Below are 70485 nucleotides of genomic sequence, written 5' to 3'. Positions count from 1 at the left end.
CTACAAACACTGGTTGCTTTCTGGCAGAGGTAATTCGCTGCTGTGGCTATTGCACTCCCTGCAGACTGAATACACGATGGTGACAAAGGGATAGTCTCAGCAATAAGCTGCATCCATGGAAGAGGAAATTAGTCATGGATATAATACAAGGAGTTCAGTTGCCAAGACATTGCAATTGGGCTCACATACCCGGCTGATTGAGGTTTCTTTGAACATCCCTGGCTTTTAATTACAGGGCTTTCTGTATTCCATTCTCCCCACACCATGCTGTGACTCATGGCTTCAACTACTAAGCAGAACAGAGATTTCCATGATTGCTGGAGCTGGAGGTAACACCTCCCGTATCAGACCTCCAGGTATACACCACAGGGGAAGCACAGATCACCCTGCTGAGTGGCAAAGACGCACACAGGGAGATGTCTCCTTTGAAGGGGTGGCTTTGGTGCAACTGGTATTAAATTCATCAAGTCACACAAGCAAATTCAGCTATCAGGGGTCTGAAAGTTTCTTGTTGGTGTCCCCAACACGATGCTTTACCAGAGGATACCCAAGAAGAACATCCACTCATCCCCTCACCCATGGCATGTTCCCATGGCATAGAGATGATGTCTGGCTCATTGATTACAACCTTTGGCATTTTCCCCTAACCACACTGCTTCAAACTGAGCTAAGAGGCAGAAATCAAAGATAGTTTCATTTCAAGCTTCAAAGAGGATACTCTAAACAAAAAGGAGCACTTCAGTAAAGCATGTACAAACAAGGAGCATCTGGTCTTTCCCCTGGCAACCTTGAGAGATGCAAGAAAAGAATGTCAGGTAACGAAAAGGATGCCCTGGTGTGGGTACAGATCTTCATGAGAGCCCACTGAGTGTTAACCTGCTTCCTCTGCAAAAGCAAAGCCCTGCACAGCTATATACATCTGGTTCAGGTAGTTGAATTTGCTTCAGGAAAGCAGCTCTTTGTTCTCCAAGGCCATGGGAGAGGAGGCGGGCAACCATCTGCTTCTCTAAGGATATGGATACACAGCCAGATACTGCAGCTTAATGGAAATGTTCCTCTGGGTCGGAGCCAATGGCTTTCTGAACGTGCCACCTTCATTTCAGAAAGGAAGAGGGAATCCCTTAACAGCCTCTGAGCAGGGAGGTCTCCTGGTGAGCAGTTGTATCTTGGAGATCATGCCCCACACTTGATCTGAGAGCACAGCTTTTAGTGCAACCAAGCCAATCCTCTCCTCCATTGCCTGCAATAGCATCGCTGCAGTCTCTGGCTTCATTGAGTCTACCTGCTCAACAAGGATGAGCAACAGAGCGTATCCACAGGAGAAGTCTCTCCTCTCTGGGCAGGGATGCTCGCCCCCTCCATCATATCCTGTGGGAATATTTTCTCAGCTACTATAAACTCCTGAAGAGATCCCTCTGCCCCATGAGCTTCTCTGAGGCAAAGCTGAACTGCCACCCAGCTCTTCACCTCTGGAAAGGCAGCCAGGAAGCATCCCTATAACTAGCTCCGACTTTCCTCAAACCATGTAGAAACTCATAGAGTGCCTAGTTAACTTTGTCACAAAGTTATAGCAACAAATCCTTGTAGTACCAGTGGTGTTACTACTTCAGCTCCATCTTAATAACCAGTGGTCTGGCCTTATATCTGAAAATCAACTAGTGATTCCATGTAACCCAGCTCCTGAACTGATCTTTGAGCAGCTTTCAACCCAGGTAGTTTCAAAGCAGAAAACTCAGTCTCACCAACCAGAACTCATTTCACAATTAAGCCTTTTTATTTCTGCAAGACAAAGGCTCCTTGCTGTAAGTCAGGAGATCAGAACGTGGCCTGCAGGGCTGAGAGCTTGGGTAACACCTAGAGAACACCAATACCCTCCTGACATGATCCTAATAAATAATAATGAACATGTATAGGTGGGGAGATCATTTTAGACACCTAGAGACTTAACTACAGGCGTGTTAAGTACAGCAAAGCTGTAAAGTATATTAAGGGATTTAAGAGTCTGTATGGATTGTTGAAAAGCAATTACCCAGCAGAGCAGAAGACAGCACCTCCACTGTCTCGTCTGTGCTACACAGCACCAGCTACTACAAAGGAGCTCCTTGAGCATTTGAAGGTGCCAGCCATGTAAGACAGAAAATGAAGATTCCATCCAATTGAGACCAAAAATGTTCAATAGACCAAGAGCAGATTGTCAGCCTGAAGTATGGAAGTTGCTGCAGCCTCTTCAGAGTCAGCAAATGTCTAAATACGCTGTATATTCTGGAGTCAAGGAACTGAAGCATCGGTTCTGACTGAAGCATGAAGCCCAGGTTCACCTTTCACTTCTCCAAGGTAACCACCAGCTTGGAAACCCCATCTTCATGTTTCAGAGGACTTCATGCAGAATTAAATCCATTTCTCAGCTAACAGAACTGCTGTGTGATCATTTCCAGCCATTTATACCCCAGTCCTCGTTAAGAAATGCCGCTCAGTGTAGTATGTTCTGTGTTGGAACCTATGGTCTAAGGGGCACCACCAAGTTGCATTCAGTACCTCCGATGTATTTTCTGCTGTAAAGCTGCAGGGTTACGCTCCTTTGGGTTGAGTCCCACCACCCCTTAAGGTAAGGAGAGATGGGGAGAGCAGCGGAAGACTAGAAATGGAGAAAGCCATCCCATTTGCCAAATGAGCAATACAAGAATCAGAGTTGTTAGGGTTGGAAGGGATCTCTGGGGATCATCTAGCCCAGTGACAAACTCTACCCACTCCGCGCCCCTGAGTCAGCTCCTGACAGGAAGCCATGGGAGTTCAGTGGATGGGTAACTGAGAGCCTAAGAGCACACAATGAGAACGTTCACTTTTTAACCAACAAACGCTGTCCCAGTGTTTTGGGGGAAGAGATGTGGGCTAAAACATGAACAGATCAACCTAAAGCTGTGATCCAACCGCTCAGCTGCCACCTGAGCTCATGATACTCTCCCTTATGCAGCTGGAAATACTTCCAGGAGTGTTTTCAGAAGCAGAACAGCTTCTGTACAGGCAGCCCAGGCCCATTCAAGAGCCAGCTGCTACAGAAGAACACAAATGTGCTCCAGAGAACCTGGCCTTGAAAACCCAGCATATACTGGTGGATCTAGGCATTCCACACACCGTAGCTACAGGGACCAGTTTGGTATCATACATAGTGCCTAAAATACTCATCCAGTGCATGGGAGACCCAAATCTAATTCCTTTCTGAGAGAAATACCTAACTGCATAGAGCTGCAGTCCCTGAGCTTCACAGGGTTTGGTGGGGAGCTGCCCACCTTGCTCTGTCCTTCAATCCCATTGAAGTCAGTGAGCTTCCAAAGAAGACAAAGGCTACAAATTCCAAGTCAATACTCCTTTAACAGCAAATCCTGCCTCAAAACAAGAAGAATTCCTAGGTTTATTCTGCTTAAACCTTGCTGCTTCTCCTGTGCAGTATAAAAAGTAGATTTTAGCTGTCACTCAAGGCTCTGGTATTTTTCAGTGTCATCCAGCTATGGGTGAAAGATTGCTCAAGTCCATGTAAGCCCTATGTACCGATAGTTCCTGCTGCCAACCTGCATTGCCATTACATGCCCAGTGCAATTCTTCAGATGCATGCTTACATCAAATTCATTCCAGCTTTCAGAAAGAGGGCTCTGAATTCCCTGGAGCACCTACATCTGGCCTCAGCCTCTCTGAGGATGTTTTTACTATCTCAGAGTAAGAAAATCAGACCACAGATTTGCCTTTCCCTCTCAATTCCCTCCCACCCCACACACTGAAGAGTGGGAAGAACTGCTTTAGTCCAACTTCTCTTTTTTGTTGAAAAGAGACATCAGTTTGGTTTCTACTAAAAGCTGGGAACCCAGAGGTAAGTTTCAGGACATAAAGACATCCACTTCTTGCCAGGACTTTGTGCTTCTCTAACAGCTTCAAAAAAAGGCAAAAAGAAACTAATGCAGAGCCAAAAAAATACCGCCTGGCCTCACATGGGATCAGATCAAACATCCAAAGGCATTTGAAATTCCAGGGAAAGCTACCTCATTCTTAAGGACTATACCAAAACATACAGAAGGAATGAATTTGGTTCCTTGCATGTCTCTTATGATTTACCCCCATGATCAATGTAACCCAGAAGTTTTGAAACAGAATATTCCAAGTGCTCACCTACAGCCTATGGGAGACATAGGAAGCTCTTCAATTAAAAGATAATAAACCATGATATGTGCAGCATTTGTTTGTCTGAAATTCAAAAGGGTTTTCAGATCTATCTGCTTAGCCTATCTCCTACAAAAGCCATAAATCTCTCTCCCTGCTAAACCAAACCATATTCTTACGTTTAAATCAAATGAATGAGCTCAAAGACCAGAGGAATTTGCAAGCACCAGCCCTTTTCTTCCTTGCCAACATACCCTGTGGCCTTTGACAAGCCTCAAAATCCAGCTTTCAGAAGTGCAGAGACTACTTGTCTTTCATTTGGGAAAGACACTCTGCTGCTGACCTGCTGGTATTTGCACAAGAGCATGCCATGCTGAAAAGGATATGCCTTGATCCCATAAATACTATTAAAAGGCAGAGATATGCCATGCTTACCTGGCTGATAGCCAGTACACATCTGAAAGGCACCCTGGATACACAACTGAGTGGAAGGAAAGCAGTCACTGATAAATAATCAACTAAAGTGAAGCAGACAACTGAGCATCAGATCAAGGCAAGAAGCACTGAGCACAGGAATGGTAAAATAAGAGTAAATCTGGACAGTTTGGGTGCAAAAAAACCAAGTGGCACATACCATCCTGGCTGCATTTCCCCTCAAGATCCTAACACCACCATCCACTCTTCCTGGGAAAGCACCGTTCCAGTACCAAAGGTGATCCTGCAATACAGCCCCATCATAAGGGGAAGCTCTCCAACAAGATAAAGGCTGTCTGCAGCAGAAAGCACTGCTCAGTTCTCATGAAAGTCAAGGTGAAGAGTGATGTTCAAACCCAAGGGGCTCAGTTTGTTATGGGTCCAGAAAGCATCCTTCTGCAAAGAGTCTGGGATGTGCCTCATCACACACCACGCAACACTCAAGTGGGGCATCAGATGCCCTGCTGCACCATGAGGATGCCAAATCCAAGGCCTCATCTTGACAGGCAGGAATTAGGGATACCAACGAAATATCAGAGTGAAATGGTTTTTTCAATCTCAGCTTTCAAATGAAGGCCTTTGCTGTTCAGACTTCAAACACTTTGGAGGAAGATACAGCCACCTCCTAGGTAACCGGAGATGCCACCTGAAAGGCGAACGATGCTGTTTCCATGCTGAATCAAATCGCTTGAGTTTGTTTCAGCAAAGGATTTAAACCTTCACCACCCAAAACAACAGTGCAGAAGAAGAGAGAAAGTAGAAAACTGAGAACAAGGCAAAAAAAAAGCCTGTGAATTTAAGCCATTTTTGCAATCCTCAAATAGTTTTGCATCCCTGAGGATCCGGCTTCCCTCTTCCAGCAGCGAGGTGGTCTCCCCTTTCAGAAAACTTTGGATGATAACCAGCAAGAACATCATGTTTAAGCTCTGAGGACTGTGCATTCCCATAGGATTCATGGATGGCAATGCCGAGCCAGAAGGACGCATTTAACAGTTGCTTAAGTTCTGGCACCCACGCGTATTTCCTTGTGATAAAGTCCAACACAGGCAGCCTTCAGATGGTGTGTAAATAGGCACAGCTCCTTCTCTTTATGATTTGTTTTACACAATCCCCAAGTGTTTCATAAACACTAATTATATCTCCTGATTCCTCTAAATGAGCTGCAAGGGCTTCACAGATGAGGAAACCAAGGCAAAGTGAGCATCGCTGCTTCCCAACAGCACATTGGAGGACATAAGCAGGCTGAAAGGGCTTTACCTCCTCCCACAGATGAGGCCCTACTTAACATAAGATGGTAACATAAGAGAGTTAACACTGGTGCCACCTCAAACGGGACTTGAGGTTTCCACACCATTAAGGCAGGAGTCAATGTTAGGAGCTTCACAAAGCTTAAGCTCCCCCTAACACTGTGGGGATCTCCACTTCCAGCATCTTGTCGTAAGCTGTAGCATCTGCTGAACTCTTCAAACCGTGCACAGAATTCCTGGAAAATGGATCCCATCCCAGCTCTCTAGCTAGATCTTGCAGACAGCTTCAAAGCAGTAACAGTACAACCAGTTCTGTCATGGCACAGCTATTTCTCCTTGGCATTTTGCCCCATTATATTACTAAACAAGCTCAAAGGATCACCTGGGTTTGTATACTCTTAAAGACAGCTCTGTCAATCCTTGTGCACTTCCCAGGCATATTAGAGTGCCAGCAAACACCAAAAGAACCAAGAGCACCACAAATGAGGCTGGAGTCCAGCAGAGACTCCAGGTGAGTGCTAAATGCTCTTGTTTTATCATCAATGACTTATTTGCAAAACTGGAATAATAAGCCCCAGCCCTAAAGGTACATGCATCTAGAAGTCACTTTGGTACAGAGCACCCCTTTGTATCCCACCATCTACTAAGTGTTGTTTTGCAAGGGGTGATGGGCATTATGAAGAGGGACTGAGATTAAACTCAAAAGCATTTTATGGAAGATCAATGGACACAATATAACTGGCAAAGTGAGGCCTCAGGTCTTAACCATATGTTTCCCCATCACCCAGAGGAGGATATTTAAACAGCTGGAGACAAGTGGAACATGATCAGCTGCTCTCCTTTCCCTCCCCTGGAGCACATGGGAGTAGTAGGGAGCACCGCAAAGCCACGTCGTCTCACATCATAGCATGCTGCCCAACACGGAAGGCATTTCAAAGCCAATGGAGCATGCTGAGACTAAGTAGTGCCATGTATCCTTCATGTTGAAATGAAACCAGCCTGAAAGAGAGGTTCATAGGTGGTTCTCCCAAAAGAAAACTGCAACTACTGGATTTTTGCTAAGCCTTGTCACTTCCTCAACAGTTACCCATTCTTATTTCAGACAATAAACCAGTAACAAGCTGTCACTGGTGGGGAACCCAACCGCACCTCACTGGTGAGCTCCAGTGCCAACACTATTATGACATTTTAACCCGGCACTCTGAGAAGCTGCTCCCTTCAAGCTGAAGAGTCCAGGCACGGAGGATGTTACACCAGCCTAGAAAAAGGCTTGCAAAACCTGGGCTCAGGTGACATCCAAAAGCCCTCAAAGTAGCTTAACAGCCTTAAACAGCCTTAAACCAGCCTTAAGCTCATCCAAGGCTCCACATCTGAGCTAATTGCTTTAGCTCTAAGGGAAACACAATGAGATACTAAATTTGCTGCTGATTTGCTCTGTCATTTGCACTCCTGATCCCTTTTCCCCTCTGATCTTGGGGTTACATTAGCACTGTTGAAGCCTCCCAGCACCTGCAGCCAACAGGCTGATGTGGATTGATGTGAATCCACTGAGGATTCAAAACAAGCCCATGCCACAAAGCCAGCAGCCTGCTAGCAGTGCCTGGGACAGGCCAAGGGTATTTTGGCAGCAATCAGCCTGACAACCCATTTCCCCCCGCATCATCCAGTTAGTTGCCCATCGCACTGCAGCTCTACTATAGAGAGCAACCCATAGCCTCTGCACCACCCTTACACCAGCTCTGCAACTCAACCCTTCTACATGATAGGAAGCCCCATGAGTGAAGAGAGGAGGGTTTATCATTTATGGCCCTGCAATGCCTCTTAGGGACAAGAGTCTGCCACAACAGGCAAGTTCTGCACCATTAACCAGGGGTGTGAGCTCTCCAGAGAAAGGAACTTGCCCCAGAAGAGAGGTAGAATATGCTGCCATGGAATAACACTTAGTTTAGCTTAACAGTGACTTAAAAATATCCTGAAGCATCAGAGTATTATAAACACGACAGAGGTAAAAAGCTATATGCTACGTAACTTGTTCTGTACAGAAAGGGCTTATACTGGGAGAAATTCTTTTTGTGGGAACATGCTGCACCTAAATAAGCTTGGGTAAGAGGGAAGAAGGATAAGCAACTTCATTCTCACTACAAAGCACAGCTGACAGCAGTTTAATACGCATCATTAATTTATTTGGGCATCAAGATCCGCAAGCATTTACTGGGCTGACATGAAAGCACTGGGATTTCAGGCATAGGTCGTGCTTTCACTCTGCCTGGCACAAAAACCTCTACTCTTGAATAGCATGAGAAAGATACAACAAGATCAAGAGGCCGGGACAGACTGCTTGCATCAGACCCATTTCAAGGGCACAAAGAATCACTGAAGGCAAAATTTACATCCTGGATTGTTTAACACTTGCTTTATGATCAAATCGAATGAGAAGCACAGATTTGCTGCTGTTACTACCACCACTACTCGGGAATGAAGTTGGCTGAGCCAACCCAGCAGGCAGACTTCACCTACACTCAGAAAGAAGCATGTGCACACCAGTCTGTTTTGTAACGGGAGTGGATTATTGCATGGTATCTTGCATAAGAGTTAGACGCCTGAATTCCATGCTTGAACTTAGCAAGCCTTGCATTACTTGTGGCACATACATATACCTCCAATCATATACTTTGGACTCCAGCATGAGTATGGGTACAAGTTACTCCTGGGCAGATTCCAATTGGACACTAGAAGAAAGTTTCTTACAGTGAGAACTATCAACCATTGGAATAATCTCCCAAGGGAAATAGTGGACTGCCCAGTGTCGGGCAGGGTGCTGAGACATCTAGTCAGGTCCTGCTTTGCCAAGAAAGGTCAGAGCAGATGATCCTGGAGGTCCCTTCCAACCTAGGATGCTATGATTCTATGAACAGGAATTTAGAAGAGGCACCGAGAGAAAGCAAACCACAACATGCTATTACACAGTAACGTGGAGATCCAGAGGAGATCCAGCTGCTTTAGGAAAAGTGAGGTTTTGACTGCTCTCTCCACATGTCCAATATTTCAATGCAAGCTATGGGCTGAAAAATCCTACTGCAGCTTCAGTTTTTGCTTGCCACTTCAAGACAAATAGCATCACATTCCAGAGATTAACATGTAATAGCATTCACTTGATTCTATATTTGAACCATGAAGCAGGAAAAGCTTTATGTTATCTTAAGTGAGCAAAATCATAATAAAGAGATAGTAGCTGGGAGAAGTGTTTTCAAGGCATCCAGAATGGGCTTTGTCAACTCTCTGGTCTGACTGCTACACCAGAAAAATCCTTTAGAAGTCGTGAACTTGACGTTGGCCCATGAACCCAGTCTGTCTGGCTCGTCGAACACCTAGAGCTTGGTCCAGATGGGAATCAACAGAGCAAAACTGATGGAGAAAAACGTTTCTAAGTATTGTCAATTGGTACAAAGCCTCAGATGGGGGATACAACCTGGGCAGGAACACTAAAGGGCTGCACCCTGCATAGGCTGAGGGGAAGCCAGAGGAGCTCCTGACCTGGGAAACCTCCACACCTGATTTCTTCTCAGTGCAAGCAGCATGCAATCAAAGCAAGCTTCTCGGGAGAAGGTGGAAGACATTTGCTTCATTCTTTGCAAATGGTAGTACATAGTACTTGCTGCTCATATGCCAGGCAAGAGCATGGGTTAGCTGAGACAACACCATGACCACGGCTTGACTCAAACACAGCTGGGAAAGGAGTCCTACCACTATGGATCCAGAGCAAGCCTTCCCACAGTGCACAACGCAGCCCAGCTCCACAGAGGAGCAGTTGATGCTTTACAGGAGAGGATGCTTTACACCTGCTATTTCCCTCTCTGGCAATGCAAAGAACCACAGAGGCTGGGAGGCAGGTCTCCATCTTCAGAGCAATTTGACATGCTGTGTTTTATCTGCCTTTCCTGCAGGACACGGAATGACATGCGGCTTGTGGCATCGCACAGCCTTCAAAAGCTTCCCCCCTGCCATTGCAAATTAATCTTAAGGAGGGAAGAGCACACCAAAACAAAGCAGCCTCTAAGCAGAAACGCTGCCTCCGGGGAAGTTACCTTGCCTACTTCTCCTGCCTCCTCCATCTTACCCCTTCATAAAGCTCCAGTTCAAGTCCTAACAGGCACCACTTTTAATGTGCCGAGCTGCACAAAGCAGGAGGGCACACGTGCTTCTGAGCACAATGTTCAATGCTGCCCCATCTCCTCCCACTTCCAGTACTTCCCTTTCTGCACCTCTCTTCACCCCAACTTCCAGGACACCTGGTTAATGAAGACTAATGCGTACCCTCCAAACATGCACCATACGCTGCTTCTGGAGAAGAAACATCACCTCTTTGTAACATTAAAGGATCATTTTCCCCCACCCTAAGCACAGGAAGTTTAATTACTGCTTAGACAGCACTGTGGGCCTGCTCCATTAAGTCATAGAAATCACCCCAAGCTTCACTTATGAAGGAGCACAACTGATTTTTCCCCCAAAACCCCCTGCATGTGCAAGACTGTTCTACGTACCATCAGATAGCCATATGTATAGGGCATTAAAAGACTGCAAAGGTAGGGATAACGTTTCATATAGCATTAGAGGGCTTGAACATACAGAGACTAAGAGGCTGATATTTGTCTTCGACAAGCATTTTGTTGATGATCATAAGCTGGGCATTCAGATTCTGCTCCAAATTGGCTAATATTGCTAACAAACTCATATAGTTCTCAGCATATGGAATAGAGAAGGAAGAAAAAACAGCCAAGACAGGCAATGTAATTATCAGTCAGGCTGTATATAACCAAAGATCTGAAACTCTCATTTGTCTAAATGAGTTTAAACCACTCTTGCCCTGGCCCCAGAAGGAAAGCAGCTTAAGTTACTCTTACTTGTGGTCTGGAGAGGCTGATACATAATCAGATTCGCCACCTCAAATAGGTGGTTACACCACCTTAAGGACTATCCTTGCACTTCATCATTTTGGGACCTGTAGGCAGCAGAACAGCGCAGCCTTTAGGTCATCCTAGCCCTGCCTCCTCTCACTTTGACTTCAACCCACTTCTAACACTTCCAAGCTTCCCCCCACACCTCGCACCATGACTAAGTACAAGACTAAAAAGCACAGGAGATGCATAGCCTAGGCTTTTCCATCACATTACTTACATATTTCCTTGCCTTGAATGCCCTTAGCTCTTTGGCCTATAGTCACTAGTGCAGTACTGGGATTAGCTGGCTGATTTTGCCACCTGCTGCCTGGAGAGGCAGGAATTCACACTCTTCCACCAGTTATGGATCAATCCTGTATCTAGCCATGGGGAAAAAAGGCCTTTGCTATCTGTAACAACTTTAAGATTAAGGACACGAAGCCTTGTTTAATAGCAATCATCATAGCAGCCCTGAGACTGCCTTTTGGGAATATGCCAAATTCATATTTCTGTCATTTCCCCCATCTTGCATGTCCGTATATCCATTTATACTCATTTTGCTAGGAAATTACCCTGTCCATTTACTTAGCTATTTGTCAGTGTGGCTGTCACTTTAATTACCTCTGTCTACACGGATTGCTATTATTTATCTGTCTTGTTTGCAGCACACCATCCACCAAAACACATTCTTCCCTTCGCATAGACACTGATGTTATCTGTGAGCCTGACCTAGGGAGCAAGGCTCTTCGGAAGACACACTGTTTCAAAGCAGATCTGTGAATCACATTGTCTTGTTAAGGGCTAACATCGATGACACCCCTGGAAAGGCAGTTATCACCGCTCCCGTGAACACAAAGAAGCCCCACACCATGGACATCACCCATCTCCACAGCTACATGCGGTCCATGGACACAGGAATGACTTCCAGCACACCCATTCAAGCCAGCTGCAGTCCATGGATGCACACCTGAAGCAATAGGGACAGTCACAAGGCATGGAAATGTGGCTAGATTTGGGTCCATCTCCAGCTGCACATACCCTCTTGCTGAGCTCCTCTCACATGCATCTGTGATTTCTTCTTAAAATTAATAGCTTTCTTGCTCCACTGCTTTTCCCTTTTCACAAGGTGGAAATCAAAGCCAAACACATTTGAATTAACTCCAATGCAAGAGCATTTGGCTGGATTCAGGGAGAAGACAGAGCACCTTTCACCTATAAGCAAGCACACAAACCACCTCACATAAATCACACCTCCCTAGTGCACCTCTCCTCCTCCTCCTCCAAGGTTCCCATGACCGAAACGTGCTAGGATGTGGTGGGGATTCCTTGTTTGCCTTTGTGTGCAGGACCTCATGCCTGCAAACTTGGAGCAGAATGTGAATTATGGGAAAATCCCATTCCTTTCTCCAGAGGGGGGCCTCTTATCTAACAGCTATGACAGTTAACCTCTATTGCGGCGCAAGGTGCTTGGTGGAGCAGCAGCCCCTCATCCACATGGCCTTGCTCAGCAATACTGGCTTCACAAGGCACACCACCATGATCATGCTGTCCACCTGGGGTGCTTTCCCCTGTCTGCTTCATCACACAAACGAGGACTGAGTCAGACCTTGGGCACCAGCTAATGATTAGTGGCAGGGCAAGTGTAATCATTTCCAGCACATCATTCCAGCTGTGGTCAGTCCACATGTCTCAGCTTCTGCACACAGCTTCCACCCGTGGAGCCATACACAGCACCAGATGAGAGGTTGCGTACCTCTTCAGGCCTCAGCTATAAGCCACTTGGAAGCACACACCTGTGGCAGAAACCTGCTCCCTCCACTCCTTGAAATATAGCTTATAAAACAACCCAGCTATAAGAGCCAGAGCCAGGGTCAGGAAAGCATCCTGACTGGCTAGGCTCATAGCCCACACCTGGCAAGTATAATGGGGCAAGTATAATAGTGAGACTCTGTTTCCCACTGTGTTTTCCCAGCCTTCAGCTGTCTGTGGATAGAGTCTTTCAGTGCCCACATGCACATCCAGCCCAGACATTTCAGCACAGGCCTGCTAAAGTCACCCAGTTATTCTGTCTACGTTTTCTCAGTGGAAACACCAGCTGGATCACTGCCCACCTCATGGTGCCTTGCAGCTTCTGCACCAGCCTCATGCTTGTGGGGCCATGTTTTGGGCCACCTCACATTTCCTAAATGTCCTTCCGTTCTAGCAGCTTATTCTCCAGCCTAATTCTCTGTCCCCTAACGTGCCCCACAGCCAGCAAGGTCAACCTGGGACACCTTCAGCTACTGATGGGGCAACAACTCCTTAAATCTCAGCAGGTATCAACAGCAAGTTTTCTTCTCCCTGTGATCTCTGGAAGAGAAATACTTAAAACAGAAGATTCCTAGAAATACCTCTGCAGGCCGATCCAACCCCTTAGGACAAGCTTAAGGGTTCAATGCAGAGACTAAAGGCCACAAGAACTAGTCTGTCACAGGGAAGGAACTGCTGAGATCAAGGGCATAGCCGGTGTCTGAGGTCCCCTAGGTGGGAAAATCTCAGTGAGATAAATGCTAAGCCTGATCTCTAAGGCATGGAGAAGTGACAATCTTCTCTTTAAGGCAGGCAGGGGTTTTCACGTGATCCCTTCCCGACAAGTACATGCATGGGTGGAGGCTGAGAAAGAAAACCCTCAACCCTGGAACAGTGGAGCACTGCCAGTTGCGATGGGTTTGCGATAAGCTAGAAAACATCCATAAGCATCCAACTTCAAAAGCAGGGAAAGAAGGAGGGGAGCTGCACAGAGTCAAATGCCTGGGGCATCCCATTTTCAGTCAGCATAAGGAGCCTATTTTTAGAAAGCCTGTGTACACCTACGAGAGCACTAAGGCTGGAAAGGAATTATTCATTGAATGGTCCCCTTCTTCACACCTTTACAGGTAGCGTTTCTACAAGAGCCACTCCAGCTTCTCTATCCCTAAGGAAAACTACCTGCAACACATTCTGCCCGCATGAGATGCACCATGGACAAAAGGCATTGCTACCAAAATGCCATTCCAAATGTAAATGCAGACAAGCTTCTAGTCAGGCCCCTGTTTCCCTCTGTAAGACAGACTCCTGCCCACTTCCCATCTCCTGCTGTAGTTTGCATTAGCCTGTGGGAAAAACAGCCAGAATACCCAATGGAGACCTACAGCTATGGTCTGCCATGTGAGACACCGACCGGGTGGGAAACCTGCTCATGAAAAATAGGCACATGAGACACCTGAACTGCAACTACTGCATCGGTTGCTTCAGGGGCCATGGGAGGTAGATGAGTATCAGATCCAAACTGACATTTTCCAACACTTCTTCATGCTAAAGAACCACCAACTCCGACGGTTACAACTTAAAAAGCACACACTTTGCTCATGCCTAAGGCAGCGTTGCAGGGAATGGGAATGGGAAAGGATATGGTTTGGTTTGGGGGTTAATGTGCTTGGTTTTATCTTTTGTCCTGCTTTGCTTCCAGCTCAGAGGGACATGTTACCATCAAACCAAAGGGATAGTAAAAAAATGGAGCCAGGTTCTCCATCCCACCATTGACCCGTTTCAGATGGCTGAATATAATAAGTTGGCCAAAGGGCAGACCTGTAAGATACAGTGTCTATACACAGACAGAGCTGAGATGATCATGAGTCCCTACAGCCTCACAGCAAGATACTCAGTCTCCTCAGAGTCTAAGCCTGGCATCCCCTTCCTCCTATCCAGACCATCACCAGCTGACAGCATGTAGCAAACATCCCTCCAGTTGACCAGCAATGGAAGAAAGTAGGATGCTACAAGACTTTTCCTTAAGGGAGATGCCACCTTTCACTCCAAGGAGCCAACTATCTTCATCTCCTGAAACAACAACTCATAAGAAGCTTTCCAGTTATCCCCTTTCATTCTCCCCAACAAGCTTTCCAGTTATCCTCTTTCATTCTCCCCAACAAGCTTTCCAGTTATCCTCTTTCATTCTCCCCAACAAGCTTTCCAGTTATCCTCTTTCATTCTCCCCAACAAACTTTCCAGTTATCCTCTTTCATTCTCCCCAACAAGCTTTCCAGTTATCCTCTTTCATTCTCCCCAACAAGCTTTCCAGTTATCCTCTTTCATTCTCCCCAACAAGCTTTCCAGTTATCCTCTTTCATTCTCCCCAACAAGCTTTCCAGTTATCCTCTTTCATTCTCCCCAACAAGCTTTCCAGTTATCCTCTTTCATTCTCTCCAAGAAACTTTCCAGTTATCCTCTTTCATTCTCCCCAACAAGCTTTCCAGTTATCCTCTTTCATTCTCCCCAACAAGCTTTCCAGTTATCCTCTTTCATTCTCCCCAACAAGCTTTCCAGTTATCCTCTTTCATTCTCCCCAACAAGCTTTCCAGTTATCCTCTTTCATTCTCCCCAACAAGCTTTCCAGTTATCCTCTTTCATTCTCCCCAACAAGCTTTCCAGTTATCCTCTTTCATTCTCCCCAACAAGCTTTCCAGTTATCCTCTTTCATTCTCCCCAACAAGCTTTCCAGTTATCCTTTCATTCTCTCCAACAAGCTTTCCAGTTATCCTCTTTCATTCTCCCCAGCATATATCAAATGTCAGCTAAGTGATGGAGTCCCCAAAACATGAACACATGCTTCCAAAAACGAACCACCTTGAATTCTCTATTTTCCAATCAGGAGAAATTCCACCAGAGCAAATAAAGCTGCATTGCACACACCCAAAGGTAATCCAAACTGATAGTGTTTTGCAGCACCTTAATCCATGAAGCTGCCAAGTGACCCAAAAATCCCAAAGTCTCCTTAGAAAGGGAGGTTCAGAATCGGTAGACATCTTATCTGTGAGAGTCTCCAGTAACATCACAAGTGGTTCAGAAGAGCTCTCAGCCCCACATGCTTTGGGTTGACAGCCACCAGCTCAGAGGAGAGTTTATCCCAGGGCTAAGGTATCTCATCTCCCTGTGATGAGTTTTTCCAGGTGACTTCATTGCTGCTGCTGTCACAACAGGACGACTGAACACGTACAACAGGGCAAGGTGGCACTGCTCCACCCTTCATCCTTACCATGGCTCCCTGTGTTTCTAAGCTTCCACAATTTGGGCAAAAGCCCACAAAGAAAACACTTGCTAAGCAGCAAGCTGCCCTTGCATACAGTTAGGTATAGGTGCAGTGAAGGTGGAGATAAATGAGGACTAGAAACCCATTCCTTCCATTTCTCCGTTGCCTGAAGAGAAGCTGCCTTGCAATATCTGAAGGGGCCTACAAGGATGCTGGGGTGGGGGTCTTCATTGGGACTGTGGTAATAAATAGAGGGATGATGGGTTCAAACTGAAATGGGGGTAGTTCAAGTTAGATATAAAGAAGAAGTTCTTTACTGTGAGGGTGGTGAGGCCTTGGAACAGGTTACCCAGAGAAGCAGTAAATGCTCCATCCTTGGCAGTGTTCAAAGCCAGGCTTGACAGAGCTTTGAGTGATACGGTCTAGTGCGAGGCATCCTTGCCCATGGCAGGAGGGCTGGAATGGATGATATTAAGCTCCTTTCCAGCCCAAATCATTCTGATTCTATGATTTTGATTTTCTCCCCAACTTAGTCATCAAAACTGCTCTGGGACCAGCCCATTTCTTTTACCACAAAGCAGCAGGACATCATTTTCTCTTCCAAGTGGCCATGGAAACACCTTTCAGAGATTCCTGCCTGCTCAAATATTTTAGGATGGCAAAGAGAAATGTTCTCTTGAAAGCTCCATGGCATCACTTTAAGTGAGCACTGTGGTTTCAGCTCAGCATTTTCTCCTTGTTTGCATGCTAAACACTCTTGGATGGCATCATGTTTCCCAGCTGAACCCAACCACATCCCTGCACCTGCATAGCTAGCAGCAACATGAGAAGTCTTCAGCACGCAATTCAGATAGAGATCTATTCAAGCAGCTTTATTGATGTTAATGGAGTTACTCAGGATTTACACACACGTAAATCAGAGCACAGGTGGATGATAAATTCTTGCAACTGGCAACAATATAGGGAAGGCCAATTTCACCCCTGGTATAACACTACTGATGTCAAAAGCCATGCACCAAGCAGCAGCTGTGCTCATAAGCCACCTTAATCAGGCAAATAAGTTAATTGCAAATAAGCCTGCAGATTCACACAGCATCACTTGCGAGCTCCAGCAGTGAGCTACACAGGTTCAGGATCCCACCCAGATTATGTCACAGGTTTACTGCTTCCAAGTACTGCCTTACAATAACATTTTATGCAGACTTGGACATGCAATAGGCAACCCCGTTCGTGCATGGTCATTTCATCCTTTGCTAGGACATCACCTGTGGACACGGGTCATTTTGTAGTAGCAGTTGTATTTGAAGGCACAGCAGATGATGTTTGGGGAAGTATAACCCCCGTTGGCCTTCAAAACAAGCCTGTCGGTCTAACATGCAAGTATGGCAGCTGGTAAAGGCTTTAAACCAAAGACAAGCAGAGCTGTGGTATTCCTGTGCACACCACTGCTCATCCCTCAGTGCAGCAGACTGGGAATCAGGACACTTTGTGTCCTGTATTTTAAGCCTTTGTCTTCTTATGCTGGGATTGGCTACACATTTCCTCATGGTCACTAAAGACCTGACAAGCGTTGTTTTCCAGGCTCAGTATAAAACCATCCCTGTTTCCTGGAACTTTGTATGCCCAGAGAAGCAAGAAAGCCAACTCACAGTAGGGATCATCAGTACCACAAGAGGAGTTGAGCAGCAGTTGACTAACACGCTCAAAGACCAGTTAACCAGTGGATCCTGAGGGTAATGATAGCCTAGGCAGCACAGGCAGGAAGCAATGTAGGTCAAATACATAGGAAAGATGGTAAATGACCAAGCTACAGCTTCCTCCCCTGGCTACAAGACACCTGGAGACATCTCTGAGCAGATTACAGAAACAGGAGTTGTTGTAGGAGTCTCAGGCTCTCAACCCTTCCAAACAGCAAATTCATGGGTAGATGGCCTCAAGATGTCCTTGCTTCTCTACCTGGCCACCAGGGTGTATTCACTCCGCAGAGGCCACCACTCTCACTCCCAGGGCTCAACCTCCTACTCCATTAATTGTTTGCCACCCTACCATGACTAACCTGGATTTACAACCCGGAAAGGGGTAGGGAAAAGAATCTGATCAAAAGGACAATCCTTACAGCCAGAAAACAAGAAAGAGCTGTGTAGCCAGTTGTTCCAGGACACTTAATCCATCAAGCCTTCTCCATTCTACCCTTGGGCTTAGGCTGAGTCAGTTGTGATTTGCTTAAAACCATGAGAATTCCCTCCTCCTCTCAAAAACAACAAAAAAAGCCAGTTATAAAGTTTAAGGAGACAAAAAAAAAACCAGACTCACAATACACTTCTCCATTATGAGTCAGTGGCTGGTGATGAGCCAACTGGCAGCTCTCCATCTGTGGCATCTCCATGCTTCTGAATGCCAAAGCAAACACTTTCTTTTATCTAAAAGCCTTTGCATTCCGCTGGGCAAATGTGATCTTATGCTGCCAGTTACACTGCAGGTCCAGGACCACTCTGTCCCACAGGAACCTCCCTCAACCTCTTTTGGGGCTAGCTGCTACAAAACCACCTGAGTTAAGCCTTGTTGCCCTATCGCTTTCCTACTGGGAGGAAAGTGGGAGGTTTGAATCCAAAGAGAAGCAATAGAGATGTAACAGAGGCCAAGCCAGCAGCAGTCAGGAAGCATCACTCTCCTTTTATCTAATAGAGGTTATACCAAAAGACCAAGAAGAAATGCCCAGCTCATGAGCCGCTCAAGTACCTCAAAGAGGCTTTATCCTCCTACCCCTCCAAATCCCAACTTCTACCATTTTGGGTCCATGACTTGCTCCAGCCTTGAGATCCAGCCTTTGCCAAGACTTTTTTCTACTCCCAGAAGCCGAGAATTTCCCTTGGCTTCTAGTTCTAACACAAGCTGGGCTCAACCTTTCTCCAGTGCCCTCAACACCTTGGAAGGGATCCAATATCCCCCGGACTCCCAGAGCTTTTCCATTGGTTTTACTGAGTTCTGGATAAAGGCCTTAAAGATGTTTTCTTGCCTTTTCCCCCCCCACAGCTTAGCTTAGCAGAAGTCAGAAGCACTTTGCAGTTTTACAAGAGCCAGCTGGTGAAAGGTTAGATAACCAGACAACACAGCCAAACCCAGGGGAGTCTACAGAAACCCCTGTTTGGGGGCTTTTACGCCAAGTTATTGCTTACAACCTTCTGTTTTTCAGGAAAGGGCTGTCTATAAGCCAGAAGTTGCTTTCCTCTTTATCTAATGATCAAATACCCTTTCACAGGACGACTCAAAGGCACCAACCAGATGGACATTTTAACTGCAAGTTCATGGGGAAAACAGGAATCATCTGCAGAAGCATCAGGTAGGAAAACTGCTGAGCTTGCAAAGTGGAATCAGTTTTTCCTCACTCGTAACCATCTAGATTGTGCTCATCCCACCTTAACTATCCTGTGATTCTATGATCTTGAGCCTGCTCTTAGCTGAAGATTGGACAATGATCTAAGTAGGTTGTAGCAGAGATGCTTTCCTGGCCTAGCAGGAAACATGAACGCTTCAAAACCCATTAAGATTCCTTGGCAATGAGGCACAGACGCATGCAGCACCTCTGTACACCAAGCAGGCAGAATTCAGAAGTCTTAGAGCAATGGTGTCCACAAACCTGAAGCAGAACATTGTTTTCCACCCGACTTACAGAAGAAACCCCTCCTGCTTTTTTTCCCAAGAGAATAATTCCAAGAAGGAACTAACCCTATAGCCTCCAAACCAGGCAAATAATTTTGGGTGCTTTATATTAGCAGTTAACTTTGAAACCCCTTCTGAAAACTGATTTTAGAGTCTGCACTCAGCATGTTGTAGGACAAGGGGGAAAAACCCTTCAGAGTCCTTCTAAGCATCTCACACAGATGCTGTCACTGAGAAAAACCTTACTATGGGGGTCTTGAACCAAAAAGCATGGTGAAATACAAAGCAAGAGGCTGTCTCACGTGAATGCTTTGCTTATCAAACACTGGGTGCTCTTCTCTGGACCACAGATAGGATCCCAGGTTACCGGCCACGTCTCTCCTATGACTTCCTCCACCTTCTGGACAAGCTCACACACCGCGCACCGTAACAGGGAGAGATTTAGAAGAACTTACTCTTAGCGTTACAGGCCACTTGACAAACCTGCCCTAACACAAGTCTATTATTGTACGCCCTGTTTACTTAAATTCATTCCACAGCCTGGGAGACTTTGCACAAGGAAATTTACAGCTCAAGTTAATAGAGCAGAATGTAAAACTGCCGGCTTTTGGCTGAGGCTGCAAGCGCAAGGACAGGCACAGGTTGTGACTGGGGGTGTTTTCACAGGGCCACTGACACAGAATGTGTTTTCAGGGAGTATTTATTTTAAATAAGGAAAGTTTATACAGCTTGAGAAAATTATTGGGAAGGAAATTAAATCTCGTTCTGTTGCTCTTCCGCCTCACCTTGACACTTGCAGTTCTACTCCCTCCCCCAGGGCTCCGTTAGGGCAGGTTTTACTTGCAGAAAATTGCCTTCCTCGTGCATTCTGATTTACAACCGGCTCATGGACCAGCCTTCTACACCCGTTTCAGGAGAGAAGGGGCGAGCAAGACCCACTCCTCCCCTCCTCTGACCCCAGACTGCAGTTTGGGAGCTCAAGGATGCATGGTCTTACATGGAGGTTGTGTCCCACCCCAAGCAGTCTGCAAAGGGATAGGTAGAACCCATCAGCTGGGATCAGCCCTAGACAAAACTACCCTCAGTCAAGCAGGGGATGGGAAGCAATCAGCTTTCTTCCAAAGCTCCTCCAAAAGCAGCATAACCAACGATGGGAACAGCTCTGCTTAGGAAACCACGGCACCGGCAGCACTGTTGGCAGGGATTGGCAATCCTTTTTCCATGCCAGGCATGGCACAGCAACACAGGGCAAGCACAGCCTGTTCCTGTCCTGCCCCAGACCTCCACACCCCAGTGGGCCAAGCCAGATACCCTAGCATTATGCACAACCAGCCATGCATCAGGGACCTTTGATGCAGCCCTATTAGTATTTAAAGGTCTTTTTCTCCATCATCCCCAGAGTTTCTTCCCCAGCTTGCAGTGATATTTCAAAGGGTTTCCATGAATATGGCAGTAAAGAGTTGAACACTGGACATCAGGTTGGGTAGTATAGGGTGGGAATAACAATATAAGGCCAAAAGGTTTCATTTGAGGCAACAGCACCCCAATTTCCTCCAAGCACAGCTATTCATGCTGTTCTCCATCCCAGAGGGCCCACTGAATACCTGTTTCCCCCTCCCACATTCACCATGCACACCACAAAGCACTCCTTAATTCCCCACATTGCTAAAAGGCCTGAAATTCAAGACACCAAAAGCCTCACGATGCATTATGCAATTAGCTGGGTGAATTCATATCACACATCCCCCGTAGTGCCTAGATCCAAGGGATCCAACCTTGTGCTGCCTGCTGCCACCCAATAAACTCAGCAGCAACCAGACTAACAAAGTCTGGGAGTCAGATCCTCACAGGGATGTATTGGGTTCACTTGTTAAATCCCACAAAACTGAGTATTTGTTCAAGCTCTACAGCAGGACCTGCATCCCACAGAACAGGTTCACCTTGGTTTCAAACACTTGGGAATCGCTCCTACTCTCTTCTGCATTTCCCCTTCCAGAAATCCCTCCTCCCACAAGTAAAATGCTGGCTGAGACCTTCAGGGAGTGCATTTTGCTTCTCATCACACAGCAGAGAGACAGACTGACTCAGCAGGTACTTGCTATGGTTCAGCTGGAACTAAACCTCCCTTGACAGAGAGAAGCAAAACCCAATGCACTGCAGCTTCACTGAATGCCCAGCCCCAAAGTGCTCAGTAGCAGGTTTCAGTTTATCTGTCAGGAGGAATTTATTCAGTGAACAGCTTTTTTTTTCCGGGATGCTCTCTAGAAACAGTGCTGGGAGGAAAATCACAGCATCATAGAATGGTTTGGGTTGGAAAGGAGTTGAAGATCATCCAGTTCCAACCCCTGCCATGGACAGGGACACCTTCCACTAGACCATGTCACCCAAGGCTCTGTCCAACGTGGCCTTGAACACTGCCAGCAATGGAGCATTTACCACTTCTTTGGGCAACCTGTGCCAGCGCCTCACCACTCTCACAGTGAAGAGGTTCTCCCTTATCTCCAACCTGAACTTCCCCTGTTTCCGTTTTAACCCATCACCCCCTGTCCTATCACTACAGTCCCTACAAAAGAAAGGTTCTGAATTGATGTTCAGGCATGGGCAGGGGTAGGATGAAGCTTTTCACTGGAGAAGCTCCAGGCTACAGAGACAAGGTGTCTCAGGCTTGTCGATCCCTTTCTGAGCCACGTTTACCTGGATCTATCTATGGCTGCCCAGGGCATCTTTTTGCAGCAGGTGCTATTTCAACTCACACTGGTTATATCAAGGCCTAAAGAAAAGGGATACTTGTTCTATGGCTAAAATCTGGATAAAACGTCCCAAACTAAATTCAGTTCAGGCACATGGATGGGTTTCATAGGATGAACACTGCATCTCTCACCTAAAAGCGCTACCACTGACAGCTGATGGCCACATACAAAATTGCAGTTTCCCTCTGAAGGTTGGATTCCTCTTTTGAGCAAGGGGTCTTGTGCCCTTACCTTTTCTCTTTGACCAGTTCCTAAACTGAACAGTTCCCAAGAGCAGAGCGATTCCCTCTTGTGCACCATCAGTTCCTGCTGGCATCAGCAGGTGCGACACACAGCTCTTAGGACCATTGGAGAGCCTCAGCTTGTGCCCTTCAAAAGGCAAAGCCATCCAAGGGAGCTCAGCCCTCCGACATCCATCATTCCTCTGGGAGACAGGCGGCGGCAGCCTCATCTTGTAAATTCACACAATAGATTGCACAGGGTTTTTCAGACGCAGTGAGTAACTCTGACACCCTCAGGTGTTATTAAACCCACTAAACAGGGGAGGAAACCTAGGAAGGAAACCAGACAAACCCTTGGACCCATTCCAGTTCGCCTCGGGAGCAAAGCTTGGCTTGGAAGAGCAGTGCCGCTCGCCTCAGGCCGCGTGAGAAGTCCATATCAGAGGGAAGAGGGACACAACTTCCCTGTCTGCAGGAGAGCAGGTACTTCCCCAGCTGGCAGCAAGGTGTGAGGCAGGGAAACAGCCTCGCAGCCCGAGGGGAGCCTGCACCGCAGCCTGCCCTGGCAGCGCTCACACCAGCCCGCAGCAATAAAGCCTCCAAGACCTCATTTCAGCGCACACTTTTGTGCCAGCACGTCCCAGAAAGCTGACTTTGTGGCACCTCCAGACAGCTCCTTCCCTGTCTGTGTTCCCCCTTGTAACTGGCTTGTGGAGCAGGCGGCTCCTCCTGAAGGACCACCGGGCCAGGCTCACGGTATGGCGTGGCACCGTTTTACACTTCCCCAGGTTAGTGATTTTTCCTATCTCATCCATCAGCGAAGCTCCATTCATTAAAGCCTCCACAGGAGCTCATCAGCACCCCAGAGAGAAGTGTTGCTCCTCTCGAACTACTCACAGCTTCACATCCCTCCTGGTTTCCAGAGGCTCAGGTCTGAAGCACATTGCAGGCTTTACACTCCCCTCCTAACCCTGGGATAAGACCATTTGCTCCCTCAGAAATAAGCACAGGTACACCACTTTTCCATCTAGATGACCTGGAGTTATACTAGGACCTAAATATCTGGCTGACGTCTTACTTCTAACTGAAGTAACAGCTATAACCAGAACAAGACACTTAGTGTCCCCTTGCAACGTCAGCCTTTAAGGTTCCCTTGTGGAGTAGCAGAAAGGAAAAACATCTTGCTTCAGCATCCCAACTACAAGACAGTCGCCTGAAGAGCAGCCCTGAGCCCAAGTCCCACTGTTCAGACACCAGGGGTTTACTCATCATAGGGCTCTATGTGTCATTGACCCTAAAGTGCAACTTCAGGCTCTCTAGCTTGCGACTTCAGTTGTTAGTTTGGTTTTAGTTGTTAGTTTGGTTTCAGATGGAGGGTTCTGCCTGTGGGTTACCCAGGGCTCCAAGAAACCTGGCTAGTTCTCCAACCCGATTAGAACACACAGATCCATGACTTACGCAGGCTAAGGAGCCACCTGCAAGTGCCGAGATAGGGGCACATCACTACAACAGGCAAGCTCATGCCACTCCTATAGGGCACAACGCTACAAGCAGCGGCTCACACCACTCCCCAGAGCGGGCACCGCACCTCATGCTTCTCTGCACCCCAGAGCGCGCTCCCACGGCACAAGACCCATCACAAGGTGCTGTGAGAGATGGGGCTGTGTGGGAGCCGCGAGTGCTCCCGTTGTCCGTTCCCACCAGCGGTGCTCCAGCAGCTGGGCTGCGCTAACCCCAGCCCTCGCCCAGAGCTGAGGAGCCCTGCGGGGTCCGGCCAGGTGCCGGCTGCAGGCTGTGCTCCCCTGCACCGCCTTCTCCCTGGGGCCATCTAGTGGCATATGTTAATATAGTTCCTTCAAACTCAACCGCGCTCACCTGGGGTTTATGCAAACGTGGCTCTCTCGGAGCCCGATGCGCATCCTTCTGCATCCAAACGCAAATCAGGATCTCCAGCACAGCCATCTCCTCCTGCAGCAGCTCCCCAAGCCCTTCCCCTGGCAGACCAGGAGCAGCATATGTTTTCCCCCCTCTATTTACAGTCTTTATATAAAGAGCATATAAGGTTACTTAACCCTAAAGGATGCTTTCACAAAGACAGCAGGCTAATGGCGAGAAACCATCTGGGTCACCGAGCCTGGCACCTCACAGCCAAGTCAGAAGAATCAGGACTGCTAATTCTAAGGGCTTTTTATTCCTCCTTGAAAAGCATCCCCCAATCTAACAAGGCTGCACCAGTACCAGTGAAATGCTAATGATTTTCCCCCATAGAGCAATGAAGCAAAACACTGATGTCTGCAGACCCTGCCCCCAAAGAGATTTGGATCCCTAACACGCATGAAACAGGAGGATGAGGGCAGCCCCGCGCCTGCACACAGGTTACAGCTCAACAGGGAAGCATCACCATTTCTCTAGGCACAAGAGAGCAGACAGTGAGCCCAAGAACAGACAGGGCTGTGGTCTTGACCCCCTCCCATTGCTCCGTATCCAAGTAGCTGATGTGAGTGACCGCAAGAGCTACAGCAAGCATCATTCATGTACCTACCCACCAGTTTCATACTGCTGACCTTTGAAGGTTTCCTACTCTAGATCAGGTTGATTTTCCCCACTCTTTTCCAGCAGGTTAACTGGATGGAGCTGGGGTCAGCATCCAGATGTGTTCTCCTTGCTTTTGAGCAGACATTCACTTAATGCCAGATGGCAGAAGTTGGGTCTGACCTGCCTCAACTGGATCATCCAGCCAGAATAACCTTCACATTCTTCAACCAGTATTATCTCCATCACCTTCTCCACCCCAAAGAGCAGTCTGTATGACAGAGAGCCTAAAGAACATGACATACCCTGCCTTGGAACTCTTTTGGACATAGATAACAAAGGAGACATGGCACATACCACATACAAGATTCTATTCTTTCTATTCATCTAGGACCTTTTAAAGGCTGATCACCCTCAAGACCTGCAAAGAGGCCCCCAGATAAAGCCTTTGCACCATTCTGTGGTGAACTCAGTCCATTAAACTGCATTTTTCTTGCCTACACCACTGATTCTCTGCTGTGCTAGGAAAGCAAAAGCCCTTCCCACAAGAATACAGGCTCAAATTCACCCCATAAACTTCAGATCCCTCCCCTATGTATGCACAGGGAAGGAGCCCCACAGTCCAAGGAGCGTAGAAGAACATGAACACCCTGAACCCTCCTCTCAAGAGAGCATCTCCTTCCATCATAGCACAGATTCCAGGGCAAACAGGCTCTTAACCACAAACTGCAGATAAACCCAACTCCAAAAGCATTATCTTCAGGAAAAGGTAGATCTCAGGAATAGTGCAGGAATAAGGCTTATTTTTGGTAAAAGAAACAGGTCTTACTCATTGAAAGCCCTGTTTAGTAACTCTAGCAGAAGGTCTCATGGTTGTTCCCCCATGTTCTTCAGAGCTAGGACATGCAGCCAGACTGCCCCAACTCAGTTTTGTAGGCCACTGAGCGCACTAGGAGAGAAACTGAGGCTACCAAGCACACCAACCACCAGCAGAGTGAGCACCAAAACTGAGCAGCCCAGCTTTCCACCCAGCTTTGAAGATCTTGATTCAGGTCTCTACTCAAGCACAAGTCACTGACCCAGTTTACAGCCCATTTTGCAGTTAACCCCCTCATCATACAAAGGGTAATGGGCTGGCTGAGCTGGGTACAGAGAAACTCGCCTATTGAGGGGCAAATAATGGTATTCAGCCAAAGCTTCAAGCTCAGAAGGGGTGGCTAAGAGCAGATAACAAGAGCAGACACCAGAAAAGAAGGTGGCTCCATCCAGTCTTTCCCTCCACCCTTTTCCAAGGTGTTTTTCATTAAACCTCAGATTATTTTAAAGCCAAAACATCACAGTTCCATGGGATTAGTTTCTTAAGAGCAATACCTATTTCTACTCCTCTTCAGACCAAAGAAAACCAGAGCATCGAGTAACCCCAGAAGCTCATCACAACCACTACTCTATTCCTGCATGCTGGTTACCAAGAGTACGTGTCCCAGCACACCCACAGCCCCAAGTGGCACTCATTATCAGATCATGGTCCCGGTTTTACTGTGATGTGCCTTGCCAAGGAGGGAAAATTACACATTGGTGCTTTACCTGACTGAGGTCCTTAGAAATAAGAAACACCATAGGTAGGCTGGGGACTTCTCACATAAGAAAGCAGGTGTTGAACGGACCAGCCAGGCTGGCAGATGAAGGCAGGGTGGTAAAAGGCTGCCAGGCCAGCTCGAGGCAGCATGTCACTTGTATATCAAGTTCCTTCCCTTCCAGCTATGCTCCTGACTCTGGAACAGAATCTTTGCCACACTCATCCCCCACTTTCGACATCCTCCCCAAATCCAGGCCAGCGCTTTTGTTCTCCAGCCAAGGAGCTCCAAAAAATAAAGACACAACAGACTGATACCACAAGACCCTATGTATAGCTCAAATCATTTCACATCCATTTTCAGGTGCAGAGCAGACTGGCTACAAGCTCCTCAAGGACACATTGGCACCTGGGGACCAAAACTCAGGTTGGCTTAGCTCTAGTCCCACAGACATGAGAAAGGAAGTCTGGAAGAGCCCCATCAGAGCAGGAAACCAGCTGGATAACTGCATAGGCACCATGGAAAAACCTGGACCCCTGGGTTCTTTAATGCTTTGGCTTACTAGCACTTACAGCCATGGGATGGGAGCCTGCAAACACAGCATCAGCTGAAGGGCCCAGGCAATCCAGCATTCCAGGGAGGAGAAGCAGCACCATAAGAAGCTTCTACCAGCCCCAAACACCTCCTGCCCCCCAGGTTTCACACACAGACACTGCAGATTTGCACAGAGCATCTTTCTCCTTCACACTTCAGTTCCATGTAAATCACATCGCTTGACTCTCTGCTCATCACACAGTCCCCACAGAAGCAGAAACCAGAGCGCCAAGGCCCTGGAGCCCTCTGAGCCACAAGGAAGGCACATCTAACACAGTGAAACACCCTCCTCACAGCTCTTAAAGGCAGCAAAGAAACCACACAGCAACTGTTAACAGCACTGTGCCCACACCACATCCCCATTGCTTCCGACACAGCCTCCTACCTCCAGAGCTCCTCATTGCAACCTCGGCAGATGCTTACAGCTCCTTTGACACTGCAGCCATCCAACAAAGACCCTTTCATGGCCTGAACCAAGCTTATAAAGACTCAGATCCCTCTTCCTCCCTGCAGCAAGTTCACACCTTAATTTAGACTTAGTCAATCACAGCTGGTTCCCTTTGCTCCTGCTCTGTAATGGCTTGCACCAGTGCAAAGCCCAGGGTCTACAGCATGAGGAGAAGCCCTATTGCCAAAGCAGGCAGCGAGAGGCTGGAGACATGTCAGGTCCTGCTCAAGGGTGGGAAGGTATTTGAGGGGGATTGTTCAAGTGATGCGCTAGGAATAAAGAGCAGCCTTCAAAGCTCCTTGGTGTCTGAGCTTACAGAGCATCTCCCCCCTCTATTTCTGCAGGAAAAACAGAGTTTAGCCCCAGAATGGGTGTTGTTTCTATTACAACTCATTTCAGTGCAAGAGAACATCAGTGCATGGTGCCCAAAGCCACCATCCCTGCAATGAAAGCAGGTTGGAAAACATCACCCTCCATCGCTATGTCCTCAGGGCATGGGTACGAGGGTGCTCACTCAGCCCCAGAGTACACGGTCAAACCAGACCTTGGCTGTTATTTCTCCATCAGTTACTCACATTAACACCTAACACTGATGGAAATACTTTCTGAAGGGAAACCTCTGTGCACTTGGAGTGGTCTCACCCCATGAATGCACCAGGGTGATGTGATTTAAGAGGAAGTTGAGAAAAGCAGCAATTGATTACCCATAGAACAGGGTTATAATCCCATAAATAAATGATAAATCACTGTGTCTCCTCCTAGCAAGGAGCTGGAGAGACCCAAAGCTCCTCTCAAAGGAGCTGAACAGAATAGCCATTATTCAAACTGATAGCTGCTACCCAAGTGGAAAGAGCAGCTGTGCCTTCGCGTTTCCTGACACTTTTCCTTGCGCCTTACGCCCTTCCTTACTGAAGATGAAGTGGTTTGGACTTGAGATAACTCATTAAGGAAAGGCAGGGTGGCTGGTTTCCACATTACCTAACCCCTGTCAATTCAGATCAGAACCTGACACCCAAAGAGCAAAGCGGGGTTACTTTGATACATCTCAAATTAATCCTGTGAAATCACTGCCCTTGCAGTTGTGGTGTTCCCCGGAGGTCTGGTTGCACAGCTTCACCAAACAGGCCTCAGACCATCATCCTGCCTTCCCTATCCCCCGCTCCTGGAAGCACTGGGAGCTCCAAGGTCCTTCAGAAGCTTTTCATGCTGCTGGAACCTGGGAATTGCCTGTCTTTCCCTGCCAAACAGCTCGGCCACAGACGTGCACACACACAATTCAGGGGCCTTAATGAGAGCGTGCACCAGCCTGGGCGCAGACAATGGGCATTCCTCATCCCTCGTCAGAGACAGTCAGAAAGTAGGACAGCACTTTCTTTGGAAGCTCTGCTAGACCTGGAAAACCACTTCCCTCCAGGAACACAGGGATAAGGTTCCCTCTGCGCTGGTCCAGAAGATCCATCACTGACACATGTGTCTGCCACCAGCTCCTTAAGAGGGGCGAGTGTCTTTTCTTCTTTCCCTGGGAAGGCTTTCTTCCCCATTGTGTGACCACTGCACATTAAAAGGCAATCAATATCATTCCCATTGTTTACCCTGAAGTTTGATGCTTGTCTTCCTGCTTTTACATCCTTGTTCTCACATTTTAGTGTCCCCCAGTTCCACCAAAGCAAGTTGATCTCTGGCCTGGAGCAAAGTGTTTCATGCAAAAGGGCAGCTTCTGGGGCGGAATAGATTTGCAATGAGGGAGAGGGCAGAAAAAGGGATGTAACAGGACAATGTGCTCATGAAGAATAGCTCTGTGTGTGTGTAAAAGAGCAAAAAGTGTAAGACAAGTTGGAAGAATATGAATATGACACAAAATAGGAAAAGATCCATTTCGTGCTCGTGCACAGCTGTATGAGTGTATGAGCGAGCACGTGGTGAGGCTAGCACATGGGAAAAGCCGAAAACAGGGAAGCAAAATAGCTCAGCACATGTGCATATGTGAGGGAGGGCAACAGAGACAAAGCAAGGGCAGGCTTGTGCCATGCAAACCAGCCCACCGGTGCATCCCCAGGAGGGTGATGGCTCATTTTAAGAGCTCTCCTGCTCTCAGAGCGCAGCTACACACACACCTGTAAAACTCTGGGATGTTTCCTACTAAAATGCCAGGCCTAACGCTGCTTCCCACCCAACACCCAGCACCAGGGTTTGTGTTCGGAGGCCACTGAAACCACCGGTTGCTGTCGTGCCAGAATTGGACGCACACGCTCTCAGCCCCCTCCTTGCTGTAAGTAAGCCGGAGAAGGGTGGGAATGTGGGTTTTCCAGACGAGGCGCTGAAGAAGAAACACTTTCTTAATGCTGCTCCTTGCATCCTCTGCTCTTCTCATTGCCAGGCCCTTGGGGATGCTCCGCACAACCCCGCTCCCCTTCCAAGCCATAGGGAGGCGCTTCCCGGGGGGCAGCGGCTGCAGGGACCCCAAGAGCCGAGCCCTGCTGTGCTGCCAGGCAGCTCCCACCAGGTGGCGCTCCAGGAGCGGCTTAAAGGCGCCACCGGGAACGGGAGCGACCCCCTCCGCGGGGGACACCCCCAGCATCAAGGCACCGTCCTCCTCCTCTTCCTCCTCCTCCTCTACCTGCTGGCTGCCTGCAAAGAGCATCCCGGTCCTGCCGTGAATTCATGATTCCCTGATTTCATTGTTCCGGGAGTTTAAGGTGGCAGGAGGCAAGGGAGGAGGCCGGACACCCCCCGCCCGCATCGCTCTGGCCCGGGTCCGGGGTCAGCCGGGCAGAGCTGGAAAGCGCTCCCTCCCCGCTGGTCCCTCCTCCTGGAAGCATCTTGGAGTAGCGGGATGCAAAGCTGGGATGAGGTTGAGAGGAGGAGGGGGGAGGGGGGGGGGGAGAGAAAGATGAGATTTAAGGATGAAATTCATGTTTTATTTCTCTTCCCCACCCTGCCCCCGGGTAAATGTTTGGCAGAGGGAACAACCCAGGAAGCCGCCTGGAAAAGCACCGGGGCGGCAGCGGAGTGGGGAATGTGGTCCAACATGCTCCCCGTTTCCTGGAGCCGAGATGGGCAGCGAAGGACCCGCAGAGCTGCCCCGGGAGTGGCGAGGTAGCCCGGGTCTGCTCGTCGAGCTGCTGCGTTCAGAGATGAACTTACTCAGGACCCGAGATAGCCAAGATAATGCAAAGCTAACCGGGACACAGAGACCATACACACCATTTAGAGCCTCCCAGCCCCAGCCTGAGTGCGGCTGGGCTCGGCCAGGCGGGACAGACCCCGACAAAGCCTGGCCCGGAGCCGGGAAGGGTTGTGAGCGGGGTCGGGGGCCGGGAAACGCCGTGCCCGGTGCCTCACACCGCACACGTCTTGTGCAAAGCGTAAAGAATGCGCGCACAGCCTCATGTCTTTGTATTATCTTTATATAACGACACGTACATATACGCAGTTGAGCTATATAAATATTTGAAATATATAAAGCTGCTTAGCGCTTTATACACATTACGCACGGACAGAGCTCTAGCTAAATAAAGCCATGCGCAGCTACGGAGGAGGTCTGGGTTCTGCAGTGGCTTGTAAGGGGGAGAAATGCGCCTTCGCGAACGCAGCCGGTAGAGACGGGGGGGGGACCGGGGCTGCTTCGGGCCCGGGTCGGCGGCAGCTCACCCGCGGGCTCGGGCTGCCGCTGCTGCAGCTGGGTTTTGGGGCTTATTTTGCTCCTCTCGGTCATTGTTAAGAACGTTGGGATATCGGTGCAGTAAATAGAGTCCCTGCTGGCCCAACCCGCAGCTTTTCCCTGGAGGAACCATTTCGGGGTGCAAACCAACACCCCCTTCTCTCAGACCGAAACAGCAGCGCTCCCCTCCCGCGTGTTTTCACCGTCCGTGGTTCACCCGGGAGCCCTCCCGGGACAGGTTATTCCATCGCTTCTGAACAGGTTCCTGTGGAGAAATCATATTCAAAACAAACCAAAGAGCCACAGGACCACCGCCGCCACCGTGGTGCGGCTCCCGGCTTAACCCCCCCACTAATGACTGACGGCTGGTGCCACTGAGACAAATAAATACATCGTAAGGAGGGCAATGGGTCGCGAGTCGTTTTGGCCCTAAGGTGAGATTTAGCAATGACCGCCCATTAAAACAAGCTTTTCACTTTTCCTAGGGGCAGCCCTTACCCCCACCCGCTCCAGCCAGAGGAGCGGGGGAACCTCCTGACCCGGATTCTGTTTGTATTCAAGGTTTGGGGCTTTTTTTTATCTCCCCGTTTGTTTTTTCGCTCGGAGTCGGGAAAAATGGAAACCGGCTGAAATAAGACTTAGAAGAGCAGAGGAGCTAAAAAGCGCCCCACAAAAATCTGCGGGGAAGGCCATGAACGGACAGCAAAGGAAAGCTGGGGGGGGGATTAATCTTCCAGAAATCTACGAAAAATAAATGTGAGAGAGCCTAGAAAAAGTTTCCCGGCAGAATGGAAATAATCCTGCCACAAGATCCCGGTGTTTCCCATGGAGCACACAGCGCGGTGGGGGGGTGGTGAAGAGGGGACCTCCTTCGTCCCCACAGAGGAATCAGGGACGTTCCTCCGCGCTTTACAAGACAGCTTGGGGCAAATCCTTCCAGTTTCCTGCCTGACCTATGGAGGGTTCCTTATCCCAGCCAGCCCTCAGTCCAGCCGCTGGGATGCCCCAGCCCGGCCGCCCAGTCTCCTCAGCTGGCGCCCACCTTCCGCTCGTACCTTCAGAGGAAGGAGCAGGTCTGGAGCGGGGAAGCATCCCTGGCTTTTTCAGCCCAGCCAATTTCCTTGTTAACGTAATTTTTGTCTGCGGCGCTTTGGCGTCTTGCAAGGAAATAAAGCTTGAAAGGGCTTGGGAGAGGAGGGCAGAGGGGGGCTGCCCTGGGAGGGGGTCGGGTCGGGCTCCGCATAGCCCAGCCCGCTTGGTTTCCTTTTTTCAGTGCCCTTCTATTAAGGGCTTTATTTAAAAGGAGTGAGGGGGAAGCTGAGTTTAGTGAGACCAACGTGAAATGCCGCAGGAATTATGGCCGGGGTTACCTGCGCTGGAGGTTGGACTATGTTTTGGATGAGAGCGTCAAGAAAAAGGGGTATTTTCTCCAGAATAATCAAAAATTTATAAATTTTTAAATTATGAAAAAAAAAGTAAATAAATGGCAAAAAAAAAAGTGCATTGGTAAAGGGAAAACCCAACGATGCTGTGTGCGGGGCGGCTGCGGGCTGAGCTCCGCCGAAACAGCGGGAGAGGGGAACGCAGCTCCCGAGCCCCGCAGCTCCGGCCTCAGTTGGGGCGAGGAGCCGGAGCCAGGAGTTACAATAAATAACGCCTTGAACGGCCACTTCAAGCTAAGGGCTTCGCCTCGCCGTGTTTTTACACGCCTTAATTGTTCACTAATAAAGCGGGGTTTGGGGAGAAGCACGTGGGAAGTTTGAGGCTGGGAAAAAAAGGAAAAGGAAGAGAAGAAAACCCCCAAACCAACCCCATGCATCACCCACCCACCCACCCACACTTGGCTCCCTGGAGCCGGTGGCTCTTTCTCCCCGCTCGCAATCCGAGGGGCTCAGGTGCTCGGTTGGGGTACTGCGGGCAGCTCGGCTGGTCAGGCCGATAACTCGCTGCTACCCGAGCCGGAATGTTTCCGCGTGGGGCTGTTTGCTCCCCTCTATGTGCCTGCATAGCCTGTGGGCGGGGGTGAGGGCTCGGGGGTGCCCCCGGGGACGGGGGTTCTGTGCAGTAGGTGCCGAAGGAGGGAGGTGGTTTTCCAGCCCCGTTTCCCCCCCTTCCCAAGCTCACCCCGGCCCCGCCGTGCCGGCGCCTCCAGCACGGATCCGCCCGGCCGGGTGCCCCCGCTGTCGTCGTCTTCCCACCCTCCCACCCCGGGCCTGGGCGACAGGGACCGGGGAGGAGCGGGCTGTCCCCGCAGGGTGCGCGGCCGCTCGTCGCCGCCCCGTCAAGCACCAGCGCCTCAAGGCAATCGCCACATCAGACCATTCACCCTCCCGAGACAACAAACAGCCGATCCGCCCGTCCGTCTGTCCGTGCCTCAGCCGGGGCACTGCGTGTCCGTGTGCGGAGCAGCGCGCTCCGGTCACCGCTTCGCACCGGGCTGCTCAAATGGGGGGTGCGCTCTTTGCGCCTCCACAGCGGTCCCCCCAACAAGACGCTGCGGGTTCACTTTGACCCGGCTCTTGTGACGGCATTTGGTGGGGTGCACGGCCCGGGTCCCGCTGCCTACCTGGGCAGCTCAGAGCCCGCTCCCCCCCGGGATGGGATGTGTGCTCCGGCAGACACACGGCTGCTAAATTTCAAGCAGCTCCTCCGATTTCCCCCCCCCCTTCTTTCTTTCCCTTCTTCCCTTCTCCTCAGCCCCCCTTTCTGCCTTCCCAAAATCGTTTCCCGGTGCAATCCTGCAGCCTGGGGCGAGGGAGGAGGTTGGATGCTCCCAGCTTCCAAGACTTCTACGAAAAAAACCCAATCGTTAAAGAAATCAACCTTTTATTATTCCCCCCCCCCCCCCTTCCCTTGTGCGGAAGCTGGAGAGGTCCCTTTGATCTGCGAGGCCTGGCGCTCTGGCTGCGTGTGGGGAGGGGGCCCGGCCACAATGAGATAATTCCCCCCCCCTCGAGCTGGGACAAGGAATAGAAAGGGGAAGACAAAGGAAAAGCGGGGGGGGGGGGGGAGAAAAAATGGGAGTCCAGGGTACGGGAGAGCGACCGAAAGGCTTCAATATTTCATATTCCTGGAAGCTGTCAAGGCCAAAACCAACAACCCGCCTCCCTCGGAGTGTTTGCAGAGGGCAGGAGCGTGTGAGGGGGCCTGGAGCATGGCGGGGGGGGGGGGGGGGGAGCTGACGGGACGGGACACAGCTCATAAATTTTCACTTGTAATCGATCAATAATTAACTAATAGCGGAGCGTGGCCCGGCAGGACGGTGGCTGCTGCCTGCACGGCCGGGCCCCGCGGGGGGGGGGGCTCGGTACCGGTGCCCGCTGCCCAAGCCCTGCGCTCCTCTCCTGCTTTCCCAGAGACTTTGGACTCGGGGCTAAACCTCCCGTGCGTTAAAACCCAGCAAAGCCCACAGCGAGCCCCACCGGGGGGCTGATGGAGGGGGGGAACGACACGGGACCGCTTCATCTTCCCCCCATCCTCGAAGCTACCGATGGGTGCCCCAGGTCCGCTCCGCACTGCCCGGGCTGCCCGAGAGGTGGCGCCGGTGCCCCGCAGCCCCCCCCCTCCCAAGAGGCCGGACCCCCCCCCTCCAACCAGCGCCGGGTCGCCTGCATCAGCCATAAAACCATTGAGGATATCAAGACAGGCGCCAGGTGAGTAATAGACAGGATAATCCAGAGAGATTGCTCGCTGTTTACCTCCATCCACAAGCGCCACAAGAGTTACTCATTAACGTTACTATATACAAATAAGATACACAAGAGATAAAGCCATTTGCAAGTCAGAGTTACACCTGCGGTACACGGATTTCTTGCAAGGGCATGGGGAGGGGGAGGTCAGCGTTAGGCCCGGGGGAGGGGGTTAAATCAATCAAGCTGCACCCTCAGCCTTTAAAAATATAATGATAAAGGGAAATAAATCGTAAACTCCGGGTTTGCGGTGCCCCGGGGCTGCGGAGCGGCTACTGGGCTCCAGGGCCGGCGGGAAGGCGAAGAGAGAGGGGGGTGCTGGGGGGGGGGGGGGATGTTTGTTTTCCTCTGAACACCAGAAGCGAATTTCTTTGTCAACTGCAAACACACGCCCCCCCCTCCAACCACTCTCCCTGTGTAAGAGAGATTTGTGGGGGGCAGAAACTGGGGGGCGGGGAGAGAATGGGGGGTTCCCCCATCACTCCTGAAGCCAAAGAATGGCAGCGGGGGGCTGGAAAGGGCTGTAACACTGGAAAGATGCCCCTACGCTGCCCCTGAGGCCAGAGCTGAGAGAGGAGGAGGAGGCTGAAGGCGAAGCGAGGAGGGTTGTACAGCCCGGGGGGGGGGGGGCACAGCTCCGATGGAAACCGGCTTGTGGGGTGCAGGCCGAAGGCTGGCTGCCTTGAATGGGGAAGGGAGTTATTTCTTCTACCAGACTCTATCCCTAAAACCCCACCTAGCCCAGAGCATCAGCTGCAGTCGCACTTAGTGACACTTCCAGTAGCCATCAATATGGGCCACCCGCTCAGCCCAAACCTTTCCCCCCCTGCAAAGCCCCGCGAGTTTAACATACACACACCCACCAAGCTGAAATGGGAAGGGTCCCGTCCCCTCATGAAGGGGACTTGAGCTGGATTTGCTGTGCAGGGGGGCTTGAGGACCTGTTAAAAATCGGAGTTTTCTCTCCTTTTTCCCCCACCGAAGCTCGCTTTATCTCGCCGGTGCAGGGGCCAAGGGCCGAGTATCAAACAGGATACAGGCTGGAAGTACATCCTTATAATATTTATTACTGGCGGAGGATGAATCACTTTCCAATATATGGGCCACTAACTGTTGACGGGAGGCGGGGGGGAATCTCTTTAGCAGAGAGAAATATATATGTTGTGCTAAAGGATGTGCTCATGGGCTGGCAAAGATACAGGCAGGAGCTGCCAGGTCTCAGTTCTCTTCTCAGTGACCTCCCAGGCCACTGGTCCAGCCTGGATGCCTGCCCCCGTTCCAGCTATTTTCTACTTAATCTCAACATATCTCGCCCAAGGGCGAGAAGGGGCGAAACCAAGGGAGGAAAAAAACAACAAACTCCTCGATTTCCAGGTGATAAGTGACTGGAAAAGCCAATTCCTCTGCCCGGACGGGAGGGAAAACGAGCCCAGCAGCTCCCGAGCACTTTACCTGGAAACTTTCAAGGAGGGCTCTGCATTAAAATTTAACCGATCGATTCTCTAATTCTTCACTTTTGCGTTATTAATTTATGACAGATAAAAGCATAGCTGAGCCTTTCTCATTAACTTTTCAAACGCCACTTAATATTGTTCCATTAAAAGAGGTGACTGAGTAGCCTCTGGATCGACTTTAAAAGCGAGAGGGATGAGGAAGAAAAAGGTACATTAAACAGCTTGCTTAAAACTCGTACTTTCCCACCAACAATTCAAACGACACCATCCCGACTGGTTCGTACTAGCTCCTTCCAGGAGAAATAGCTTAATATTGGGATGGGGGATGGAGGAGAAAGGCAGGCGAGGGATATATATCTTTCAACCCCTCCATCCTCCCAGGCACGTTGGGGAGGGTTGGGGTGAAGGCATTTCACAGTACGCCCAAGACATTTCAATAAAAATTTATTGAAACTTCAGTGACTTTTAAAAGGGGGGGAAAAATACAGAAAAAAAAAATAGAAATAGCAAGAACTTCTCAACATTTATATAACACAAAATATACCTTCATTAGTTTTGGTTTTTCCTTTGAACCAGCTCTGAGCACCTGACTTTCAAGCCAAGAAAATATGCACTCACTCAAACAAAGACAACGATAAGCACAGTAGTAAAACTCCATCGTGGGGTTGGTTGGGGGTTTTCTTTTGAGACACACCAAGGAAATGGGGGAAAAAATAATACAAAGTAAAGACACTTTCAGAATCTTCGTCTTTTTCCTGTCTCTCAAGCCGCTGGAGAAGCCTGTTGTCGTGTGTATAACTTTCTGTTGATATCCTATACGGAAAGTAGCGCTTTGAACACTGAAGAAATCGAGGATTAAAAGCTACCATGGCACATCGCCTTTCCTTTTAATCTTTCCTTCTTCTTCTTTTTTAAAGGTCTTTGATTAATTTTGCTTGTTTCTGCTTTGCCTTTTGCGTTCGGCTCCTTTACAAGAGGACGAGGTCAGGTTCGCTGGGGTGAACTCCGATTGAAAACGTGAGCCCTCAGAAACGGGGGGATTTCTCCTCCGGGTCGGGGTGTATGTTTAAAGGAATTACGAACTTGAAATGAAAACGACTAAAAATAAAACCAGAAGAGGAACAAAAGAAGACGGCTGCAGTCGTATTTACAGAGATATGTACAATGTCAATAAATTAAAGTTTAATTTCGAGTATTCATATTCCACGTATTTACAAGAGTTATCAAATAATTACATAAATACTTTGTTTTAATAATAGTGTCCGCTCTTTTCTTCTTCTCAGCATGTTTAAACCTTGTTATTGCATATACAATTAAAGAGGGAAAGCTGTGATAAACCTACAGTCAAGCTAGAGGGTTGGAGATAAAATAAATTCACCTCTTTTTCTCTTTCCAACTACACTTCTTATTGTTGCTGCTACAGGGAGAAAGGTTTAAGGTAGGTCTTATTTTTGTTGTTTTTTTAATTATTATTATTAATAATATTTTTTTTCCCTGGGATTTGAAACGAGCATTCAAAAAGAAACAAAACCCCACCGAAACCAAAAATAACACACCACCCCCCCTCCCAAAGAAAAAGCAGACTACTATGGAACATGCAAAACCAGCCACCGGCTGGCTCTCAGGCATCACAACGATATTTGAAACACACAGCTTCCCTTAATATTGACTAAGGGGGTTGTCGTTCACAACCCGCCCAGGAAACAACTGTTGAAGAACCGATATGCGAGTTACTTACACACTTCTCTTTTGGAAAAAAAAAAAACGAATCACTTCTCTTGCTTATTTTTTATCCATACGTTTGGTTTGATTTTTTTTTTCTTTATTTTTGCTTTAAGGTTGGGTTTTTTTCCTGTTTTTTTTTTTCTCTTTTTTTTTTCCCCGGTTTTTGGTTCGTTTCGGGATTGTTTTTACACAGTTTAAAAAAATCAAAATTAAAAAAAAAAAGAAAGAAAAGAGGATGCCACAACCCCACCGGTGACCCGGCCCAGCCAGGCCGCTCCCTGCGAGCAGCCTCCGACCCAGCTCTCCCACCCCGGCTCCACTCTCCCATCCTTAACCCTCTCTCCCCCCCCCCGCCCCGCCTCACCCCCTTCCCCTGCTTCACCAGATACCTTTTAGTTGATAAACGCGCACACAACACTGGGGGGTTTTATATTAAAAAAACAAAATAAAGGGGAAGAAAAAGACAAAATAAAGGGGGCAGGGGGGTAAAAAACCCCAAACGAAACAAAACCCAAACACTCGCGGGGTGGAGGATGTGGTTTCTTTCAAACAAAGTGCACTGCGAGACTGATTTGAAATGAGCTCCCGAAGGCGGGGAGGGAGGGGGGGGGTTACGGGGAGCCGCTGCGGGATCTGTCCTGCTTGGGGTCGAGCCCGCTGACCAAGCGCTGGATGTTCTGCAGTTCGCTGGTGGCCGCCTCCTTGTCTGCGCCCAGTTTCGGGGAGAGGGACACGGAGCCGGAGGAGAGGGTGGACGAGCGGCTGGTGAGGTCTGAGGCGGAGTCCAGGGGCACGGAGCCGGGGCTGGCGGCCAGCCCAGCCGCTTTCCCCTCGCCGGAGCCGGCGGCCAGGCCGGGCAGGGCGGTGGTGAGGAGGCTGCTGCCGTCGGGCAGGGGCACGGGCAGCGGGTAGGGGCTGTAGCGGAGCCGCGGACGCACGGCGCTGAGGAAGGGGTGCCGGTGCACCGAGCTGGAGGCGGCGCTGGAGGCGGCGGCCGCCGCTGCCATGTAGGTGTAGGGATAGGGGAAGAGGCTTCCGAAGGGAGACATGGCCAGGCCCTGCGGGACGGGGGAGGAGAGAGAAGGGAAAGGGTTACGAGCCTGCACTTCTCCCCCCTTCTGGGGGTGCTCCACGGTACCCCCACGCCGGCATCCCCGCCACACACACACGCCACTGGGAGAGCTGACAGTGGCCAAGCTGCTGCCCACGGGAGGGGATGCAGACCCATCCTTTCCCAGTGCCGAGGCCAAAACCATCCGGACCCCCGAGGCAGACCCTTCTGTGGGGAGGTCGTGGCCCAATAGGGGCAAAATCAGACAAGGGACATGCTGTCTCCCCTCATCTTCTCTGCAGGGAGATTTTCTTTCACTGGGTGAAATGCTCTGGCCCCACAGGTACAACCATACACACCCCACCCTTCCCCCAATGGGGCAGCCTCACTCCACAGAGCTGCTTGCTGGGCCGGGGGGGCTGCCAAGACAAGGGGGTGAGGGTAAAAAGCCCGGTGCAGTGTCACAGGAGCTAGAGGACAACGGGGGCAGAGTGTGAACGGAAGAGCTCCAGGGGTTCACATTGGTGCCCTGCTGCCCCCCTTTCCCCGGGACGGAGCCCCCCTGCTCCGGGGTGGGGGTGCCGTACCTGAGAAGCCAGGACATGCTGCTGCAGATGGAAAGGCAAAGCAGCCGCCGATGCTCCCGAGAGTCCCTGGGCTGCTGCTGTGGCCATGACCGTGTTGTCCAGTCCCGAGACACCGGCGGATGCCCCGGAGACGGTAGCGAGCAGGGGGCCCATCCCGGCGGCCATGCCGGAGAAAGCCCCCCCCATGGCGAACTGCCCAGGGTGCAGCAGCAGCGGATGCCCGTTCCCCAGCGGGTTGAAGAACTGCTGGCCGGCCAGGGCAGGGGGGAAGCCGAGGTTTTGCAAGTGTCCCTGACTCAGGTGGGCCGTGCTGTCGGTCTGGACCGTGAGGGGGGCGAAGGGCTCTTTGCCCAGCAGCCGGTTCTCATCTACTTTGGGACCATCCCTGAGGGGGCTTTTCAGTTCCTCGCCGCTCAGGCTTCCCCCCCGGGTGCTGGAAGAGATCGTAGCCGGGCTGTGCCGGGAGTCCGGAGGGGCTTTCTCCGTCCTCTCTCGGCTCCGACTCCCCGCTGAGTCACTGGGGAAGAAGTGGCTTTTAGAGGGGCTGCCCCCCTTGTCCCGGGGGTCGTCTCCCGCGGCCGCGGCGGAGCTGGCAGGCGCTGGGGTGGTGGCTGTGGTCGTGCTGATTTTGCTCGTTTCGTTGGCTTCTAGCAAGGGATCGTCTTTGCTGTCTGCATCGCTGTCTCCCTCGCTGGGACAGAGATCTGCAAGACAAAGGGAGCCTGGGGCTGGGATCCGGAGCTGCACGTCCCTAAATCCCCATCGGGCTGGGGAGGGGGGCAGAGAGACTTCCTGGCCGGCCAGAGATTTAGGTGTAAATACTTCCTTTTATTATGATTATTCTATACATAAATAAATACACCCCCTACTCCTACCCCCCGCCCTATCCAAGCCAAGCCCGAGTTTTACCCAGCGCAGCAAAACCGGCTGCGAAACAAAGCAGCGGCCCTAAGGAAGGCCTCCTTAGGCCGAGGGTTTTGGGGGGGGGCCATGGCTGCCTGGGGTATCGGCACCCCCTCAGCCCAGGAGTCTCCTGGCTGCTGGGGAAGCAGTGAAGCTGTAGGGTCTGCCCCGTCCCCCAGCAAGGCTGGAGGGCCTCGGGGATGCCTCTTCCAAGAACTTTTTCCCGAGTTTTCAGCCTTTTTAACAGGCAAACTTTGAACACGGGCGCACACACGCACACAGAGCAGCCTCCATCACCCCCTTCCTCCTCCTCCTCCTCCCTAAACACATGCACGGCTTCGCTGGATTCCTCTGCACTTCATCTCCCAGTTTCAGCGCCCCAGGTGCGAAGCTCTGGTTTGCTTTTCGGGTCCCCTCCCAGCTCCCCTCCCCTTCTCTCGGCAGGACTTTAAACAAACGAGTAAAGCAACAACAAAAAAGAGGTTGTTTCCTCCTCCCCCTGCTCCCCCCCCCCCTCAACCCCTGGATGGATTAATACATGGGAGAGAGCTGCAGACAGCTCCCAACACCGCACGGGGAGGAATCGAGGGTGACTTTTCTATAGCAAAGTTCGGGAGTGTATCCAGGGGAAAGATCCTTCCTCTAATAACAGATTCAGAGAGGAATATTAATGGAGTGACTCCAGTTTTGAACTTTTGCCCCGTGGTCTGTCTTTGCTCCCTTGACTTGGAGCTGGCTCCTTTCTGAACCAAGGAGGGGAGGAATGAACGTGCAGCAGTGGGAGAGGGAGGCCGGGGGAGAGGGAGAAAGCGAGAAACAGTGGGGAGAGAGAATGAGAGAGGAAAAGAGGGGGAAAGGGAAAGATAAAAGGAAAAGAAGGAAAGAAGGAGAAGGAAAGAAGGAGGAAAGAAGAAAGAGGAAAGAAGGAAACAGCAAGAAGGACAGAGAGAGGAAAAGGGGTCAAGAGAAAGAAGCTAGAAGAAAGAGAAGACAGTAAAGAGAGAAAACAGAAAAGAAGATAAAGGAAAGAAGCAATGAAGGAACGTGGGTGCTGGAGGGCAGCGGTACAGGCTGGGATCTGTCCCCTGCACACAGAGCCAGGGCTCAGGCTCTCCTTGGGAGGGACCCGGGGGCCACAGCTCTCACCTTTGAGGCTGGAGGTGCCGACAGCAGGCACGGCGGGGCAGGAGGACTGGGCGAAGCACTTGAAGGCCGTCTGCTCGTTGGAGGACTCATCCGAGGTGGGGTTTTCCTTCTTCTGCCTCTCGTCGTACACCCGCATGGACTGCAGGGTCAGCTGCTTCCTATGGGCACATGCACCCGCTGGGAGAGCAGACCCCAGGACACCCCAGGGACCCCCATCCCTTCCCCAATCCCTCACGAGTTCCTATCTGGGGATGATTAGGGGAATGAAGGGCCAAGGTCCCCTCGAGGGGGGAATGCCTTGGCTGCTAATGAGAGGAGATTTCTTGGAAGCAGTGAGCAGCTCCTCAGCAAAGGCAGATATTAAAGACAAGAGGCGAGGGAAGAGGGAAGCATTCCCTGGAGATTAGCTTTTAAAAGGCAAGGATGTTCCAGAGATATGAGCCATCTTAATGGTTGCTAAGATTGCTAGGAAGTGGTTATTTTGTTAGGCACTTTATGTAATCTTTTCACCAACAATTAACCCGGAGTAAAAATCTATTTATATTTAGAGAGAAATTAGAAATCATTTCCGTCCTGTGGCTCCAGCGTTGGCTCTATTTTCACACTGGCGGACACAAGGAGCTGGCATGTGTGTGTGTGTGTGTATGTGTGCACCGGGCTCAGGGCTAGGTAAAGAGAAAGGCCTCTTGTTTTACATTACATTTCCAAGCCCCCTTTTTGGGGGGGGGGGGGGGGAAGAGGGGTGGGTGGTTGTTAAAAAAGAGAAATGAACAGATTTATTCATTATCTAAACTTGAGTGCAAATGGGTAAAATAAAAACAAAATAAAGACGTATCCCCCATCAAAGGAAACAAAAATCATCCCTCTCTCTATTTTTCCCATGATTAAAAATGGAATTCTGGAGTCCATTAAAACGAGTCCTGTCCATCTGTCTACCTGAGGCACAAACTGCATCCTGCTGCCTTCAGTAAAAGACAGAGATTCTTCCATCATTAATTATTTCCATATTCACGAGATACCTCTGTCACAACAGTTTATTTACATGTTTCTCCTCCATATATTAGGCTTTTCAATACAGTCCCCGGGAAAACACCAGAGATTGAGCCGGCGATCAGCTCTGCCCTCCCTTCTCCCTCTTTCCCAGTCCCACATACTATAATGTAATATTCCCTCTCAAAAATCTAAGGAAAACTTATTTCTCCTGTGATATATGCTTAATAATCCACCAGCCCTTTGGCAAGCCATTCGCTGCGCCATGAAAACAAAAAACCCGCATGGAAAGCAGGAAAGAATTCCCATGCAATCAGCTTGGCATGATTAATGCCAAGATCCGTATGAATTTTGGCGGGGGGACTTGTGGTTTGGAGGCAAGGCGAGGTGATTTTGACCTCTGCTCGAGTTCTGAGCTTTACCCACAAAACCCCAATGAGGCGCCTCTATATAATCTATCCAGACTCACCTTTTTTCCCTCCTTCCATTGCCGGTGTCCCGAAAACCTTTGGCAAAGGGGTTGTTGTCAATTTTTAATTGAGTGATCTATAGGATGGAGAGAAACAAAAACAAATAGGTAGGGGGTTGGGGCAGAAATAAGGAGATTTTGTGTTAAAAACCAGCAGCAAAGAGACCTCTCTCCCCAGTGCCTGCAGGATCCCAGCAGGAGCAGGACGGGAAGGGGGAGAGATCCCTGGGTTTGGTGTGAACCTCTCTTTTCCCCAGCCCTGGGGATGCAGCTCATCCCCAACCCCCTGTCAGGGCTGGCCAGTGACCCCGGGCTGCGGTGGCAATGAAAGAGCCCCGTGTTGCTGCCACCGCATCGGAATTAATTGAGCTGTGCAATGCGATCCATGCAAGTTATGCCTGTGCTTAAAACTCTTTAAATGCCATAATTAAACCGCAAAGGAATCATGCCCACCCCATCCCCCTTGCTATAATAAAATACTTTATAATCGCATTATGCTCCGCGTGTGCGTTGGGGCGCTGGGGGTGCCAGGAGCCAGTTGATTTTTGGGGGCAGGGGGTTGGTGGTACGTAAGTTTTCCGGTGGATGCTTGGGGTTTTCCTCGGGATTCAGGGAACGACTGTTTCTTCATGAGTTTGGAGGGAGTGCGGGGGTGCAGGACACCCCGTGCCCCTGCATACAATGAGCGGAAGCTGATTCAAAGCCCAGCCGGGGCTCCCGTGGCTATAATGGGATAAGGACAACGGGAGCCGGGATGCTCCACTCCCTGTCCCGGACCGGGCTGGAAGTGCCGCAGTCCCCCCAGTTTGAGGGCAGAGCAGGACACGGAAAAGCAAATCCCTGTCTGCAGCTGAGCACAGGGCAGGACCGGCACCGGCCACCGCGTTACCACCACCCCCTCACCCCCTGCTTCCAGCCGGGATCAGCAAAGAGCAGGAAAACCCACTGCTAAAACCCAGCAGGAGTTTTAATCCAGGTGATCCCGGCCGTGCCTTCCGACGGGCCGGCGAGGGCTCCCTCCACTCCCGCACGTCGCTTTCCGGGCGATTTCATGGCAATCAGACAAGTATGCTCATTCCGGTCCTTCAACCAAGCCGGCCCCAGCTGACAGAGCGGGGCGAACAGCCCTGCTGATAAGTCCCAAAGCAAAGTCTACTCTCTGTACACACATTTTCTTTCCATTTCCTTGCAAGCGCCCGACCGCAGAAATAGAGGAAAATAACCCGAGCCCCCGAGGGAGAAGCGGCTTTGGGGAAACGGAGGGTAGAAAGGGATGGAGTCGCCCCTTTTCACTCCTTAATAGTGAAGGATGTGAAGGGGCAGCGCGAGAGAGGGACGGGAAGCTGCAGCGAGTGGGCGCTGCACATCCAGACCCTCCGCGCTTAATGCATACGCGTGCAAAGTTATAATTTATAGAGAGGAGGGGAAAAAAAAAAAATCAAAGCCCCTTTTTTGGCTCTTTCCCTTCCTTCCACTTGACTTAATTATCATAAATTCACCATTTGCCACTCTCCCAGATATACCACCTTGGTCGCAAGCGACAATAAACCAGCAGAAACGGGAAGGCAGCGTCCGCAGCACTGCAAAACTTTCTCACACTGGCTCTTTCAGACCTCGCAGCTAAATTCGAGCGAGATATAGCCCTCTCTGATCAGAGCATACTTCTGCACCACAAAAAATAATAAAACACTGCAGGATGCAAGAAAGAAAAAAAAATCATAATATAATAATAATAGGAACCAGACGTGCGCTCCAGCCTTATTGCCAATTGCTGTTAAAGGAGCTAAAACAGCACAAAGGCCAGGAAGAGTTACAAAATCTCCAGCCCCGCTGCTCTCCCCCTCCGTCTTTCGACACACGGCGCTGATCCTCTTTTTTCCCTGTTTTTTTTTCCTTTTCTGATGCATTTTAGATTAAATTCACACCGAGAGCGGCGATCGCGATCCCCCACCCCATCCTACCTCTTTCCACATACCGGGGAATGGTACCGGTGAAATGAAAAGGTTAAGAGCCCTAAACGGCCTCCCCAACCCCCCAGACGTCCCTTTTAATTGCCTTCCCCGAGGTCAGTACTAGGAGGGTGCCCGACCCCCTCCCCCGGCTCCTTCCTGAAGTTGGATCCAGGAGATTTGGGGGGGAAAGACGAGGAGAGGATGGGGGGGGGGGGGGGAGGGAGAAGAGCGGGATGGGCTTCGCGATTTTTAAGGGAACAATGCAGAGTAAAAGTTCTCTCAAAAGCCAAAGCACGTAAAACAAATCCATTCTTAATCTCCTTACCTTATCATTCTGGTATGCGGTCACTGCGATGAATTCAGTCTCCGGGAAAACGTAGGTCCTGAACGTGCTATAGGGAAGCTTGAGAATATCGTTGGCTCGGACGATGTGGAACCGGGGCTGGTACTTGTGCATCGAGTTTAAAATGGTCTGGGGGTGGGGGAGCAGCGGCCGGCAGCAGAGAGCGGAGAAAGGGGGGGGAAGAAGACGGTCATCAGGAGCAAGCACCCCCGCCTCGCACTTCCCCCCCAGCCACCGGCACTTTCTCCTCCTAATTTGCCTTCCCTCTCCTTCCTCCACTCACTCCTCCTCCCCGCCGAGCACACTCCAAACACACGCACACGCCTTGCAGCAGCCAACAAAAAGCACTGACAGCTCCAGCTCGCCGGAGTTAGGCTCAACCGCTGGCCCTTTCGGAGGGGGAAAGAGAGGTAAAAATCCCAGCCTAGCTCTCCTAGGAGAGGGGGAGAAAACTGCCTCGGCTCGGGCCGCAAAGTGCTTTGATTTCGAAGTGAAAGAAACTAAAAACGAAATAAAAATTAAACCCAAGTGAAAAAGCAGCAGCAGTTACAAGAGCAACACAACCACGAGAGCCTTGACTAGGTCTAATTGCTCCCCCCAATCCACTTAAGGCCTTCTGCGAAAGGCAAAAATGTATCGTCTAATCAAATCACAGCCAGCAAATGCAATCTTCGGCACATTAGAGATCCCCCGACCGCGGTCACCACCAGCAACCCCCGGCTCCGAGGCGGAGGCTTGCCCAGGAACAGAAAGAAATGGCAAGGATCGTCAGAGCACTTATCAGCAGGTTTGTTTGATTTCACTCTTAGGGTAAGTTTTTATCTCTGCACACCCGGTAAATGTAAAGGAGTGGATAGACATGAATGGGCAACTTGACCTCTGATTTTGGTCCCTGTTTATTTTCACTCCGGCTTGCTTTACATTACCCAGATTAATATATATTTAAATGTTTGCATACTTAGGCCTTTAAGCCTTTATACACACACACATATCATTTTCCTATGCTTAAAAAGCGTGATCGACTTTATTAAATAAAATAAAATAGATACAGAAAGTCACCACAGCTCTAACAAATACCCAGTTGCTCTGTGCTGGGAATATACCTCTCTAAAGTTAATGCTGAATGGCGCGGAGAGGATACATAATAAACTCGAGCGTTTCACCCTGACATCAGGAGCACTAAAAATGAGGGACTGCTGTAAACCAGGCCGAAGGGCGTTATTCCCTATTTCCCTGACACGGGAGCTGCAGGCCCAGCTCTGTCTGGAGCAGGGGGGTCCGGAGGTAAGGAGGGGGCAAAGCAAAGGGGAAAATGCACTTACAAATCCGTGCTTGTCAGAGATGTTGTTAGTGAGCTTCAGCTTGTGAAAGGTGACGACTTTGGACATCCATTGTTCGCCGGTGGCCGGGCTGTCCGGGTGGATGTACATTCTCTTTGGCATTTCAGGGTCAGCTTTCCCGGCTACCATCCACCGGGAATTATGGAATTTGTACCTACAATCATCCGCCGCCACAATATCCATCAATAAAATGTACTTGGCCTTTTTATCCAGTCCAGTGCATCTCACTTTAAATGGAGGAAACATTCTCCTATGGGCAGAGAGGGAAGGGGTTTGGGGGGGAGAGTAAAGAAAAGACAAGACGAAAATAAAACATCGTTAATTACAGCGTTTAAAGACGCTCCTGATTCTCGGTAGCGCTTCTATCAAGCAATCGCTTCAGCTCGAAGCAGCAAAAAGCCTCCCCCCTCCTCCGCCCACAGCGAAACGGTTGCTCAAACGGCTCAAAGTTCCAGGAGAAAATGGTCCCTGGGATGGGAAGCAGAGAGGGAGAGGTTCGTGTTCCTTAGGAATCTGCAGGCGCCTTCCCCGTGCCACTCCTGAGCCCGCAGAGCCTCAGCTGGGGCTCTCGGCTCTCCCTTTATTTTCCTGCTAAACAAAGAAATGCGAACAGCTCGCACCCCGATAAAATACCTATTCCGCATGATTCTGACCCAGTCCACCGGTGGGGAAGCGGAGAGGGGACGTTTTCACTTTACAGAAGAGGAGGAAAAATAAAGCAGCCCCTTCGGTTGAGGCGGACGGGGCGGTTGCGGGGCTCCCCCCCGCCGGGGACAGCCCATGGTGTGCGGGGGGCTGCCCGCATCCCGCACCGCGCTACCCGGCCGGGCCCCGAGGTGCAACAGGATACCACAAATTTGCTGTTTATTATATCGAGCGGTTGGCATTCAGCGATCTCAAAAGGAAACACATGACTTTGGAACATGTAAGAGCGCTTAACACCGGCCGAGGCTTTCGCGCAAAAACTTCTGGACCACAATTAACACAGGAAAACTTCGGGAAAGCAGTAAAATGGGCGAGGGGGGTTTTAGTCTTTCCCTCCTTGTTGCTCTTAGTTTGGTTTTTCTTTCCCCTGAGCCTGGAACTGGTGCCCTGCAAGTGGGTGAAACTCCAGCAAGGCAGAAGAAGGCCATCTAAGAAGACTTTTCAGGAGTGGCTTCCTCGAGTCATTTTCCTGGCAAATTACACGCGAGTTGTTTTGGAGGTTTCTAATAAAGCCCCTTAGAAAAACACCCGGGTGCAAAGGGGGTTTTCCCCCCCTCTGTGTCATCCCTGCGATAGGTAGAGTTGTAAAAGAGAGCAGATGTCAATAGAGAGAGGGATTTCAGGTGGGTAAAGCTCTAAAAGGCAGAAGCGCGAAGCATGGAGGAGCCGGGTGGGTTCATTCATTCCCGGGAGAAGGTTTCACGACCGCAGGGACGAGAGCTACGGGGCCGGGACCGCTGCGTGCCTTTGGCAGCTTTTTGTGCTTTTCCAGCTAGAATTAGTCAGCACAAATGCACGCCTAGATCCCAGCAGAGAGAGGCATAAGGGAAGCGACAGATAAACTGAACCTATCTGCCCTCCTGCAGCTCCTGCCTCGCCAGCAGCGAGCCGCCGCTCCGAAGTATTTTTCCTTCATTCCCCCTTCTTCTTCCTGAAGGAAGAAAACCTACGTGCAGCAGGGCTGAAATCAGGCCGGCTCCTTTTCCAACCCCAAGTGATTTTCTTTCCGCTCCCAGTTTTCCCCAAGTAGCATTAAGCTACTGAAGCACGAAGGGACCCTCTCGCTGAGCAGGGCCGGTTCGTGGCAGAGCCTTTCCCCGCAGTGTTGCTGCCCGAGTTGGGCTCGGATCTCTGGCTGCCTAAAACTTCACGTAATTCCAGGTGAAAGGAGTTTTATGGAGAAAGCCGCCGGTGAAAGAGCCTTGCTCTGGAGCAGCTTGGTGGGGTGCTCAGGGACTGAAGGGTGAGGGAGAGGGGTGGAAACAGAAGAAAGACGCAAACCCCCGACCCAGACCTACCTTCCCGATTTGGTAATCACCATCTCCGTGCCTCTTTTATGGAATTGCTCCCAAAGCTCTTTGGCTTCCAGATGCACTTTCGGATCATCTTCCACCTCTTCTTCTGGCTCCAGAGTTTTTAAAGGCCTCAGATGGGCTGCTGCCTGGTGACCCAGGGAAGAAAAGGGGATACCAGTCTCTGCAGCCCCCACTAACTGATCCATGATGGGTTTAGCCAGAGCCCCGGGAAGGGAAAGAGCAGCCGCCCCGTTGGGAGGCAAAGCCAGAGCCGGGAAGAAGGGAGGCTGATGTCCCAACACAGCGCTCATGGCAAAGTCCGGTGCCCGGTGCGGTAAAAAAGGATGATAAGCCATGCTTGTCCCAGGAATTACTGGATCTCTCATCGGTATATTCATCCACTCCACTCCTCGGTCTTCCTACTGCTGGAGTAGTCCCGGAGTGGTTTCTAACAGCACATCATGAAGAAGAAAAATTAAGATAATAACAACAAGAAAGCACCAAAAAAAAAAAAAAAATACAGGGTGGGGGGAAACAAGCTCTAGACAGCACAGTACATGGGGGAGAGGCAGAACTTCTACAGCCTACAACTTCCCGAGCCGGGGCACATCCCCAGCCCTCGGGACAGCGGATTAACAGGATTGTTCATTATTAGTCCTGCTTTTTTTGCCTTCGGTCTCTGCGGTTTGCCTCTTTTTTTTGTGTGTGTCCTGAGTGGAAGTCCTTGCGCTGGAAAAGAAACGCCGAAGAAGGGAAGGGGTGTGGGGGGGGTGGAAATCCACCGGGTTCGCTGTCTGCTCCTGTTGCCGCAGAAGGGCTGGACAAGCCGAGATCCCCTTTTTTTTTCTTCTTCTTCTTCTTTCTGTTAGTCTCAATCCCCCGTCTCTTCTTTCGTGGCGGAGGGTGACGGCTCGAAGCTGGGTTTTCTTTTTGGGTGGCTGGCTCTCCCCCCCCCCTCCCCCCCACCCCTCCACCTTTCCTCCGTACGGTCAGGCTGCAGAGCAGAGGCTGGGAAGGGAGGGAAAGCAGAGAGAAGAAAACAAACCCACCCCCCCTTCGCCGGCCGAGGAAGGCTCCTGAGCAACCTTCAGCAGGAAAAACTTGTAGGGAAATCTCGGTTTTGCCTCGCCTTCCCCCCTCTCCAAGAAGGAGCTGGTCAGGGTGCCCTGATTTCCATCAGGATCTCTTCTTTCACCCTCTTCCTTTTCCTTTTTCTTTTTTTTTTTTTCCCTTCTCTTTCTCTTTCACTCTACCTTAAAAATAAAAAAAATCTGGAATAATTATACTCCTGTCTCCTCTCCAGCAGCGCTCCAGCAAAGGAGAGAGGGAGAAAGAGAGGGAAAGAGAAAGGAAGGGGAGGGGGGGGGGGAAGAGAAAGAGAGGAAAAGAGAAAGAGAGGGAGAGAGGGAGAAGGAGCCTCTCAGCTCTGAGAATTCCCTGTGAGTCTGTGCTCTGCGTGCACCAGATTGTATGGATGTGTTGTGGGTTACAAGGGAGCTGGAGCCTCCTTGATTGGCTCTTTGACGCTTTCGGACCAATTGTGAGGCTCCATAGGCGTGGTTTTGACAGGTCGAGTGGAAGGGGGACAGAGCCGAGTTATAAAAAGAAGGTGTCGGAAACTGTAACGCTGCAGCAAAGCATCACTAGTACTCCGGGCCGTGTGAATATGTCAACATGATCAGAGGGGAGGGCGCAGGCAGCGCCGGGGAGGGCGGCCGGCAGCACCCGCCTCTCGGGGGGGGGGGGGTGGTTGCTCTTGGGGGCCGCCTCCCCCCCCCCCCAGCCCCGGCTCCCCGCGATGGCCGGCCCGGGTATTTCCAGCGCTCTCTCCTCCGCCCGCCTGCCCCGGTAGGAGCTTCCCAAGCAGCGGCTGCTGGCAGCGCTGGAGAAGCGGCGAGGGCACGCCGGGAGTCGGGATGGGGTGGGGGGGCTCCATGCATGGTGGGGAGGGGTCCGGCTTTGGGTACCCCCCTCCTCCTCCGCATCGTACCCCAGCTCTGCCTCGGCCCGCAGACGGAGGGGGACGCACGGTGCGCTCCCCCCCCCCCCCCCCCCCGCCCCGGAGCTCCGGACCCCCCTCGGCCGGCCGCAGGGCCCACAGCGCTGCACGCCCATCCCCGCCGCGTCGCGGCTGCCGCCGGTCCCCGCAGCCACCGGGGTTGGTGTTCGTCATCCCCCTCCCAACTCCCGTTCCCCCCCAACTGGAGAGTTGGTTTCTTTAAACGAGGCAGGACCTCTAGGCCGGGGGGGCCGGAGCTTTCCTTCCCCCCACAAATCTGGGGGTGAGCTCCCGGAGGGGTTGGGAGCCGGGCCGGGGGATGGCTCCGCGGGTCGCGTCCCCCCCCGCCCCAGCTCGGGGCTCGGCTCCGGCTGCCGCGGCCGCCGTTATTATTGTTGTGAGCGGCATCAGGCTGCAGCGAGGAGAGCAGGGGCCGCAGCTCGGCTCAACCCCGGGCCTGGCTGCTGCTAATCCATAGGGAAGGTTGAAGGGGAACGGCTGGAAAATGGGATTTTATTTCTTTTTGTATTATGCCTCTTTTCCGCCTTTCTTTCTTTGGCGCTGATAATTAAGGCCACTCGGCTGGCACCGGCGCTGAGAGGGTTACGCTCCCACACCCCTCCTCTTCCATGAGGTGCGCGGGGAGGAGACGGGAAGTGCGGCTTTCCCTGCGCCCGGGCCGGGGCAGGGCCGGGGCAACGCCGGGCGGGGGGGGCCCATCCGCGGGTTGCCCCAGTGCCCGGGCCCTCCTGGAGCCAGCCACCCCCCTTGGGAAGGCATCACGCGTGGGCTGCGCCGGCCCCACAGAGAGGGAAGAAAGAGCCAGGCAGGATCCTGCTTGGGAAGTTTATGGGGGGGGGGGGGGGTGAGGACAGTGCAGAGGGGAATTGCGGCTGGGTGGGTGCGTGTCGTGGGAGCTGTGGGCATGGTGGGCACGGGGTGCCCACGGGTGTCGGGAGGATATCCCAGCGCTGGGGGTGCCGAGTCATCTCCCCATCACCTCCCCCGCCTCTCTGGGGGTAGCTGTGGGATATCCCGACACCCCCATGCTGCTTTAAAGAAGGGAAGCTAATCCTCCGGGAGCGGAGCGGCGGAGCGAGGGGGCCCGGCGCTGGCTGCGCGCAGATGGGAGCGGAACCTCTAAAGTGATTAGCTCTTCTAACATTGCATTTTTGACGCACATGGTTAAGAGCGCTTGGCGCCAGCTTGGTGAAGTCCCTGTAGTATCCAGCGTCTAGGATCGCTTTGCATTCACCAAAATATCTCCCCTTTGGTCGAGGGTGGGGGTTGGATGGAGAAAAGAGGAGGAGGGAGGAAAGGAAGCGGGAGTAATGCGTTCAAAGAGGATGGGGGGGGGGGGGGGGGGAATCTGATGTGTTTCTCGAAGCCAGGAGCTTGGCTACCCGTGCGGCGCTCGGCTGCGCTGTGCAGCTAGTTATCAACCAAGGCAGCGAGTCTCTCCAACCTCTGCTCGGAACCGGCTCTCGGGCCCGGTAGGACCTCCCGAACCCTCATCCCTTGCCCGCAACAGAGTCCGCAACAAACGCCCGGCAGCTTCTATAAGTTTGCCGCAATTTGCCTCAACCGGGCCCCGGGGACCAGGAGGTTCCCGACCAGGACAGTCGCAGCCGCTCCCAGCCCCGCCGCTCCCTTACCCCCGCGCCCGCCCCGCCGGTGCGCTCCCTCGGCCCCGCGGTAGAGGCCGGAGTCGCTTGCCGCCCTCCGCGCCTGTTCCGCGCACCTTGCGCCGCTGCTCGGCACCCACCCGCGGAGGAAAATAAAGTGTTTTGCCGCTTATGATTTCCAATTTCAGCGTCTGGCTAATGGCGTGCAAACTTCCGCCGGTTCCGAGTGACCTCCCCGACGAAGCCCCCTGGAGACTCGTATTATGAAGGGGAGGCTGCACTAATCTAAGATCAAAAGCGGGAAGGTGCGAACAGTCTTTGTCTCCCTTCGGCCGCCTCATTCCCCTTCTGTGTGTGATAAATCTACCCTGGCGCCGACTGCGCGCTGGATGATTAATTTGCAAGCAAACAAAAGGGACCTGATGGCCAGCCATCTTAGTTAAATATTGGCCAGTGCTTCCAGCTACTTGTTAGCCGCCTCTTCGCCAGAAATAAAGACGCGAGGCAGAGAAATAAATAAATGAGGCCCGCAGAAATAGATGGCGAAGAGAAGTGGAAAGAGGGGACAAAGGAAAAGATAAAAATAAATGAAAAGAAAGATCAGTGCTGCCGATGGCAAAGGGCCGGGAGCGGGGCGGAGATGGGAATGGGGCTGGTCGCAGAGGAGGCAGGGTGATAGCACGCTGAGATAGCCGGCTGCCCCGCGCCTCCCGGCCCGTCTGCAGGCTGGGCTTGCACCAAGGCCGACGCTATCTTGGCTCTTCAAAGAGGCATGAAAGGTCTCCGCTGTCTCCCCGGAGAGCGGCCAGGCCAGGGCTGTCTAATCTCGGAGCACAAGAGCTAAAGGCGGGAGAGGGGAGGCTCCCACCTTCCCCAGCTCCCCTGTCGCCAGCACCTCTCTGGGTTTTCCCTGGCTCAATCCAGGCCGGAGGGAATGCGGAGTTGGCCAGACCATGGGCCTTTGGTGGTGGAGCGGCTGGGAGAGCCCCGCTTGCTCAGATTTCACCCTCCTAAGCAACTTTTAGCGTTTACACGAGAGCTCGGGGCGCGCAGCGAGCCTGCCCCGTGTGTGTGTGTTGGAGGTGTGGGAGGAGAGGGCTCTGGCTCTCTCCCGGTGGCCTGAAGAGCCAGCTGGAGGAAAAGGAGGCAAGAGGAAAATAAAGGCAGCCTAACTTCGGGGCCCACACGTCCTCTCCCAGGCCTGCGGGAGCAGCTCCGAGGCGTGTGTGCATGAGTGGATGGGCTGTGAAAGAGCTCCACGGCCTCTGCGTGTGTGTACGTGGAGATGTTTGTGTGCGACCGGGGAGGGGGGGGATTCCTGCCCTGGGGAACACCGCAAATCCCTGTTCCGACAGCAAACCCCGAGGTGTCCCTTGCACCCACTGCATGTGCTGGGTGCCTTACCGGAGAGAAGCCCTGATGCGTGGTGAGCAGGGCCAACACGCACAACGTAAGTGGGGGTTTTGCATCCTACTTCTGCATTTCCTTATCACGCTGTCTGTCCCCAGCATCCCCAGGGGCCCAGACCCATCCTTCCTGCCAGCCGCCCCGTACCCTGCAGGATTCATCCCTCTCTCCTCCCTCCCTTTCCCCCGGCGACGCAGCCTCTGCTCCGGCTCCAGCCCTTCGGAAGGCAACACCCCACCGTGGCTGCGCTGTGTTTATGCGAAGTAAAAGGCAGCGGGCTGGTTTACTTTGGCAGGTTTGCAGTAAATACCGGCTGGAGCACGGGGAGCATCTGGCGAGCGGCGATTACACGCTTCTTCCCAGGAAAACTCCCCCGCCCTGAGCAGGCCCTTCCCCAGCCCAGCAAAAGGTGTCAGTAAACGCGGACCGTGTTGACACAGCTCCATCCCAGAGTGGCACTGCAGGCCACAAACGTAACGAAGCGAGTCCCTTAGGGAGCGAGTCTATATACTTGGACTGTATAAACTGTTATGGACAGTGGGGGGGATCACTACTGCAGTTCTTTACCTTTCCCTTTGGCAGAGCCCTTCTTCCAACTGGCAGTCAAATCCCACAGAAAGTGTGGCCTGAAAACTGCAAAATAACCTGTCCGAGTCCAAAAATGCATTAGAAATAGCAAGAACAAGGAACCCACAATCTCTCTTTGAGCAGGCTGGGCCCCATCGTGTCCAGCTACAATGATAGGGGCTGTTCCTATGTCTCAACAGAAGTAGGGGGAACAGGGAGGGTCAGGTTCTCTTCCCGGTGCAGCTGAGCTCAGGGCTCTGCAGGACCAGGGGGAGCCCAGGATGTGCCTTGCACATGCCCTGTTAGAGCACCGGTGGAAAAAGAGAAAGCAGCCTCTGAAGAGGTTTCTCATCCTCTGGCCCTCACTGGGATATGATGAAAGCTGCTCATGTGTCCAGCATGGCCTAGCTCAGAGCACAGCAGCACTGACCATGGCAGAGCTGCTCTGGGGTCAGGCAGCACTGTACCCCCCAAAGCCAGGGTCACTTCAGCCCTTGGCTCCTCGCTCCTCCTGAGCACTCCTGGCCTGGCCCAGATCCTGGTGGAAGCCCAAATATCGGGGGCTCCAAGATTAAGATTATGATTTTTAGCCCCTTTCACCAAACATCACTCATGCTTGAATCACTGGCCCTGCCCTAGTTGCTCCCCTCCTCACGAGACCTGTGATCGATCACCTCGTCCCTGTCCCCAGCCAGCTCTGATGCTCTTCAGTTGCTTCTACCAATGGGAAAAGAAAATAAAGGAGCACCCAGAGTCAGTTCCTGCAGCTTCCCCTTCACCTCCCAGTCAGGCCCTGTCCCACTGGCCCAAGCTCTTCAGGGCATAGCGAGGTCTGGGGCTGGTCTTCTCTCTGCAGTTTGCCTCTCCTTTACCCTTTTCGAGCTGTTTTTGCACTACTCTGCTTTTCCTTGCCAAAAAGAATCACCCGCACCCCCAGCAGCCCTTTCCACCCCCCCCCCCAGTCTTCTTGCTCTCACCAGTGTGTGGCTAGCAGAGGTGAAATGAAAGCTCCCTCCCTCGCCGTCTTTACACTCATTTTTATGCTTCCACCAGTGTTGGCGGAGCAGAAATTGTACATAGAGTTCACTATTTGGATAAGAGTTTTTCTTTTTAATAGCCAGGCATATACATAAGTTTGCTGCTCAGGAAGCAGCGCTAATTGTCGTTTCCTATAGTCAAACAGATTATCTTTTCAATGCTGTCTTTGTGTGTCTGCATAAGAGGGAGAAAGAGGGAAGGAGTGGGTACACTTATTCATTTAAAACACACACACCACACCACCAGGACAGAGGAGGGACGGGTCCTCCCGCAGCAGCCCCCCGGATGCGACATTGCCCTCCCTCCCCCTTTTCCCCGCAGTCCCCGTCGAACAAGGCACCGGAGAGCACCCGGCGAAGAAACCGATTTTACCTGCTTTGAGCATCAACCGTGTTTTTTAACAACCCAAAACCGGAGCCTTTCCCATCTCCATCCCCGCCTCCCGGGGTCTGCTCTGCGTCCCCTGGGGCTGCGGAGTGGTGCTGGAGCCAGGGCGGTGCTGAGCACCGCCGGGCTCACGGTACCACCGGTCACAACGGTGTCACCGGCTCAAGGTAGACGCCGAGTTGCATCAGAGGAAGGACGGGATCCGGGAGCCCATGGCACCGCCGCTGACACGCACTTTACTCCCGTTTCCTTCGAGATGCCACCAAGTCACCCTGCCATCGATTGATACCTCGGCCTCGGGGGGAGCTGGGGAGGGGGGGCACACCAGCTGTTGCAAGAGGACATGGTAAATCTAATAGGGGCTGCTGTCAATAGAGAAATGACAGAGAAGAAGAATCGGCTTCTTAAAGCCTGCTGAACTAACACTCATCATGTAGCCGCGGACACGTATTCTCCATCGCAGCCTGGTATCCATTACTATTTTCCTTACTAGGTTTCAATTAAACAGAGCCATAACCCCCACACGCGCACCCCAGGCAGGAGATACATGAAAGAGAAGAAGAGGCAACGGACAACTGCTGCCTGGGCGCGACGTTTGCTCCCAGCCCCGAACCCTCGACGTGCCAGAGCGGATCCACCGCGGCCCGAGCCGGGCCGGCCCGAACCGAGCCGTGTCCCCATGGGGCTGCCGGGCCCCCGCCGGCATCGCCCCCTCCCCAGCAGCCTCTCTGCCTGCGGGACTTCAAAACCCGCTAAAAGCGGATGTTCCCGGCGCATTTGGGTAGCGAGGAGACGGCTCCGGCTCGCAGCCGTGTGGGACCCACGGGGTGACCGTGTCCCCAGTAATTTCATTTCATTCTTTGTCCTCTGAAACAGAGCCAAACCATCCCCGGCGCAAAAAAAATCGACAAACCCCACCGATTTCACAGGGGAGAGGGAAGCGCTGTATTTTTTCCAATGCCTCAGTGAGGAGGTTTGGGAGCGGCTAGGAACGTGGGGTTTTTTTTGCCTCCTCTACAGCCTCTCTGTATGTTTGACCCCTGGCATCTGCTTGGGGCTTCAAGCCCCTGCCCCTCACGCGGGGGCTGCAAAAAGCAGCCGAAATGTGCCCCCTCCGCCCAGGGAAACTTTCGGGGTACGCTGAAGGAGTTGGCCGCTTCGGCCAGCCTGAAGGTGACACCCGACGTGCAGGGCAAGAGGCTGCGGGCTCCATCCGAGCGGCACTCCAGGAGATGGTGTTGGAAGGAGAAAGCCTCCTTCCCTATCGCTCCCCAACTCTCCCTGCTGCAAGGGGACAGCTCCCCGCGGCGGGTTGCCCGTGAGCAGGTCCCCGCGGCTTTGGGGGCTCCGGTCCGCCCCGCCGACAGCCCCCGGCACGTCGGGGCACCAGCAACCCGCTGCGCCGCACCAAACCCTTCCCTTCTCTACATCCACACAAGATCCAGCAAATCCCTCGGAGATCATTCCCGTGGGGAGCACAACAATATGAATATATTAATAATAATAAATAAAGGGGGGGGGGGGGGGGCTCTTCTCTGTCTTTAGGGCTCGGGAAGTTTTTGCAGCGCTGTTTTATTTCAGTTTAGTATTTTGAACAAACTTTAGATTGATTTCCGGAAAGCGCAAACGCACACACATGGGAAAGTGAAAAAAACCGGTCCTTCGAGGTCATCCGAGAAGGGGAGACAGGATCTGTATCCCCCCCCCCCCCCCCGAAAAATAAGAGTAACAGAAGGGGAAAGATCCCATGTTTTTATAGTTTAAAAGTACTTTGAATTATTTGCTTTTAATGGCACACGTGGCTGCAGAAAAGACAGGCTCTGCTTTCGATCTTGCACTTGCTCCTCGCTTTTCTCTACGTATGTACGTGTGTGTACACACATCCATAAGCTTTCCAGCCCCCACTTTCATAGCCAGGTTTCTCTCTCCCCGTCCTCCCCAACCCTTTTCTCCTGGACCAAAACCAAGTCCCAGGCCACTCTTGCTCCTGCTGTAATTACTCTTCTGCTGGGATTCAGAAATCCGGGCAGAGCCGACTTCTGCCGCAGCGTTTTTCTGGAGCAGCAGGAGTGTTGTGAGAATTTATTAAACCCAGATGATGCGGGAGTTTGGGCAGACGGAAAAGATTCCAATTAAAGCCGAGCGGAGCAGAATAGAGCCAAGCTTCGCCTCGCAGGTGTAAACAATATTTGTGCAGCTCTCGCTGCGCTTCCGGAGGGGATTCTTCCCCCTCCTGTGATGGGGATTAGGGGGCAAAGGTTTGGGGTTTTGCTGGAGAACCGCCGGGCTCGCCCCTGCCAGACGCCGGGCTCCGCGATGTAGAGCGGAGCATCCTTCCCCGCGGTCGCTGCTCGCCTGAGCGGCTCGGTGCCTTCAGTCCCCCCCCCAGAGCCACCGGTAGCAATCGCCGATCCCTGATATACCCCTGCTCACCTGTAGCTGCAGCCGCTTCTTTAATGGCATGGGCTGAAAGGGAAGCTAAAAAAAAACCTCTCAAGCGGGCTCCGAAAAGCGGCGGAAGAAATTATTTCGGTTAGAAGGAAGATGGGCGGCTGGGACAAAGTAGACGGGGAGCCGGGGCATCACTTCTTGATCCCTTGGATAAGAAGGGGAATGAGCTCCCGGCGAGCAGAGCCACTTTCTCCCCACTTTCGGACTAGTTCTTGGGTGGTTTGGGGGCTTAAACACAGTCGGGAAAGTGATTCCCGGTTCATCAAATGCATTCGGACTCCCAAATCACCTCGGGGGTCCTGAGGGCCACCCCACCAAAACAACTTTTTCCTCGTTAGAGTGAGGCTTGACACACGCTCAGGGTTTCTGAGGTTACAGTCTAAATACGGGAGAAAAGCATTAATGAACGTTTAATCCGTGTTTTCTTTAAACACCATTAGGACAATTGTCCGGATCCCAGGCCAGGGGAAAATGCTGTTCAGTGGAGACAGGAAGGCGACGGGCTGGAAGGAGAAGGGGAGATTTTAAGAGCGAATAAGTGGGTGCACCGTGCATGGAGCTCACCTTCTGTAAAGACAAGGAGTGATTAATGCCCGCCACTTGTGGAGCCGTTTGCCTCTGCCCTGGCGCGGGCTGCAGAGGCAGCACGAATCCTGTTGCTCTTCCCCTCGACAGCGAAGTGAGCAGAGCATATTGTGAAAGGACTCTGCACGCTGGGACGGGGGTGGGAGAGGGGAATAAGTGGGAAAAAATAGGAAAGAAAATACAAGACAAGCCCTTCCCAAGAGCTGAAGTGGGCAGAGTATTACATGTACAAACATCCAAACAAGATTGGAGCAGTACAAAGCGTCGGAAAATCCAGAGCAGCCACATAAAAAGAGAAGTTAAGTAGGAAGTGGTGTAAAAGTGTTGTCATTTATTTTGCCTTCCCTTACAGATGTTCTGCATAAAGCCGTATCTTAACGAGAGAAGGGAGGGAGGGAGGGAGCCGACGCCGGGTGAGCCGGGGGGGGGTCCCCGCCGAGGGCCCGGCTCACCCCGCGGAGCGCTCCGCGGGCTCCGGCCACGGGATGGCGCCGGCTCTCACCTGCCGGAGCCGAGCTCACCTGAGCGGCCCCGCTCCCCACGGCTCTCCCGGGGCGGCCCCAGCCCTGCTCTACCCCTGGGGATGTGGAGGTGGGGGGGAAAGGCTCGGGCGCCCGGAGCAGGACAGCGGCTGGAGCAAGCGGCACCGCTCATCTCCACGAATGGCAATAAAAGAGCTATTAGAAGTGACAGCCAAGCGTTTATGGGCTGAGAGACAATGCGTGCCACGGCGGAGAGCATCCCTGCCTCCTCCACCCGCGAAGCGCGGGTGACGCACAGTAACCGGTCCCGGGGGTGGGTGGTGGGGAAAGAGGGTGGGGAAGGAGACCGGTGGAGATCAGATCCAGGCGGTGGGAGTCTGGCCGTCGGAGTTAGAAGCGCTGGAGGCAAGCAAAGCTGACCAGGAGACAGGAATAACGCGGCGGGGCGAGAGAAGTGCTAAACCGAGCTTAAGGAGCGGGAAGGAAAAGGCCAGTCTTACAAACCAGCTTGACTAAAAATATCCACTACCACCCCTGTTACATTTAAGGCTGGGGGAAGCTGTGCGAGATCTAATATTTCAGGTGACACAAGAAGGGAGCAAGCACCCTGCCAAAAGAGTCTCTCGTCCCGCAGCGCCTCCTCTCCCGAAATACAGTGACACATCCCAAAAAGACCCTCCAAACCCTCAATAAATCCAAAGTCGGGTCTCGCTGTCACCCGCCAGCAAAGGGGGTGAGGGTGAGAAATAAATCGCTTTTCATGAGTCCTGCTCATCCTGGTACTACTGGGGAAGGAGCCGGTGGCCCCGGAGCTCCTTCCCCGGGCAGGTGCCCCCTCCCTCGCCACAAAGCCCCAAATTCCACCCCGTAGCAAAGCGCTGAGGACAGTAGCTGGGTTTAAGTACAGAAAAGAGCCTGTTTGCTTCTTTATTAGTGTCGAGCCTACTCTAATTACGAGAAAACGCTGCTCTCGGGCTGAAACGACGCGTTGTCTTATGCTTGTAAAATGCATTTCAAGTAATTCTTCTCTATAAAATACAGAGGGGTAAGGGGGGAGTGGAATATAAATAAACCGCTGTCCATTTGTTTAATGCTATTTTAGCCAAATTGACTGGCCGGATTGGAATTCGACATAAAAGCTTTAGTTTGCAAAACATCCGCACTGTAACGTCTGGGAGACAGGGCTTGAGCTCCAGCGCGACGGGCACGTTAACTGCATTAAAACCCCTCCATACATTTTCTAGCTTTTGTTTTTCTCCCCTTTTTGCAGCACATCCACCCGCTCTCCTCCCCGCCTCCGGGCGCCCGCGCCTGTTTTTCTGCAAATGAAGTATTTTACGTGATCGATGGAAGGAGTCATTTGGCCCATAATTAGGTCAATAAAATCAATGTTTATTCCTCTGATGGCCTGAAAGCTAATAAATTCCTCTTTTATATTCGCTCCCTCCGAAGATTGGAAACGAGCTCCCCCAGCCCCAGCCACGGCGCACTCGAGTTGAGAGGGGAGGCAGCCTCGGCCGGCTGGGATCCGACCGCTCCTCTGACCGAGGAGTCCCGCTCCTAGCCTTGCACCATCCCAGCCTCTCCCCCCCCTCCAAACCCCCCCGAGGTTTATCCTCCAAAGAAAAGGTTTATCCCACTCCTATCCCTTCCCGCTCGTATTTATGTTCATGATGAAACATTTCGCAGCGAATCCAGATTTAGTCTGCCCCCATATCACAGCCCCCCTCCTATCTCGCAGATAACTTCATTTCACTTGATTCTCCTTAGAGCCCCTCATACCCCCCCCCCCCCCCAGTCTTTTCATGAGCACCCAGAGAGGGTTGAAGGTGCCTTGGAGAAATCCTATTAGAGTTGTGGAAAGTAAAGCGCTTTTTGGGGGGACAAAAAGAGCGCGACATTTGTATTTTGCACGCAGTAATAGCGAGGCAAAAGCATCCAGGTCCTAATCAGATCAATACAGAGACACACAAATCTTTGCAAAGGTTTAGCAGTTTACAGTGGGTTCCAGACCTTTGACATACATTGCGGATTAATTGGGCACTGTCAAGAGGGGGGAAGAGGAGGTGGGATTCCAGTTAATTAGTCGAGAAATGAATGAAAACTAAACATTATCGGAATTGTCTGCTGGTCCCGGTTTGTTAGTGGGGATTTGGGGATCAGCTTTTGTGCGCCGTAAATTGGATCTGAGTAGCGTGGTGCTGTCTTACACTGTCGTTTTGTGAACTGGCGACAGCTCGAGTCCATGGGAAAACTTAAAGGGAACCTGGAGCCGGTCACAGAGCCTCATTATCTCATGTCGGATACCATCTTTCGGGGAGAGCGTTTAATCAGCAGTGGCACACAATCCTCCCCTCGCAACCTGGGCAAACCACGGCACCTTCCCTTCACTCCGCCCTGCAGACGCCAGCCCGAAGGAGAAATAATGACAGACCCCCCTCTCCACCCCTTCCCAAGTGGGTGAAACTGTCCTATGAACTGGGAGGCGGCGGCGGAGACCCCGGCCCCTCCCGGAAACATAGGGAATCCCCCGAGCAGGGGCTGCGCGGTGCGCGGTGGGTCCCCCGTCGGACACGTGGGGCTTCACCCGTGCCTGTGTTTGAAAGGCCGGGTCTCCCCAAAGGCTCTGCCATTCCCTAAAGCGCAGGGAAGGAGCCGGGCTCGTGTCTGGAGGGATTTCTCCCCGCAGACCTGGACGGGGCGCTCCCCGCTGCCCACCCGTCGAGCAGCCTCGGTCGCCGCTCCCAGCCAGCCCCGCCGCAAGCTCGGCACCGCCGTCTGGTTTCTCCTCTCGCCCGGCTTGTTTTCCTTAGGGAAGTCACGGCTTGTCACCCGCGGCCTTCCCGGTCCCCGCGGCCAGGAGCGGGGCTCCCCGGGCCGGGTAGGGCGGGCAGGCACCGAGCCCCGAGGGTGCAGGGGTGCGGAGTCCTGCCAGGCTGTCCCCCGGCTGGAGGAAGGGAGTTTCCCTTCGCTCTCAGCAAGAATTCCCAGGCACTCTTTCTTTCCTCCCTCCCTCCGCCGTCTGTCCCGAAGGATCGGGCTGGCAGGAAGCGGGGAGAGGGAAAAAAAGAGATGGGAAGGAGAGAGGGATCCGGCAGCACCTTCCCTCCAGCCGCAGGAGAGGGGAAAAACCCTCGGCAATGAAAGCAAGTGTTAATCCCCGCCGTGCCGGTACCCTGAGCACGGGGTGTCGGGGGGCGGCAACCACACGCCGGGGTCCCCCGGTTCTACCCGAGAGCCCGTCCGGGATGAAGCAGAGAGGGGGAGCCCTCAGCCCGCAGGAATTCATAGCTGGGACGGGAGGGGGGGTGTCCCCCTGTATTCTCCCCATCCCGAGCCGCTCTGCGTGCTCCCAGCTCAGAGAACACAAGGTGAGGGGTCTCTAGGAAGATCTATCGGCGGGTCGGTCCATGTCACAGCCTCCGGCTACCGAGCAGGACGGGGCTGGGAGGCACCGGAGAGCGGGGGTTTGGTGGGCAGGGAGGAAATGGTTATGGGAGCACTGGGGGGCCCGGTACCCCATCATCTCCCGGGGTTAGGAGAGTCCGACGGACGGACCCATACCGTTCCCATCGGTAAAACCCGCTGCACGCCGGTGCTGCAGTTAGCGGCGGGACCAGACGGCGATCTCCCTCCCGCCGGCAAGCCGCACCCCTCCTCAGGGGCTGAGCAGCAATGGGCCCCGGGGACGCGAACCAGCCGCCGGGGCAGGGGCAGCCTCTCCGGGTGCTGCTACCGTCCTCCTGGCCAGCAAACAGGCCTCCCGGGTCAAGTCTCCGTCGTCTCTCTATCCCGGGACTGAGCCGGACAGAAACGGGTGGCAGCTGGCCGGGGGGCTGCGCAGGGCATCCCACCCGGTACAGGAGCAGAAAGAAACCCCTCTCGGGGTGGAGGAAGGGGGAAATGGCTGGGAGAGGATGCTCCGCAAAAAGAGCGCATCCCTTCACTCCTCACACCTCCCGCGGGAGGCGGCGCGGAGCCACCCGCGGACCCGCCGCCACCCCAGCCCAGGCCGGAGCATCTTCCGGCCAGCAAGCGGGCGTGCTCAGGATCAAGCCTGCTAACAAGCCCGTTGTCCTCTTCACCCCACCCCCGCGTGTGAAACATTGTCATTAGGCGTCTAATATCCCCATCGCTTCCAGGGGGGAATGGGAAGAGGCTGCTCGAAAAAAAACACAAACAAAAGAAAGTGTGTGAACTCCCAGCGCCCGTATGCACTGCACAATGCAAAGCGGGTTAATATCAGTTAGCAGTTCTGCAGTGACCTGTAAAGTTGCCTCTCTGGAAAGATTCTTGATGTATTACTTAACATGGCTACACAGTTATCTGTCTCGGCATTAATGCGTCCATTAAATCACTGTTGAGTAGCATCAACCTACTCCCGAGTCTTTTCGTCCCCTGAGAATATGGTTTCTAAACAGGATCAAACATGTGATGCTGACAAGTCATGAGATAAGTTATAATTAATTAGTTTGCTACATCCACAGAATGGGTACTTGGGGGAGTGGGGATGGACCGGGCCATTAAGGACTTCAGTCGGGAGGGAGGATCTATAATATTGAGTTGGAAAACAAGAAGAAGTAATAATCAAAGGTGGCCGAAGAAAACTGCAAACCTTTAGCTTTCAGGACTCAGTCAAGATTAAAGTTGTTCTTGATGGGAAACACACCATCCCCTTCTTAATGAAAACCATGAGGAGACTGATGCTGGGGATGGCGTCTTAAAGAGGGAGAGAAAGGCCTCGCTCCGGGTTTGAGGACAAAAAGCCAACAGCACAGTTTGCAGGGGGAAGAAGAGAAGGAGAGGAAGGAGTTGGGTGAAGGGACCCGCCTCGCCTGCCTGAGCAGGGAAACCGCATCCAGAGGTCACGTCCCCACCCGACGCACACTTTGGGGTCGTTTCGCAGATGTTCCCCTGATTCAGAGAGGCCCGTAGCATCCCCCCTGCCTGCCCCAGAGCGCCCTGGAAGCTGCCGAAACCCCTCTCCCCCTGGCAGACAAATGGCCCCTCTTGCCCTGGGCTGGGGCCAGCCTCCAGCCCTCCCCCTGCCCTCTCTTTGCTGGGAATGGCAGTTAAAAATCAGACTGCAAACAAGTGGATTTTGGTCTGGGCTGCAATGGCTCTTATTTGCTTTGCTTTAACAAACACCTGGGGCGGGGGGGGGTTAGTGTTTACTTTCAAGCTGGCTGTAAAAGCCCCGCACGGGAGGGGAAAGGCAGAGGACGGGGTTACCCGGCGGCATGGGGTGTCTTTTCATGCCCTTTGCGAGTCACAACGATGGCTGGGTTTATTTGCTTACTTTCTGCAGTAAATGAGAGCCCTTCAGGTGAGAAGATGCTGGAAGGGTGGAATGACAGCACAGATTTACACCTGTCCTTCCAGCTTACTCTGACAACCCCTGCAGCCTACAGAAATGACCAGTGGTGCCGGGTAGTCTGGGGAAGCCAGCAGGTTCACTCTGCCTTTTTCGTGTTGTTTTTCTCTCTGTCCACACCCCCCCCCCCCCCCCCCGCACTTCTTACTCCCTTCCTCCTTTTTCTTATGGCACGACATGAACCACAGGGAGATCACCCCACTGATAAGCTCCCCCCAGCCACCTTCTGCCTCAGGAAGACAAATATCACAGCCAACCCTGCGGAGCCCCTTCTTGTCACCTCCTTGGTTGTGCAGGGTCCCCAGGCTCTGCAGCCACCACACAACAGCCTCCTGCTGTATCACTGGCCTCCTCCAATTGTCAGCCATCCCCTCTGAGCCAAGAAGGCAGAGGGGAGATAACCTCCAGTATGTCCTGTCCCCCCACAACCATCCCACCTCGATGACAGAGGCTGTCCAGATGCCTCTGGAATCTGGCCGGACCCGGCTGCCATCTTCATCTGTGGAGAAGACGAAGGCTGCATTCCCCATCTCCCAACCCAAGGGCCTGTTGCCACCTCCTAGTGCCTGCTGAAAGCTCTCCTCAAAGCCAGCTCTCAAGTGTGGCGTCTGGTGGAGCCAGGACCACTCAAGCCCTGCATTCAGCACTCCTGGACAAAGGGCTGGCTGCAGCCATTCAGGCTGAGGGCACGGGGGTTGGTGCTGAGGGTCCCGTCCCCTCTTGTAGAGAAGAGTGGAATGAGTTTTGTTTGCCCACAAGATGTTTTCCTAGCCAAAACTGTCCTGTGAGCAAGCAATGCAGCCCAGCATCTCATCACCCAACCTCATGCAAACAGCAATTAACAGGACCTTTGGATGCTTTCTTCCACCATGGGTTCTTAAGTTATATTCACAGAGCCAAGTAGAAAAGCCACATGACGTGGCAGTATGTAACTGAGGTCTCCTGATGGATCTCACATGCCCATGCCAGATGCCCACATTCGCAGAACAGAGCATCTGGGCAGCAAAGTGCTCAGGCACGTGATGCACAGGGCATAGAGTGAAGAAACATCAGGTCCTAAGCTTCTCTAAACGCCTTCATCTGAAGTTTGATAGGTGTCACATTCTGCCTGGGATCTCTAGCTTCAGTCCTTCCCCTGCAATAGGCAACGGAGCCAAAGTCAACCCTTCTTACAAAACCCCCAGAGAAGGTGTTTCATCTCCCCGTGCCTATTCTTGGGTTCATTCCAGTGATGATTTCTCAATGACACGAAGTCAAACGGTTTCAACAGAAAAGACTGGGAATGCCTCACAGGAGGACTCTTGCCTCCCTGGGGCTAGGAAAGCATAGAGAACCTGACCCAAATGAGGCAAGCATGGGGATTTGCAAACAGGTCCCTCTGCTCATGGCGACAGCCCTAAGCCCTGGGCTGGGGTTATAGCCAGAGGCAAGCACTCGAGATTCCTCTAACATCTTTGGGAACATCTAAGGGTTCGGCACTTCTGACAATCTCTTAAGGCTTCTTCAGATGCCTGGAGACAGATTTCACAGCTTGCTTCCTCTTAATAGCCGAGTTTTGAAGTCTTTGGCCAGGAAAATAGGCTGTGCAACTTCAGTGCCTTCTCTATGATAATTAAGATTAATAACTCACCATTTCACCTACGATGCACCCCTATGATTGCATAGTAATCATGAGATGAGTATCTGCCATGCTTCACCACAGCGAAGAAGATGGATAAGGATATCACAAAGGGGTACGGGGTGGAGAGTTAAACCCTTTATAGCCTGGAAGGAGCAGGGGTGCCTCTCCCCACTGCATTCCCCTTTGGAGGCTGAGGCTTACTGGGATGATTCTGCAACGAAAATATTGCAGGAAGCAATGAGGCCCAGGATATCCTTTGGAAACTTAAGAAATAAAAGGTTTTGGCTAATTTTTGCTTTCCCATTCCATGTTTCTGGATACCACTTTTGCAGGCTGGTTACAAAAGAGCACAACCAAGGCAAGAGTGAACGCCCTGATAACAGCGGCTGCAGAGGAGCACGGAGCAGGGATGCACCTGTTTTCTCATCTGAATGTGAATACTTCAGCTCAGCAATTTGCATGTGACTACTCTGTAGAGTAAATGCCTTTCAGGGAAGAGGCAGAGATGCTCTTTGGGATTGGCAAGGGGAAGGAGAGGATAGAATACAATATTAGTTTGAACAGCCTCTTTCCCAGCCACTCGAGTTGAGAGGGTGACCTTTAAAGGGAGGCATCAATCCAGGTGCATGACCACGCAGGGTCAGACACTGCAATGCATCTCCTCCATGGAGGAACTTACTCAGCTGTTGCTGGCCAGGATTTCAGACAGAGGGTGCATTACATCTGCGTTGGGTGATCTCAGATCCACCGCAAAGTCAAGTTCAAGGTCTTGTCCTCATTGTTTTAAAGGATCTGGACTTTGCGTCTCAGAGAAACCACTTCCCCTCCTGTACTCTGGGATCACAGAAGGCACTGGAGTTTATACCAGGAGGAGTTTGTGAAGGAGGGAGCGCTGACAGCAGGCTTTGCTCAACGAGAGGCCCTTCGCTGGACAACCTGCTTCTCACCTCCATTTACCAAAGCCTGGATGTGGTTACCTCCTGGTGGAGATCCGCATTTTTTTCCAACGAGGATATCCCAGATGGGAAAGCATGCACGTTCTGCCTTGCTGCCCTGTCACGTTCCAAACACGACGGGTTTCCTTCCTATTACTGCTCCCCTTCTGCAGAGCATACACAACACATCCCAAGCATCCCAGAAGCGTTGGGTTTGTGGCATCTCTCCGAGACAGAGCCTATCTGCATGACCACGTCTGGGAAGTCTGCATGTGTTCAGCCTAGACATAATTTCCAGGCATGGAAAAGGGTGTGCTGAGAAACCTCAGACCTCTAAGCCTACTCAAGACCTGCCACAATCAGTTTGCCCAGCCAAAGAAGCCCTGAAGATGGAGCACATGGCTGAGAAACATCAGATTTGGAGGAAGTTAAGGACATCCAGAAGACACTTCCGAATGTGCAGTTTTTCCTGCGTGACACACAGGGTCACTCTCGTCAACAAATATCCCATTTTAATATTGCATTAAACTTTCATGGTGTACTTTGAGTCCATGATACAGGCACAGTCAACAAACCTAAAAATCAATCAATCAGTCCCCAAGCGAATACCCACTGAGAGAAAGAAAGGCTCCCATTAATTTCTCCAGACTTCAGGTCAAGCCCTAAATGTATGAAGATCAAAAGACCTGGAGATTAGCATTGAGCAAAGTCATCAGCAGTGGGATTTCCAAGGGTCACACTCGGCCCCTCGCAAGTAGATGGGCAAAAAATTATTGACCCGAGATTGTTCAATTCCCTTTTATTTCCAACGAGGCAACTCCTGATTTTGTTGTTTCTTTTAAAGAAAGGAGATGGCGAAAGAAATGGTTTGCACTTTGCACCACAAGTGATAGTTTTCCTAGGGGCGTGTGCGTGCCTTGCACACACACGCATCCACACACGCACATCACTCCTAAGCTCCTGAGAAGATGAGTGACAGCCAAATTGCCTCGCAGCCTCTTTGCACATCTCCCCTGCCAGGTTTGCGCCCAGAACAGGTGGCTTTCGCACCTAGCACATATTTCTCCTGGCTGAGTGTTAACAGTGAAATCAAATCCTTTCCTTTGACCTAGGAATTTAGATGGGAAAGGGAAGGGTGCCTTGCTTGAGGGGGGTGTGGCACTTCTTTCGGCAGGAACATTTGTCATTTCTCTGCTGAAAAAGGAGAGCAATAACCCATACCCCGTGCCTGTTATTATCTCGTGAATTCAAAGGTGCCTCTTTTTTAATGGGCCCTTAGCAATAACGCAGGCACCTCATCATTTATCAACTTGCACTGTCATCTTCCTTGATGCAGAAAGCTCCTGAATGGCACTTCTGAAAGAGGCTTCAGCAAAATGAGCCGTGAGGGGTCTTGTAGCTCTTCCTATAGTTAAGCAAAAGGAAGACCTGAGGCGTGTTTTTTCCGCCTTTGAGCAGGAAAGAGTGACAATATCAGACACCCTATGTTCTCCTCTTTCCAATCTATCTCCAATGCCAGGCAGAGCATTGGATGATGAAAATCGACCTCCAAGGGCCACATCTCCCTCTTCAGCAAGAGGGATAAGACAGAGCAGTGTGGGCAGGAGAGCCCTGCTCCCACCTCTTTCCCATATCCTGCAACCACACCGGAGCCAGCACGGTGCGGAGATGCCCCTTGCACAGGGCAGAGTTGACCCAAGTTACTTCCCCTTCCTCCCAAAGCGAAGCAGAAACCAAGGGGTGAATCACAGCTCTGACCTACAATTTGAAGCCTGCCTTTTTCCCAGGGCTTTAAGGAAATCTCATGTTAAATCCATAACTGAGTCCCAAGGGAGACAGGCAAAACATCCTCTGACACAGCTGACCTCCTTTCTCTCCCTCTCTCTCAATCTGAGGAGATGTTTTTCAAGGAAAGAAGCCAAAAATTCAGCTTAGGGAAATGAGCAGAGCTTGGCTGGGTTGGGAAGGTTGAGCTGACTTTGGCCAGGCAGGCACTGCCTCCTAACCTGCTCCTATGCAAATCCCACCACCACCAGTCTCACTTGCCTCCTGGTAGCCAGGCTTGTGCAAATACAGTCTTGCCACAAATCCATTTGCAACGGCCTTAAATGACAACAGCTGATTTTGATGCTCGCAACAGTAAATCTTCCACTTTCCCCTCAGAGGGTTTGGCAATGTGATGTTGATTTTCTTCTCCAAACCTTGCCTGGCAAAGGTTTCCCTATCTCATAGCCTCATGCAAGCACAACGCTCTGTAATTACCGTGCCCAGAGTCTTTCATTCAAGTGCCTTCAAGGACTTTGAAGCATGAAGGATTTTGACTCGGCAGCCCCTGAGGCAAAAGCCCAAGGATTACTCTGCCCAATTTACTTATGAGTAAACTGAGGCACAGCAGAGAGGAACCTCTAATTTTCACGAGTCTGTTCATTCAGGCTTCCTCCTTTTCCACACTCCCAACTCAAAAATGCCCTCAAGGCTTCAGTATTCAGGCCTGCTGAGCAGCCAAATATTTGGCAGAAGGATTTTGCAGCGCTCCAGAAAGTCAACTCCATCATCTTCCAAACCACCCACTCAGAAAGAAATCAGGGCATCCAAAACTGGTGGTTTGTTACACTCAGCTGATAATAGGGTGTGTTATTAATGAGCCCCAAATCTCAACCTTTCTGCACTTTCATTGTAGAGATATCTAGAGGGGAAAATAGGAAAACAGGTAATACCTTCCCCCTCTTCTGCCCGAGAGCTCAGTGTGTGGGCAAAGGGTGGGAGGAAGGGAGGTATTTTCCAAACAGCTTCACATGAGGCTCACTGCCTGTGCTTGCCAGCAGACACCTCTGTTGCAAGAAGCACGTAGGGCCATGAGCACCAGAACAGAACAAGCATGCCCTGGTTTTCAGCACATCTGCACCCATTGCCCACTTCCAGTTACACTAAGGCTGAGGTATGAACTCACCATCCCCTGGTTGTCCCCAAGGATTCTGCACAAGGGATGGAGCCTCTGTGGAGTGGTTTCTCCAGTGTCCACTATGTGTAGATACCAGTGACAGCTACATCACCTACTCTGGGTTCCAAGC

At 51.6% G+C, this 70485-nt stretch overlaps 1 protein-coding gene across 3 annotated transcripts; it reads right to left on the bottom strand.

Moving 5' to 3' along the window:
* Window positions 1-36864: 36864 nt before the first annotated feature.
* On the bottom strand, window positions 36865-53060 carry TBX3 (T-box transcription factor 3). Of its 3 annotated transcripts, none has more exons than XM_061465788.1 (8): window positions 52598-53060; window positions 48947-49391; window positions 46926-47193; window positions 45586-45732; window positions 43309-43385; window positions 41850-42007; window positions 39801-40504; window positions 36865-39220 (listed from the first exon to the last, which is right to left on the bottom strand). In XM_061465788.1, the coding sequence occupies exons 2-8, from the start codon at window positions 49339-49341 to the stop codon at window positions 38774-38776; spliced, it is 2196 nt and encodes a 731-aa protein (XP_061321772.1). In that variant the 5' UTR covers window positions 49342-49391; window positions 52598-53060; the 3' UTR covers window positions 36865-38773. The 3 variants fall into 3 exon arrangements, with proteins under 3 accessions (XP_061321772.1, XP_061321771.1, XP_061321770.1); XM_061465787.1 differs by lacking the exon at window positions 52598-53060 and adding an exon at window positions 49993-51178; XM_061465786.1 differs by lacking the exon at window positions 52598-53060 and having other exon boundaries at window positions 48947-51178.
* Between the last annotated feature and the right edge of the window lie 17425 nt (window positions 53061-70485).

The sequence above is a fragment of the Pezoporus flaviventris genome, unplaced genomic scaffold (assembly GCF_033815535.1).
Source record: "Pezoporus flaviventris isolate CSIRO_AGI_PZ_B2104156 unplaced genomic scaffold, CSIRO_AGI_Pfla_v1 ptg000041l, whole genome shotgun sequence".
In the NCBI taxonomy this organism is placed as follows: Eukaryota; Metazoa; Chordata; class Aves; order Psittaciformes; family Psittacidae; genus Pezoporus; species Pezoporus flaviventris.
Note: the sequence above shows the minus strand (reverse complement) of the source record. Positions and strands in the feature narration are given on the sequence as shown.

Excerpts from the sequence above, each read along its gene's own strand:
- TBX3 (XM_061465788.1), bottom strand. The coding sequence starts at position 49,341 with ATGAATATACCGATGAGAGATCCAGTAATTCCTGGGACAAGCATGGCT. Across the intron at positions 47,194-48,946 it reads GTGATTACCAAATCGGGAAG|GAGAATGTTTCCTCCATTTA; the intron begins GTAGGTCTGGGT and ends CTCTGCCCATAG. Across the intron at positions 39,221-39,800 it reads AGCATGTCCTGGCTTCTCAG|GGCCTGGCCATGTCTCCCTT; the intron begins GTACGGCACCCC and ends CCCGTCCCGCAG.